Below are 72,089 nucleotides of genomic sequence, written 5' to 3' on the forward strand. Positions count from 1 at the left end.
TGATTTATTGTGATTAATTTGGGAATTGTGTTGATTGATTGTTGAGATTAAAGTGATTATTGAAGGTTTGCATGTGTGTTATTCGATTAGGCCTTGAGAATTATGCTAGATTGCATTGTAATTGCTAATGACACGACCAATTGATTTAGGAATTGCAATTATTGACTGGTTTGGATTGTGATTCTCTTAGTTTGTTATTCATAGTGAACCCTAGCTTAACAATTAGGAGATTGCTCTTTGATTCCAATTGATAGCTCTTATCATTAGTCTTCACAACCTTTGATTGGCATGCTCTTCTCAAGTTGTTGCAATTGTCATGATTACTTGTTTTGATCCTCATTCCTAGTGTTTCATTAATTTGGTTGTTTGTTTTGTTAGTTGTTAGTGTTACCTCTTACCTTCGATTTCGACCTAGCTTAAGCGCATAATTGAGAGTGCTTGAACATTACCGTTCCTTTGGGTTCAACCCTTGACTTAACTTTATACTCATATTTAGATTTGTTAAGTGTTTATAAATTTGTTTGGCTCTAGGGAAACTTAGATAACAACCTACATTTTCTATCCCTCCGTCAAAAACTCGTAAAAACTAATCGAAAACCGAAAAGAGTTATTAAAACGGAAAATAAAAGAAAACTAAGAAAATTATATGAAAATAATGAAAGAAAATGTAGAAAATGAACCTAAATCTTATTCTTTTGAGCGCCATAAATGACGCTCATCAGTAACAAGTTGGAAATAATTAGATTAGACACGAAGCATATAATAAGCACATATGCATGTAGTCACATAAGCACATAAAAGGAACCGTCAAAGCATACAATGTTATTCTAAGGTCAACGCTTAAGTGTCCAAATGTACCATATCTTAAGGGACGATGCACGAATCAATCACTCAACATGTTGACCCATGACATAGCCCTCCCGACATTTTTTTGGCGATATGGATGGGATGATTGTTATTGATTTCAGGATAAAAGCCTAGTGTTGGCAACCCCTAGTCATTGAGCCAATCCCCATTGGTTAAAGTGTGTTATGATTATGCATGATGCAATGTTACTTGTTTGGCTTTTACTTTTGTGAAAAAGGAAGATATTATGCATTCAAGTCTCGCTGTCTAACTAGATATTATCCAAGTTAGTTCTCGTTACAACCCATAGGTAACCTAGTGTTAGAAACCTTGAACCATAACTAAGAACTGATCTTGTAACCTCTAAGTCCCCAGTGGAGTCGCCACTGTAAGGAGTGTGTAAGGAGTGATAAATAAAAGACTAGTACTTGTATATACGAAGTATGATACTCAAATCACATTTGATTACATCGTTTAATAAAAAAAATCATACGAAATATTGATTACATTAAAAAAAAAAAAAAAAAAGGAATATTGATACAATTAAGCTATAGTACACATGGAAAATTAATAAAAACACCATAATGAATTATAAAACAATTTTAATGCTAGTACAATTTTAGACGACCACCACTGCTATTAACAGTTAATTTAACACCAAAAGTCAGCAACACCTCCGAGCACCGCCCTAATCAGCGATACAACCACCTCCTTTGCACCCGCGTCTAATTTCTGCAGCAACAATTCAGACAACCACTACTTTAATCAGAGCAGCCGCAACCCACACCCCTACTCACGAATCAACCACCCAATAATCAAAACAACAACCAAGAACCAACACTGCAATTAAAAAAAACGATACATAATTATTTCTATTGTGAGTACTCCAATTTACTTAATAAAAAATAAAAATTTAACCAAATCTAAAGGTGTAAATTAGAAGTTTGAGATTTAAAATTAACAATGGATACTTAAAACGAAATGATAAAGTGAAAAACAGTAATTCAAATTAGAATAAAATCTAAAGTAAAATATCGATAGAAAATTGATAAAATCAGAGGTTATAACTTGAAAACCAAACCCACAGAGAAACCGCACCAAAAACCCACATATCTAAAACAATTGAGAAGTAAAACGAAATATTAAAATGAAAATCAGATCAGATATCTGAAAAAGAATGGAATCATGAACTTTAGATCGGAAAATAAGCCAAAAAAAATCATATCAATCACTTCAAAACAACCAAAAAAGAATTTGAACATTGAAATTAGAACACAAATGAGACTAATCTTGATATACCTTATTGCATATATACACTTCACAATGAGTTTTATTACAACATTTGTACATTGAAATTCGAACACAAAATTAGGGTTCTCAGACTCGATCGACGGTGTTAGTTCGTGGAAAGAATCAGATCAACCCACCGCGGACAAACCAAGGTTGAAGGGGCTGCCATGATGGTGATGAACGAGGGTTTTGATTTGCTTTAATCTACTGCGGGTTGGAGCCTTGGAGGTGATGATGGCAGTAGAACATGGTGTAATTGAGGGATGAAGTTAGAACTTAGAGGAGAGAGAACTCAGAGAAGGAGTAAGGGTTAGAGGAGGGAGATGTGGAATGAAATAAGAAATTAGAGAAGTGACGGCTTGATTGAGAGGAAAGAAGTTAGGGTTAGTGACTTAGTGGTATACACGGTTTTTTTTTTTTTTTAATACTTATAGAACGGTTAACCAAGAGAGGCGCTCTATATTGTCTAGTTAAAATTTTACATGTATCAAATAGAGCGGTTAACTTTGATAGGCGCTCTATAGATTTAATATACTAAGCGTTTATCTTACATAGGCACTCTGTATAATTCTAGAGAACGCCTATGTAACTTGACAGTTGTGTATAGTGTGTTACTTATTCCTATTTTTGTGGTAGTGGAGTTTTAGAAAAACTCATAAATCTCGTTCATGTCTTTCTCACAAGTAGAGTGTAAGGGATATTTAGCACGAATCGTAAGTTTACCCATGCCCAAAATTGTTCTACGTGTACCAGAAATGAATTCGGGAGCAAGGGTACTAAAATAACGTTCCCTTTAGGGGGGGAATCGCTATCCTAGCCCTAGTATGGCCTCTACTAGCTCTTCCTATTTCAAAATTTCATTACCAAACAATATATGCAACGTGGCTCCTAAAAACTAAGTTACTTGATTTTATTTACAAGCATTAATCACGTGGGAATTACATTGCAAAAGTTGTTATTCTTTGTTTAATCAAATTCATGAAAAGAACAAGAATAATTATTCAAATTCTAGTCTTGATTAACACAAGAATACTATGTGAATTAAATTAACCAAAAGTTTGTTAAAAGTGATAAAACAACACTATTTATTTAATTAAATTTATTTAAAAAATAAAATAAAAGTTATTTATCTAAGTGCTCAGGAAACTAACCGTTCTTCTTATATGTTAAATCTCTGTTTAATGCGTTTATGGACTTTCTTTCTTCTTCGTACCTCAAAGGACTTCAATGGATTTAATTAGGGTTGGAAATTATTTGGGAAGAGAGAAGAAAAGTAATATGATAGTAAGAAAACTTGGGAGATTAGGGTTTTGAGGATGCTAGGGTTAGAATTCTGATTTTTCGGTCCCTTTCAAGTTGAACAAGACCCCAATTTATAGGCGTAGGAATCTAGGTTTAGGGTTTTAGAGCCGCACCTTCAGGTGGCGCGCGCAACTCTCTGAGTCGCTATGGGATCCTCGCGCATCTCAAAGACTTGCGCGCCCCAGGCTCGTGCAACTCATTGAGTTGCGCTGGATGCGGTTTGCCTTAAACGAAAATGCGTTTTTAAATTTTCCATAACTTTTGATTGCAAAGTCAAATTAAGACGTGTGAGATATCATTGGAAAGATCTGAATATCTACTTTCTAATGCCATTATAATTAGGTTAAAATATTTTATGGATCAAATGATATGGCTGTTGGAGTGAAAGGGTGTCGATTTTAGGGCTTAGTTTAGTGTTTTGAGCATAACTTCTTCATTTTAGCTCGGAATTGGGCTTATAATATACCGTTGGAAAGATATTTGAAAGGGATATCTATCTTATAGGCCATGCATGAAAATATGATGGTTGGTTTATCTGTTTGGATTGGTTTTCAATAATGTAAGATCCATTGGATCGAATCAATTCATTTGCCACATTTAGGTCCATTATTAATCAAATTTAAACATGTATGAGCACGCTTTAGGCCTAATTAATAATCAGACAAGGCTTTAAGATAGCTTGGTCTCAAATATGAGTTTTGCTAACTTACTTCATAATGCATTTCGTAGTCTATAACACTTCCACTTTGATCTAGCATGAAGAACGGGTTTTTGAATCATCATCGCACTTCCTTTCGTGAAAAAAGGCCAAAAGTAGGTGTCTACACTTGATTCCCTTCATGGTAGGGCTGCTTGCGGCAAAGTCGCCTGATATGACGGCCACAAAACAAAGAATCAGTGCTATTTCCATCATCTTCTTTGTCATTGTGCTTTTTCTTCTCGGATTTGTTGTCTGTTCGAGTGTACATGAATTTTGACTTCAAGACGTATGAATTCAACATGCCCTTTTCATCCATTTTATCCAGCAATTTTTTCAAGTTAATAGATTCATTTGTGTTATGTCCCACGTCCTTGTGGTAATGAGAGTATTTGTTTTTGTTGTGCTATTGAGCCGAGCCTTTCAGCGGTTAGGGCTTCTCGAACTCAAATTTATCTTTGATTTCCATTAGGATTGAGTAACAATGCTTGTTGAACTCATACTGAGGGTCGTACGTCTTGGCCTTTTTTGACTTCGTCTGCTGGCTGTCGGCCACCCAAACTTCCTTTCGTTTAATGTTTCCTTCTATTTTTTCTTCCCGACCGAGTCTTGCTGAGAAGGTTACTTCTTCTCAGCTCCCTTGGCTGGTTGTTCAGCTTTAGTTAGGGAGCAAAAATCTGATGCTTCAATGTAGGCGTCGACCTCTCGCAGCACGCCTGCGTACGTTCGAACCTTTTTCTTGACCAGATCAAACTTGAAACCATTGTGCCTTAATCCCAAGAGAAATTCCGAATAGGCCACTTCGTCCGGCATATTATGAATTTTGGGCTTTCTCTTGATTGAACCTCTAGATGTATGAACGTAACCCCTCAGTATTTCCTTGGATGATCGTTGCCAAGTTCAGGCTGGTCTTCCTTGGGGGAATATTGTACGAGAATTTACCAACAAACAATAGACTAAGAATGGTAAAGCAGTTGATGCACCCGGCCGACAGGCTATTAAACAAGTCCTGCACCACGCCCTTAAGGGTGGCCGGGAAGTACCTGCACCATGTGGCATCATCCACACTTTGCAAATACATCAAATTTTTGTACAAAGTAACGTGCTCTTCTGGGTTTCCCGTACCATCGTAGGCACTCACAAGTACACTTTTAACCTTTGTTGGTTGGGGGAGTTAAGGATTTCCTGAGAAAACGGAGGTGGCTTGTCACCGAGATTTAACATGCACATTTTCCAATCAATGGGTTGAGGTTGAGAGGCCGGTCCGGCCAGGTAGGCTGTCTGGTCGAACGGCTGGCCATATTTCCCAACTGTCCAAAGCAGGGGGGTTAGGCGGCAAAAATGCATTGAAATTCTAGGGCGTTCGATATTGAAACGATTGAATTGGAATAGAAGTTTGAGTATAATGAGCTTGACTCCTGTTGATCCTGGCCGAGATGGTATTCTTTGAGGGGGTATGGTTTGAGAAATCAACCGGCATAGTTGGCGTAGAGGCGGTGTCCGAATAGGTTATTCGTTCACGCTACTATGTCGTATGTACTCCCTTGCATCCTTCCAACGCCGAGACGGCTCAGTTATCTCCTTCAGAGGTTGTCTGGTCTGCCCCCCAGCCAACTGTATTTTCTCGAGGAGCCTAGACATATCCGTCTACAGCACCCTCGGTGAACGTTCATGTCCGCGGAATGGGTATTCCCAGCGTCTTCAGCACTAACCACCTTGCTCTAGGTCTTCTTTTGAATGTCGTCTCCTCTTCTTCTGGGCGGTATCCTAGAAGAAGAAGGCATCTTACCCTCAAGCTCCCTTCGGAGCTTGCTCAAGGCGAGCTTAAGTGAACCAGCAGTTACTGGAGGATCCTTGGCCACATGAAATGAATCTATCAGAGGATCACTAGAATTGATTGTTGCAACTATATCCTTTACATGTCCGTCCTCACCAGGACCAGGACCTGCATAGGTGTCTGACCATCTGTTGCCATAACGGACGAATATCCCCACATATGGCGCCAAATGTTTCAGGGTTTTTTGGAATCCCTTGGGATACCGTTCGCACTCCACGGACAAGATGTCTCGATCACCTGCAAAACACAAATATTCCATTGCTGGAATATTCGGCTACGAAGGTTAAGTTAGTAACCGGAATTCGGAAAGCTAGAGAAAGAAAGTAGAGAGAAGTTGGATCTGTTTTTATGCACTATTAAATGTTATGTCTTAAATCCACCCCTCCCATCATAAATGATTGGGGTATTTATAGGGGTGGGGAATGATGCCCCTTTTAGGGTTAGTTACCTAGGGTGGCGTGCTTTGATTAGCGGCGCACGTGTCCCCTGGGGGCGCCGTTTTGCGGCAGTCTAGGAACTTGAGCCTCCTGATGTAAGGAGACCTTCATTCCTCATTTTCTTTTGTCAGGTGCTCTCATTTTTAACACGTGTCATAATCCTATAGGGACATGTGTTGCCTCTTTTTTTAGGCCACGTGTCTCTATGAGACTAGACTACGTAATTGAGGTATGTTTTTACCTTAAACACGACCTTATATAATTCTTCAAAGCTACATTACCCATTAGGTAGCTTATCTATGACTAGTACAATATTAAAATTTCACTAATTATGTTGAGTTGGATTTCATTATCACTACTCTTTACACTAACATTTATATGTGACTGATCACATGGTATAGCCAACCACCATAAGGTTACTTAAAAGGTTTACTCTGTTAATATTATATATGTTTGGGCCAAGTCCATTGTCCTAATCTCATTGTCCTAGAATTACCATGATCCAACCCATCATTAGTCAAAGCAAAGTACGGATTTACCCCTAATCTGTCCAATTAAGTACAACTTCTGCCACCTGAAAGTACATCTATAAATAGCTCTCCAATCATTAATGATGGTAACTTTTTCCTAATTCTTTAACCTTCTCTCTCTACTTTCTCTCTCTAAAGTACTCCTTCTCTCTCTACTTTCTATCTCAAGAAAGTACATTCGCTAACTTAAGCATCGGAGGGGCTTTCCCGGGTCACACCCCCGGGGCAGTTAACCTTCTTTCTCTTTTGCATGCCTAACTCTCGGACAGCAAGGCATAGCTGAGGGAAATTCGGACATACATTGGACATAGTTCTAGGATATCTTGATTACCCTAACACCGAGGAGTATTCTGTTTCCGAAAAAAGGTGGCGCCGTCTGTGGGGATAACTAACAAGAAGTCATTGTGAACACTAGGCGTCCCCGCAGCACTCATCAAGATGCTACTAGGCAAGCTCCAATTCTCTCGGCTAGGCATGCTCACATAGTCGAGGAGATGATACCCCAAGCTCGTAGTGAACCCGAGAGAGAAGTGAATAGCCCCCAGGTAGTCACTCGCTGAGACTTGGACCAGTTGGCAGCCCAAATCAATAGAAACCTGGAGGAAAGCCTCAGGGCACTTGTTAACCAGGGGGTGGGGCAAGGCAGGCAGGGGAACGCTCCACAGCCTATCCCTCAGCCTCACGTGTCCCATCTCCATCAAGCCTCCTCTCGGCCTCAGCATCAGGCATCCCGTCGCTCTCAGCCTAATCAGTCCCCTAACCTCTAGCGGGAGATAGGGCAGCAAAGCCGACCAAGAGATGCTAGAAAGATAATCAATGACCGAAGGTTGAGGGATGGAACTCTAGATGCCCGGGAGATAATCAACTCTAGGAGGGAGAACTCCAAGGAAGATAATGAGCCCCCCAAGAGAGGTCGAACTATAGTTCACTCTCGGCATGGATCAACAAGGTACCGAGATAGCATGATCCACTCAGCTACCTCCAGACCAAGGGGGAGACCCACTCGGCCCGCTCGTTCAGCAAGCAAAAGTCCCGAGCGTCCTTCTCCCCCCAGGCCAGGGAGACTCGGGATTGTCAAGGACATCACCCCCTTAATCCATGAGATAATGAATACCCCTATTCCTCCTAAGGTCAAAATCCCTACGTTAGACCCTTATGAGGGAAAGACAGACCCAACAGACCATGTGAACGCTTACAAAGCACAGATGGGAGTCCAAACCGGGTGTGAAGCCTCATGGTGTAGGTTCTTCCCTACCACTCTTAAAGGCATAGCTCAGACATGGTTCAACAACCTTACCCCAGGGAGCATAAGAACGTTTGACATGCTAGCTACTCAATTAAAAAAGCACTTCATCGGTGAGAGTAGGCAAACAAAGACCAGCGTTCATCTGATGACGGTGAAGCGGGGGGGGGGGGAATGAAAGTCTTAAGGACTACATCAAGAGGTTCAACACCGAGTCTCAGCGCATCCCCGACCTCCAAGACAATGTTGCTTTCACAGCCCTTCTCTTCGGGCTCAAGTCTAACAAGATGAAGTTTGAACTTGTCCATGACAAGGTGAGTACCTTCTTTGAATCCATGGAAAGAGCTTAAAGGATCAGTGAAGCTAGTGAGGTGTGCAAGGCACCCGTGCCAAACAACAAGGGGAAGAGGAAGCAAGAAGATAATTATCATGAGAACAGGAATAGAAGGTCGAGGAGGGCTGAGAGTGATGATGAAGGACTGAAGTACAATGTTGATATGCGTGAGATTTATTTGGAAATAAGGCACAAGGTTATTCTTCCTAAGCCTAACCCCATGAACACGCTAATTGAGCAGAGGAACAGGAAGCTTTGGTGTGAATACCATAAAGAGTGCGGTCACACCACCCGGAACTGCAGAGAGCTTAAGAGAGCCCTTGATAAGCTAGATGAGGAAGGAAAGCTTAACAGATATCTCAAGTCGCCCCCCCCCCCCCCCCGAAGGATAAGAAAAGAAGCAAAGCTTCCAAGGAAGTGCAAGAAGCCCACAGCTCAGCTGACACTAATATGAGCATCAATGTCTTAGCCGGAGGATTTGCCTCCGGAGGGTTGTCTAAAAGGGCACGCAAGGGTCACTTGCGGTCGCTCGAAGAGCCCATCTATGATATCGGCACTCCCTCATCCACCCCGAAGGACCCCCTCATGGTATTCGGGGATGATAAAGGCAAAAAGATTCAAAGGCCTCATGATGACCCCCTGGTGATTCATATGAAGGTGGCCAATGCTAAGGTGAAGAAGATCTTGGTGGATAGCGGAAGTTCAACGGACATTATCACATGGAAGTGCATTGAACAGATGCGTTTTGGCAAAGGAGACCTCACACCCCTAGAGAAACCCTTAGTTGGTTTTGGGGGAAACATGTGTATCCCTTAGGAACGATCAAGCTGCCTGTTCGTTTGGGGGAAAAGAAGAAGGGGAGGAGCTTAGTACACACGTTCTCAACAGGGTCAAGGCCGCCATATCAACCTATCACTTGCTCCTTCAATTCGAGACCGATGATGGATCGGTGGGAAAGATATTTGGAGATCAGTTTGAAGGAAGAAAATGCTATGTAGATAGCTTGAAGTCACCTGAGAGCTCCGTCAATCAAGAAGACAAGGGGGCCAAGAGGAAAGCGATGGATATTGATGAACCCCAGCTCCCGGTCATGAACATCTACATGGCCGAGAATCCTAAGAAATACGGTAGGCCTAGGCCTATTGAGGAGGATGAGAGCATACCCTTAGGGGATGACCCCGCTCGGACCGTGAGAGTAGGAAAGACCTTGGACCCCCAGCTCAAGGAAGAAATTATTCAAGTACTTAGAGAATTCAAAGACATCTTCGCTTTTACAGCAGATGAAATGTCGGGCATAGACCCCGAGGTGATGACCCATGAGCTAAACATCAAGGAGGGCTACAATCCCGTCAAGCAGAAACTCCGACATGCTGGGCCGATGAGAAACAAATCTGCAGCCGCTGAGGTTAAGAAGCTTCTCGAATCGTGTTTCATTCGAAAATGTCAATATACCGAGTGGCTATCCAATGTTGTGCTTGTTAGAAAGCCAAATGGCTCTTGGCGTATGTGTGTGGACTTCACAAATTTGAACAAGGCATGCCCAAAGGATGATCATCCTTTGCCTAAGATTGATAGGTTGGTGGATTCGACTGCTGGTCACGCCCTCCTAAGCTTCATGGATGCCAACGCGGGGCATCATCAGATACCCATGTCAGAAAAAGATCAAGCACACACGGCCTTCATCACCAGTCAGGGGGTGTATTGCTATAATGTGATGCCCTTCGGCCTGAAGAACGCCGAGGCTACCTACCAGCGCCTGATGAACAAAATCTTTGAAGGGAAACTAGGCCGGAATGTTGAGGCGTATGTTGATGATATGATCGTGAAAAGCAAGGAAAGCCCAGACCACATAGCGGATCTAAGGGAAACATTCACCACCCTTAGAAAATATAAAATGAAGCTTAACCCCAGCAAGTGTGTCTTCGGGGTGCAAGGTGGAAATTGTCTAGGTTTCATAGTTGATCAACGGGGCATTGATGCCAACCCCAATAAAATTCAAGCTATTCTTGACATGGAATCCCCCCGGAATGTGAAGGAAGTGCAACGCCTTACAGGCTACCTAGCCGCATTGGGGAGGTTCCTATCCCGATCAACTGATAAGAGTTTGTCTTTCTTCAAGGCCCTCAAGAGGCCTAAGTTCCTGTGGGATGAAGAGGCTGAAAAATCTTTCCAGCAATTTAAGGAACATCTGATGAACACCCCGAATCTTGTTAGCCCCCTCCCCGGGGAAACATTGTTTGTGTACTTGGCCATATCAGATTATGCCCTGAGTGCGGTTCTTGTTGCTGAAAGAGATGAAGGCCAAGTACCAGTCTATTTTGTCAGTCGTGCCCTAAGGGCGGCTGAAACCCGATATACTCTCATAGAAAAAGTGGTGTACGCTTTAGTGATGGCAAGCAGGAAGTTGAAGCCATATTTTCAAGCACATCCAATCAAGGTACTCACCAGCCAACCGATCAAGAAGGTGCTAGAGAGCAAAAATCATTCATCCCGAATGACTGATTGGTCGGATTAGTTGGCCGATTTCAGTATTGAATTTGGGCCCCGAAAGGCCATCAAGGCCCAAGCCTTGGCTGACTTCATAGCCGAGTGCGCTCATAGGCCTACACCGATGGACACTTCCGCCCCTTGGGCTCTTTATGTGGATGGGTTGTCGAGTAAAGCTGGAAGCGGGGTTGGGCTAGTTATCACCTCCCCGGAGGGAGAGAAGTTTGAATATGAGGCTCTTATCTTGGGGCTAAACTTGTGCCAATTCATGAAGATTAAATCAGTCCAAGTTTGCTCGGATTCACAACTCATTGTGGAGAAGATGACAAAAGAATTTGAAGTAAAGGAAGAAAACATGAAAGCCTATTTTGAAAAGGCTGAGAGCTTGACAAGATCGTTTGACAACTTCGAGATCAAGCACATCCCCCGCTCAACGAATCACCAAGCCGATGCTCTAGCCCGCCTAGCTAGTTCAGCCGAGGGGATAGTCCCTCGAAACATCATGTGGGAGGTGTTAGAGAAACCAAGTACCCAAAGACCTGTTGTCATGGACATTGATAGAGGGGAAACTTGGATGGACCAAATCACTTTATTCTTAAAAGGGGAGCTGCCCGAGGACACCCCCGAATTCAAGATGATCAAGAAGCGGAGTGAGTGGTTCTTACTTCATGATGGGATCCTCTACAAAAAATCTTTTACTCATCCATTGCTGAAGTGCATAACCCCGGAGGAGGGGAACTATGTCCTTAGGAAAATTCATGAAGGAGCATGTGGCAGCCATCAGGGTGGAAGAACTATAGCTGGAAAAGCGCTAAGGGCTGGATTCTATTGGTCCACCCTGAAGGATGATGTTGTCAAGATTGTCAAGAAGTGTGAAAAATGCCAAAGGTTCGCTGACATGCCCCATGTTCCGACCAACGCCCTCACAAGTATTCAGTCAGTCCTACCCTTTGATCGTTGGGGCATGGACATCCTAGGGCCATTCCCCGTGGCCTCTGGACAAAGGAAATTTCTGATAGTAGCGGTGGATTATTTCACCAAGTGGATTGAAGCTGAGCCGGTGGCAACAATAATCGATAAGCAAGTCCAAAGGTTCATTTGGAGGAATATCATCACCCGCTTCGGGGTACCCCGCATTCTGATCTCAAACAATGGCCGACAATTCAATAGTGGGCCAACGAAGGAATATTGCAGTCGTTTTGGGATCAAGTCAAGGTTTTCAACTGTGTGTCGACCCCAAACAAATGGCCAAGAAGAAGCGGCAAACAAAACAATATTAAAAGGGCTGAAGACAATGCTGGAAGGCACGAAGGGGTCTTGGGTGGATGACTTGCCCGGGATCTTGTGGTCCGTTCGTACCACAATCAAAGAGGCTACGGGGCAAACCCCTTCTGCCTTAGTGTATGGGAGCGATGTCGTACTCCCCGTGGAAGTTGGGATCCCATCCCCTAGAGTTACCTTCTATGACTCCGATCAGAATGATCAGCTGAAGCCCTTGGCCTTAGACTTACTCCCAGAGATAAGGGGAGACGCTTTGCTTCGCTCTATAGCATACAAGCAAAGGATAACTCGTTATTTCAACAAAAGATTCAAGGCGGCCCCTGGCTGAAGCTGATTGGGTGCTTCGGAAGTGTGAGGCCACTTGCAAGCCCCCGGCATTGGGTAAGCTAAGCCCCAATTGGGAAGGACCTTACAAGGTTAAGGAGGTGATCCGCCCGGGAACCTTTCACTTGCAAACCCCTGATGGCAAGGACCTCCCCCAGCCATGGAATGCTGATAACCTCCTGAGGTTTTATGTTTAAGCATCCTCCTCACATTGATGCCCTAGGGGCAATAAGAACCGATACTAGGAGATCAACTTCAATATAGCGCATCATTGTAATGACTGTTACACTTTTTAACATAATAAAAAACTTCCAGTTGGGATGTTTGCCCCATATATTTTGCATTTTTGTCATTTGTCTTTTACTTAGTTTATATTTTAAAACTTTTATATCGCTTATTAGCATAGCCGAGTTCATTTAAATAGCACCACATGCCTGGCACAAGACATTTTGGTTCGCTAACACTAAAGTTTGCTCCAATGTTTGGGGCAAGATGCTAGCCTATACTCAAGCATTTGAGATAGAGTCCTGGCCGAAAGATCACTTATAACTTGGGGCTCGTTTAGTCCCTCAGCTTACTTTAAAGAGTCTGAAGGCCCGACTCTCATATGACTTATAACTTGGGGCTCATTTTAGCCCCAGGATTGTTTACGTTATCCATAATGAGTTGGAATAACCCAGCTCTCATACAATTCTCAAACTTGGGGATCGCCTTTAGCCCCTAGCTTATTCACATTATCATTGCAAGTTTTATAACTAAGGGCTCGTTTAGCCCCGCGGTGATCATACAATTCTAATAAAAATAACATAAGGCTCGTTTTAGCCCGCACCACGCAACTATGCTAAGGCTATTCATTAAGCACTAGGGGCCTCTTTTTGGCCCCTAGGGGTGAATTATCAAGTAGTAAAGCAAAAAAAGAAATAAAGCATCAAGCAAAGCAAAGTAAAAGCCGAATGTGCAAATATACAGGCCAAGTTAAAGATTCAAAGTTCCAACAAAAAATCATAAGTTTTTCATACATCCCAGAAAAGAAGTACATCCTAAGGAAAATCAATCAAATCTAGATCAAAAGCCTGAAGAAGCTACTCCTCAATCTCGCCCTTCTCAGCTAGCAGCCTCCTGCACTCCTCCTCCTCGGCCGCGCGAACAAGGTCCTTAACCTTATCCCGCACCGTAGGAAATGAATCCTGGAGACCAAGAGAAGTAAAAGCAATCTCCATGTAAGTGATGGCGTCTGCGATCCCCGCCTCAAAGGCCTCACTTCCTACCAGGGACTGATAATCGACGCAATCGGGACTCTGCTTCCACTCAGCAATCACTTCCTCTTACTTGGAGCCTCACTTCCTAAAGGCGGTTATGGTGCAAGGGGCTCCAAGTAAGCGACATGTGGCTATGTAAGCGTTTATTGTCAACCAGGAGTTAGGAACAAGCTGGGTTACACTAAGGTTATATTCAATCAACAATTCCTCAACGAAAGGGTGTAGCGGAAATCTCAACCCATTATCCAAACATTGCTTATATACAGCTATACACCCGGGGGGAGGGTTATCTACAGAGCTATCACCCCCAGGAGGGGAAATGAGAAAAGGTTCCCTAATATGGTACTTAGTCTGTAAATGTCTAGTACCCTCAGATAAAGATCTAAGCCAAGCAAGGGTGGGGTGGAACATAGAGGGGCTAACTCTCCTAACTGGTGGTTTAAAAATCACCGGCGCCCCAAGAAAAGTATATGTATCATCCTCACTTGAAACTGTCACCACTCCTTCAACAAGCAATCTGTTCAAAGAACCCCTAGAAGTCGGTTCACGTGCAAGAGAAACTTCCCAAGGGGAAGGAGGCAAATAATAATCAAAGCCTAAATCATGCTCAGGGGGTGGGGATGGCACACAAGGAAAAGGCACACCCAAAGGAACAGAAGAATCAACACTACTACCAATCACATTTGTTACAAGTACTCCCCCCGCCCAGATTTCCTTGGACAAGTCATAAGATGAAGGGCCGGGGAGAGAGTCAAGGTAGTCTTGAGTCGCTTGGTCAATCATGATACATGCATAGCTCAACTCAAGACTACCCCGAAGAATGCTCAATATACATACAAGAATACAACAAGCGTACCTCTAAGCCTAACATCCACAATAACGCAGCCGAGGAACAATCAAGCATACAAGGAAAAAGTAGCAAACAATTACTAAGCATGGAGACATGATACTTTTAGCTTAAAAAACTAAGTATAGAAGGCTCACCAAGTGGTCAGAGAGGCCGAAAAGAATTATCTTGAAGCTAATCAAGCACCCCGGGGAGAAGTACTCCTGAAACATCAACCAAAAATTCAAGTGTTAGAAAATTTTCAAAGATCAAGCCAAGCTGAGGAACATGAACAAGGTACTAAAAAAAAACTCTCTCAAAACTTAACTAAAATTTGGTTAAGTATTGGCTTCCAACTCCCTCGACATAGCACCAGCTAAAAGCAAAATTTTCTAAGTGCGGGGGCCGAGAGCTGGGTGCGCTCCCCCCCATCGTCTTTCTCTCTCCTTGGCTTTTTCACTCGGCCAAGCAGGCCTTCCGCGCGCCAGGTGACCCCCTCGGCCGCGCGGAAACCCCTTCGGCATACCCCCTCTCCACGGCTCTCACATCACAATGCAGACCCTAACCTACCAAAGTCCGAGAGCTGGGCGTGTTTCGAAGTGGCCCTCATCGCGTCTTACCCCCTCAACCGCGCTTGAAGCCCTTCGGCGTGGCATCAATACCCTCTCGGTCATCCCCTTCTCTTCCTCATTAATTACTCAAAAACCATTCTTCCGACCTCCGCTAGGCATGCTACCCCTCAAAAGAACGACACCGAGCGCCCAGCTCGACCGCATACCCTCTCGGCCAAGCAGGGCTCCTCCTCGGCCTATCGCTCAGAACCCCCTCGGCCCGTGTTCCAGCCCTCGGCCTGGGAGGCCCTCAGTTCACAGCCCGCCTTGACTCCCTCGGCTTATCACACCTCCCTCTCTTATCTCTCTTCTAACCTAGGCTCTTCCTCACCCGGGCTATCCTCCGCACGTCGCGCGCCACGCACCCCCTCGGCGCGCCGCACACCCATTCGGCCAGCACCCCAACCCTCTCGGCATGACCGAGCTAACCGAGCACATCCCTCGGCTCTCACTCTAAAAACCCCCTCAGCCGAGTGTAATACCCCTTTAGCCCGACAAGACGACCCCTCGGCCGAGGCATACCCGCTAGGCCTTCCGCGCTGTCAGGCAACCTAGCCTCCCCCCCCCCCGGATTTCAAGCCTAGCATTCGACATAACCAACCTGGCCGAGAGCTAGGCATAGTTGGGCATAGCTACCTCTACCCCGTAAAAAAAATAAAAAATAAAAAATAAAAAATTCGAAACAGCCACTCAAGATTCCCAAAAATCCGAAAATTATAAAGAAAAATCCTTAATTTCGGCTGAGCATAGCCATTCTACCCCGGGGTTAAATCAATTCAAAGTTCAAGTATGCCTACCCCTAAAATAAATTCAAAATTTCAGAATTTCCAAGTACAAAAAACGCCTAGACATGCTTTTGGATCTATGAAAATAAATCAAAAAGTGAAAATTTTCACATACCTCTTGAAGATCTTGATGAACTTGGAAGAACTTGAATAAGGCAAGCTTGAGTGATGTGACTTGAACACTCAAACTCTCAAGAACTTAGGAGAAATTGGAGAGGATTTTTGAAAATTCTCTAAGGAAAATGAAAAGGGTGAAAAGCAAATGAGGTGAGGTGGGAGTTCATATGTTCAAGCTAAGGAGATGGCAACTCCTCAAAACCCTGGTTCAATTGGGCCTAAGTGATGCTTGAGCCTAGAAAGTCGCCATTAAAGTATTAAGCTTAATTACAAGCTTAATTAGCATTGAATCATCATCAGCTTATCTCTAAAAATCCCAAGGATAGTGGAAAATGGAAACAAGACATGCCTTCGGCAAAATACATGGAGCTCAGCCTGAAGAAAATATTCTGAAAATGGAAAGTCCAACAGTTATCCCTAAGCCATCATCAGGCTTAGCTCTCAAAACTGCTCAATCATCTGAATTAAAGTACCATCAATGCATTGCTTGGGGCTGGTTTTCACCATTGCAAGTCGCTTGGGGCTCCATTTTTAGCCCTCAGATACCCTTGGGGCTCCTTTTTAGCCCTCAGATACCCTTGGGGCTCGTTTTATCCCTCACGTATGCCTCGGGTTTTACTCCGGCATATGCAATAACTTATCTCATCTTTATTCCGCGTGATATCCGAACTTCATGCGATCTCGTTCCCACATCACGCGTGGGGCTAAATGTTTGGGCCAAGTCCATTGTCCTAAGCCCATTGACCCGGAATTACGAAAATATCCCTCCATGATCCAGCCCATCATTAATCGGAGCAAAGTACGGATTTACCCCTAATCTGTCCAATTAAGTACAACTTCTGCCACCTGAAAGTACATCTATAAATAGCTCTCCAATCATTAATGATGGTAACTTTTTCCTAATTCTCTAACCTTCTCTCTCTACTTTCTCTCTCTAAAGTACTCCTTCTCTCTCTACTTTCTATCTCTAGAAAGTACATTCGCTAACTTAAGCATCGGAGGGGCTTTCCCGGGTCACACCCCCGGGGCAGTTAACCTTCTTTCTCTTTTGTAGGCCTAGCTCTCGGACAGCAAGGCATAGCTGAGGGAAATTCGGACATACATTGGACTTAGTTCTAGGATATCTTGATTACCCTAACACCGAGGAGTATTCTGTTTTCGGAAACAATAGAGTTACTCAAAAAGTATTACAAAGGATTACTCTAACAATATTATACGAATAGAGTTGTTCTATGAGTGCTAAACGGATTACTTATATGGCCAACCACACAAAAAATGCATTGTACTCCTTATTACTGGTGCTATAGGATAGGTTCAAAGCCTAATTTCTCAGGTTAAAATTTGCGTATTTTGCACATTAAGTTTTAGTCGAAAATGTCCACATTAGATTCTTTGCAAAATCTTGTTACTCTTGCATTTGATTGGATGATATCATATACTCCGTACATAGTAAGATTGGGAGTTATTGTCAGAGGGATTTGATAGTATATACTTTGTCAGTTCGTCTGCATTAAATTAAGATCCATACATGATATATTTAAGCATACAACAATACTCCCTCTGTTCCACAATGATGTTTTTGTAATTGGAATCTTTGACTTTTTAAAAATGGAAAAATTGATTTTTATAATCCCACCTTTGCACGATTTACTTTTAATAATCCCACATTTAGATTATTATTTAATAATCCCACCTTTGTAAGGGATTTTCTTCTATTGGTCTTTAGTGACCGGTAACCTATACATTAGGTAAACTATTTTGTTTTTTAAGTTGAGTGACACATGTCACCAAATAATTGGCCAAAAAGAAAAGGAAAATTTGCAAATTGCAGCTATTTAAAGTTCGTATTTTGCAAATTGCAGCCATTTAAAAAAAATTGCAAATTGCAGCCCAAAAGTTCGTATAAATTGTAAATTGCAGCCCGATTCAACTTTTTCATCAGTTTACAAGTCGAAAAATCTCCGATTAAGGTTTAGAGGCCATTTTAGCTCTTAGGGGCCCGAATTGAGCTCGAAATTAGCAAAAAAAAATAACGCAAATGCCTCGTTTTACGTAACAAAAATGTATCAATTTGTGGGAAACTATAAATATGAGACACTTACGTTATTTTTTTGATAATTTTGAGCTCAATTCGGGCCTCTAAGGGCTTAAATGACCCCTAAAACCTTAATCGGAGATTTTTTCGACATGTAAAGCGATGAAAAAGTTGAATCGGGCTGCAATTTACAATTTATACGAACTTTTGGGCTGCAATTTGCAAAAAAAAAATTTAAATGGCTGCAATTTGCAAATTTTCCAAAAGAAAAACCAAAAACCTTTAAAAAAATTCTTGTAAAAATACCCAGCCAACCCCCAACCCAACCACCCTAACCCCCAACCTCCGCAGTCTCTCCCCCCATCCCTACTGCAGGAACGCCCATCCCTACCGCTGGAATCTGCATCTCCACCGCCAGAACACCGGGACCCATATTTATTTCAATGATTTAAGAAAAAAAAAAGTTTAAAAAAAAAACCCTTTAATAGCAGAATAGCAGAAGGGGATGTCTTAGGCTGGAGTTTCGGTGGCTAGAGGGACTTTTCGGCGGTTTTTGGGGGTGAGAGGAGGTTTTCGGCGGGTTATGGTGTTTTTCAAGGTGGTGGTTATGGTGGTTTTGGGGTTGGGAAACGTTTTAGAGGGTGATTTCGTGGGTGCCTTTTGATCGGATGGGTGGGTTCTGGTATTAGGGGGTTCCGGCCGGCTGTTTACGGGGGGTTTAGGGTGGCGGTCGGCCGGTTTTTGGTGGGGCGAGGGTGAGGGTTAAGGGTTCACGGTGGATGAGGGTGGCTGATTGTTTTTTTTTTAGTTTTTAACTTTTTTTTAATTTTTTTTCAACCAATTATAAAATGACACGTGGCATATTTACTTATCAAAACCGGTTACCAATAGGTCAGGGACCAATAGAAGAAAATCCCCTATGAAGGTGGGATTATTAAATAATAATTTAAAGGTGGGATTATTAACAGCGAACCGGACAAAGGTGGGATTATTTGAATCAATTTTTCCTGTAAAAATATGATATAATCTTCTAAATTTCTTTCAATTTCTAAGAACAAATATAGTCGTATGAAATTTAATTTAATTCATCTTCATGAGTTTATTATTAATATCTAACCTTTATATTTTTTTGCTAATGTGATACTAAAGATATTTGTGGTCAAAATTAGGTAAAAATTTACATTGATTTACGTAAACAGAAACACCATTATGAAACGGAGAGAGTACTAAATTTACAAGAATAACGAAATTTTATGAGGACTAACGATGTTAATGAGCTAATAACATTAACACTATGATTAATATACTTGGAGCTGATAAGTTCATACATCATCCTAATTCTTATTTCTTGTAAAAAAATTCCTACAGATTTTTCGACAGCTTATTGTCCTCTACCGAACTGATCGCTCAGTTCATACACATATACATTAAATTAGATGCTGAGGCCTCTCTACACAACAATGGATTCCGCTATTAGCTCATCTATTAACAATACTTCAATACCCCTACCTACAGCACTGATGTGCTCTCCAAGCTTCATCCACCTCATGTCACTGAGTATCAACATGTCAATGGCATTTTCTGCTAGCTTTTTTTCCTGCTTCTCAAGCAGTTTATGAAGCTCGGTTTTAAGTACATCTTTCAACCATTGTGGGCCAATAATCTTTCTTGATGTCAATGTCCACGACTCCAAATCTACAATTTGCTCAGAGATCTCTACTATTCGGGCATTTATATGGTCAAACAACAGTCTTCGCTCAGATCTTGAACATGACTCCAATTCACCATATCTCTTCTCAAGATCTTCGAACACCCAGGGGTCAATAGGACAATCTGGGGGGTGCCACGTTCCATGAAACAACTCAGAATCAGTTTCATTAAGCCCAGAGAGGGCCAACACATCTACCAAGTACCAAGATTCCCAGCACTCTCCAGCTTGAGGAAAGTGCTTGCCATCATGCAACTCGGTTGAATCCTCCCCGTACTCATCACTGGAAACAACCACAGATCCTTCATCGTAACCTTCTGATTCCAGCTTAAGAAGCTGAAGTTGTTTTCTTAACCCTGAAAGTGAAATACATGTTCAGAGTGATAAATTTACTAACAAATGGTAAAACAATTGGCAAGTAGTAAGGAAACACAAGTTTACATCATATATGCAACATCATTATATAGCAATATCCATCATATCTAGGAATCATCATCATATACGTACTGATGCAACTCACAAGCAATGCACATTAACAATTACCATTGCCACCACCGATAACAAACTACTAATGCTAGTTTAATTTTTTAATAGTCTCTAATCTTTGCCATATGTTTATTTCACTCTTCATTTCCTTCTCAAGTACCCATGTCGGACACTCGAGACTTTCACACTTCACTTTGTGACAAAATCAGACAAAACTTGCATAAAATGACTGTATGACTTTAAACTTCTAGCCAAGTCTAAATAACAAAGATCCTAGCTGAGTTTTCCTTACAGTTTGTTTGGATAATATTAAGGGAAGGAAAAGAAGAGGAGGGAGGTGAAGAGGAAAGGAAAAGGAAGGGGAAGGAAGAATGGAGAGTTTTCCTTCCAAATCTCTCAAATTGTTGGAGGGATCATTTTCTTAGATTTTAATTTCTCCATTTCTCTTGCCTCCAATTCCCTTCATCCCTAATTTGTTATCCAAATGAAAGATACTCCCTCCCTCCATTTCCCTTTTCTTCTTTTCCCTCCATTTCTTCAATCCTAACATCTTAATAAAAATGGATAGAGGGAAGCGGTATCAATATGTAGTATGACTTAGTAGCTCACTACCCACTAAAGGACCCCCCCCCCCCCAACTTTCTCTTTTAAATTCTTGTTCTCTCCCCTCTTCTTTAACCTTCCTAAATAACACTTTACGAAAAACTGTGTACAAAGTTCAGACTTCCTCATTGCAACTTCAGACTTCCTCATTGCTTAGAGATATTTGTCAGTGAATTATCATTACTGTCAGAATTTCAAAGCTTTACATCAAAGTATTATTGTCTCCACCTTAAATAACACTACCTTCACCTGAGTTGAAACTAATATGGAAAAGAAAACATATGGGAGGTTAGTTCTAACCATTTGATTAACCCATATCCAAAAGCTAATACAATTTATATGTGCTTTGATCATATCCCAACACTGTACTCTACTTTCATAATTTGAAACCCATATTTACCCAACCAACCAACTAGCTTAATTGAAACTCCAAAGCCTCCTTTAATTGGTATAAAATCAAATCAGATCATAGAAATGGAATCTTCATCATTCAAGACCATTCTAGTAAATCATTCATATTAGTTGATTGCTTGCAAAGTAGCAAGTAGGCCATAAAAGAATTGAATATCATTTGCATGATATCAAAAGGTTCAGTAGTTAAGTACACATTAGGTAGTAGTGAGAAGGCTACTTCTGGCAATCTTGAAAAGGACACCAACAGGGGATCCATGATGTACAAAAATTAGATATAAAAACTAGCCGATATTACCTAAATTGTTATGTAGTACACAGTTAATACACTGGTCATACTAAGACTTCGTAGCACATTACATTCATGTTCCGTGTAAAATAAATACTAATTTGATTTAAATTCAGATTCTATATAATCACCAGCATTAGCTGTATAGCATCCTTTTAGAAACATATGGACTTAAATCTAACAATCCTGGTAACGAATACCAAATAAAAGAAATTAGGATGCAATAGCATTACTTGAAATGGAATTGTTACTTTTAAAAATGTATATATTAATTGGGAAACTTGAAAGAGAAACAAGCACCACATATATAGATTCTCACCATGAAGTTCAGCGCTGACTCTCTCAAAACACTCTGAACCAGATGAAACATCTTCAACAAAAGGAGCTTCCAAAACTGAAACAGGACTGGGTTGCTCAGACTCCTTGCTGTTTGCAGGAGAATCTGCATGAGTTGCAGCACACTGCAGACAAGAGGAATCTCCTACCTGCAATATCAAGACAATTACATTTAAGAAGATAGCACAACAGAACAAAATATCCAAAGTGAATGACTATAACTAAAACTGCTGAAATTTACACAACAAATTTCAAATATAACGATGACTGCCAATTTAAAAGGACACATTTGTTTTATTCGCCTCAGAGTCTTATCTATACTCTGGAATGATTGAGATAAAAGCTTTGACAGATGAAAAGATATTATGTCACGTCCAAACATCACATCACTCAAAAAGTATGCCAATCTAATGCCCCTATAACTCTAATGGGGTTGAAGAAAAGCATAGAGAGACTTTCCTTGGGCAATGGTATTGGTTGAGGATAGTAATTACAAAGGAATGCTTCAACAGAAAAATAAAATAAAATAAAATAAAAAATCATGGTAAATAAAAATGAGGGTTGATATTGGACAACATCTTTATCAGTTCTCTTTCCTTGCATATATATTACAGAGTATAAATCAATAATACCATTCCAAGGCTCATCATGCTCCTAATTGGGAGCTGGGAGTGTGGAGTGGTATACCTTCTAGAAAAAAGAAACTAATTGATTCCAGAACTTCAGATAAAACAGTTCAGCAGGCACACTCTTCCAGGTTATCTCATGAAACTCACCCTATCAACATGTGAAAACCACCTCTGCATGGAGTGAGGACATTTTGATTTAGTAGCTAAATGTGCCATGATTTAAGAAAAATGAAGAGACAAAAAGCCTTCAGTTCCTACATAGTGGCAAGCCTAACTTTAGAGGGACCGACATGTTGAGGTTGAAGGAATTGTGTCAGATAGGTTTATGATCTAGACCACATGTAGGTTCCTGGATAAGATAGGTGAAAACCCCCTTACTTCTAAGGTCATCCATCATGTGGAGGGCATTTTTTAAGAAGCAATAGAATTATTTCAGTCAAGTTTCTAATCAATTTTCAATGTTGGACAACATACCTCTTTTTTGCCACTCTTGAACGTTGCATCTAGCCATCTAGTGCTTTCCCTTGAAAATTTTTAGGATAATCAATAATACCCTAACTAAAAACTTTCACTGCTCATCAAATTATGAAACACTTTATCTCCTCAAGTGTCTAATATAGTAGTATACTTTCTCATAAGTAAAGAGTTGATCTTTTTTATTTTTATTCAATAAATACCACAGATTTGTATACTGATATATATGATCCCATACTTTTTTAAGGGAATTCAAACAACAAAATCACAAAACTGCCATAAATGAAAGGTAGGTAAGATCGGGAGATACCAATGCCATACCAATGCCTTTTTCTTTAAGAGATGGCTCTTGTTTGTGGCACGCATTTCGAGGTTGAGATTATACAATGTAAACGAACAAATTAATCAGAATAACTTTAACACATGGTACCTAATCCTTACCTATTCCTGGTTTTCAAATTATTTTGATGAAATCGTTCATTAACCTTTACTAATCACCTCCTAAAGTGTGTGCCTTAAGGCTGTGTTGCAAGCAAAAGAAAATGGAAGAAGTATATATATACAAAAAAGGTTTATTTCCTCTTGTCACCCTCCCAAGACTCAACAATGAACACTGAATACTTCACAGAATTCAGTTCAAAATAGGTAATTTTATTAGCCAATAAGGAACAAAAAAATTGTTCAATCATCACAATACATGCCACGGTATTAAATAGCTCTTATACATATTGATAAAAAAAAAAAAAACTCATAATGAGCTTGAATTTGTATCCTTTACACGGAACATTAATGCTGCATTATCAGAACCTTTGATGTTTAATAGTAGCTTATGGGAGGACAAAAGTACTTTGTTTCGATAATTTTCTAGGATCTTTTCAAATTTAATAATTGCTTCACTAAAAGACTAACAATTTAAATGACAAGACAAGAGTTAATTTTGAATACTCAAATACTCCTCAATTGCACTAGGATTTCTTACAAAAAAACAATTCAAACCAAATTGCTAGATTCAAAAGTATCAATTAGTTTATATTGTCATTAAATTTAAGATCCAAGGCAATATATATGGCACTTATATGAAGTATATTCTGTAGAGACTAGATACACATATTGCATTTAAAATTTGAAACAGAAAGGGCATCTTGAAATTCCTTTACTAGGGTCAACCCATAAGCTTTGGTTCTTTAGCAAGCATTATCCTACCCAAGATCTCCTGACCTAAAACCCAGGACCAAACTCAATAGAAGCATACACAAAAAATGAATAAATGAACAAACATTACTTATCTAACCTGTGGCAAAGAAGGCATGCCACTTGTTGAGGAACCATCTTTTGGTATATTACAGGACGGAGATGCAGTAGCTGGTTCATCATAAACATTGTTCTTTTCCTTTTCCACAAAGTCTAGACATGAATCATTTCTACTTGATGGCACCTCTAGAATCACAGTTTTTACATCAGGTGAATCCTTCCCGTCAGTGGTGATATTTATCATGTTTCCACTGCATTGCACTTCATGTATATCATCAACCATATCTACCTTTACATCAAAAGACTCAAATTTCTCATCATTAGGTTTACTGCTATCTGAAAAAGATACGCCCTTTCTTCTAGAATTCCTCTTAATAGACTTGTTTCTCATATGATCAACACTTTCTTTTTGAATCAGAAACCTTTCTGCAGTAATTGCTTCATTCCTTGAGTTAGATTTAGGACTTCCAAGGTGATTAATGGAAGACGGAAGAGACCTTGACCTTGATAGATTCTGAACACAGCCATCCTTCCAGCCATCCCTACTGCTAATACCCAAAGGAGGATTAACTTTTGCAGTTTTATCATTCCTCCCAGATGTGCGTAAATGCTCATCCTGTGGAACTATAATGTCCGGGCTCCGTTGCCTTATGTCTACATCTGGAATAGCAAGCATATCAGCTAGTGTGCTGCCTTTACTAGACGCTCCATGCTCTTGAGACCTGTGAGTCATTTTCCATCTCTCAGAGAGTCTCTTTTTGGCCTCCATATTGACAGAAGACTCCATGTACCGTAATGATGAAGCTTTGTTAGGAACTATCCTGTTAGATGAAGTCCGGGAACTTGCAAAAGTGACCTCTGATTCATCGGATGAATCATTTTCAGATGTATCGTGAGAACTTTCATCAGCAGAATATCCTTTATACCCATTATATCCTGATGATGAAACAGTTGAGGAATCGGTTCCTAATTTATTTCTCATTCGGCGAGTAATTTCCCTGGCCAGCTCTCTAGATTCCCGAGATTTTCTCCCATAATTGTATGAATCACCATGTTTGCTTCCCTTACCCCTCACCTCAGGTCCAAGATGCTTTACATTCGAGCACTCAGTATACAGGTTGAAATCTGACTGGGGCTCACAAGGGCTGGTGGACGATGCAGATTTAGTGATATTGAGTGACTTGCTCAGATTAGGCTTCAAAACAACAATTTTTGTTGGATTTGATGAAGTATCCTCATTACCTCCTGAGTATCTCGAGTTATGCAAATCTGTACTATGCGGAGTGTACATGTTACCATAACAGCTAGCCGAATGTTTATGAGAATGCCTAATATCGATTTTTTGAGAAGCTTCACCAGTTGTCTGACACCCTATGACATCAATATTACATTTTAAAGCATTCTTGGAGTTCATGCCCAACACACACCTTTTATAATGTTCAGGAGAATCATGCAAGTCATGAAGATGCTTCGAAAATAACGAATCAGGCTCCTGGAAAATTTTCAACAAAAGATCTTTGTTAGAATCAAGCACATCAAGTGCATCATGATACTCTTTTGAATGCTGCAGATTTTCATCAGTAGAAAAACGCTTGATATCCATGAATTTTTGCCTTATGAAGCTAATCTCATCCTCACAGGAAGTCCGATTGGAAGCTGCATGAAAAGTGTTCCTTCTGATTTCCATATTAGATCCGTCCACAACTTCATACACATCTTTAAACTGCTGTTGCCCTGTTACATTCTTCCTGTGTGATCGGCTGTCACGAAGTTTGCCATTTTTGAAAAACCCAGCTGAATTAGAACCCCGCTGATGACTATCAGACTGTCTCTTCGGCTTTTTGTTAGTATTGTGCGGAGTAGGCAACCCATCAAGACCCATCAACCTAGCAATAATGCTTGGTGATCGTCTTCCAGATTCAGTTTCCTTAGACATCTCGTCAGCCAATAACTTCTTCATAGTGGTACCAGTTGACAGCTCTCCACTACCTCTTCCCAAATCAAATGACAACTATAATATACAGATAAAACCATAAGCTACAAAACCAGAAATTTAAACTCAAAAACCAAATTTAACATTAAACCACCTAAGTTAAACTAAATCACAACCAACTCCAAACCCCAACAAAGCAGGATGAACAAGAACCTTAATTCTAGTTATAGAAGTACTCGAATTACCTCCGAAGTTGAAATGCTACTGCAAGAACCCGAATGATAACCTGAATTCGGCGACCTATTCTGCTTTCCAACTAGCTGGTTTCCTGAAACGAAACTCACAATATCACCATCAAGTAAGCTCCAACAAATGAACTACACCAAACGAACTTATACAAGGTTCTCAAGCTTACGGTAGCTATAAAACCCGTCTAATTGCATAAAAAGCAAGACGAAACAACCCAAATTCAACCATTACAACAACTCAAATGCAACAACAAACACAAAAAGCAGCAACCCGAACGAACATGTCATCATAACAAAGTAAAAAAGAAGTGATTTCTAAAATGCAGCATCATTATAACCCAAATTGAAGCAAGCAAAATCATGGCACTACCCACTAAAGTAAAGTAACTACCAATAATTACGGCATTTTAATAAAATTAATTTTTAAAAATTTGATTATCCTAAAAGTAAGACACGACATACTAACATCTACTATATTTTTGAATAATTATGCTGAAAATAAAATGACAGAATATTAACCTCGATCAACAATGGTGGTAACATTAACTGAAGGCGATGAAACCCTAGCATGCGGTCTTCTTCGCCGAAATCTGTCCATTTTCAGTCATTTAAACTGCTTTTTTTCCCTTTTTTTTTCTCCTATTTTGCTACATTAAAGTAGAAACAATTTCTAGTAAAAAAAAAAAAAGTAACCCTTAATTTTAATTCAAATTCAAAAATTGAAAGGTGACAAATTCATGGAATCTAATTAGATCCTAGAGTAGAAAAAAAGACACTAAAAAAACAAAAAGAGGAGAAAAGAACAGGAAGCAGAGGTAAAGGATAGAAAGTGAAAAAACAAAAAGAGGCGGCCATTAATGGCGGACTTTGTAGCTCGAATTTGTTTCTCTCTTCAAATTATCAGGGCTCTTTTTTTTTTTTTTTTGGGGTAAAGTTAGAGTACTCCGTAGTAGTGTAGTGAAGAAAGTGGGGTTTGGAATTCAAATACCGAAATCTGACAAGTCTTGTTTCTTCTGAGACTCTCTTTCTCTGCGCGGGCAAGTCATCCTGTCCATGTGATTGTCCCTTACTGCCACGTGTCGGTGTTTTAATTCATCTGGACTCATATGGCCCTATATAAGCATTAACTAGTCTTCTGACCCGTAAAATGCACGGGTTATTTATAAAAAATTGCATTGAAAGATGAATTAGGAAATATCAATAAGTCATTATGGTTATAATGTGTGATCAAAAATATGATTAATAAATTTAATTTTTGGAATTGCAATTGAAAATGGGGATTAAATAAAGGTGGAGAGGTTAAAATTAAAGAGAGAAAAGCAAAAGGTTGAATTGGAGAGGGGAGATGAAGATGATGTGTATGTAGAAGATGAAGCATATAATTTTAATGAAAGAATTAAAAAAATATAGTGTAATAAAAAATTAATTAATAGTGTAAGAGGACATGTTGCATTTAGGTTAGAGAAAAAGATTTTAAAGTGCAATAGGATAGAGACATGTGTTTCCCTTGGTTATAGTTTTTAAATACTAAGTATAGATTACATATTTGATTCTCTTATAGTTTCTAGAAAATACTTAATATAACGAGCCCTTTCCCTAAATAATGTTGGGAAAACACACAATTCCCAAAATACAGCTAATCTTTTTTTAATTCCCACCGTACCGTCCACGTAAGCTAATGAGAACAAACCGGTTTTTTTTTCTCGGTCCAGCAACAAACCGCTACTTGAAGTAGCGGTGTTGTGATGAAAACCGCCACTTCAAGTAGCGGTTTACAAATTGAACACCGCTACTTGAAGTAGCGGTTTATATAATAGACATCGCAACTTCAAGTAGCGGTTTTTGCTGTAAATTTTTTTTTAAAACAAAATATTAGTAAATCAGCCAAAAAAAACCTACAAGTGTACCTGTAAAACCTTAAAACCTACTATTTTCAGCCTGCAAAGTCCATATACCATATCTTCTACACAACCACCACAAATAACAACTTACTTAAACATTCTAATCCTTGGAAGTCAAAATTGTATTAAGGTAATCTAAGAGCAATGTCAAATACTTATCAAATATTAATTATAAACAAAGTCTAAAATACTAATCATTTGCAAAATAGCATATGTCAATGGTACCAAAATATACACCTAGCTCGTACGTTGCTTCTTCCCATGAAGTGATGATGAGGGTGATGTAGCTGTCTCGTCCTCTGGAATATCATGTAGGCCAACTCCAACTCCAACCTGAGACTTACTATTTCCACGCCATCGAACTCTTTGATACTGGTGTTGCACTAGTGGAGGAGATATGACGATGGTATGTTGAGGAGAAACAAGTAGAGTTTGAGGAGGAGGAGAGGGTGGGGGAGGTGGGAAAAGTGGAGCAGAAGTGACAACTGGATGTCAAACTGTAGGAGAGGGAGAAGGACCATGTAAGGGAGAGGGGGAAGGAGCATGCAAGGGAGAGCGAATGGGAGTCGGTGGACGAAAGGCACGTGATGAATGACCACCACGATGGGATGGTGGTCGAATCGGCCGAGTGTGCACAATAGAAGCAGAAGAAGATAGCGAGGTGGACACTCGAGGTTGCTCAATAAGGTGTGAATGCCCCACCCTAGACAAGGTCTGCCCACAAAATGATGTAAGACTCTGTATCATTTGAATGGCAAATGGCAGAGCCTTGTCTGGTGGCAAATCAGAGATGGTCTCAGTAGCTCCCGATAGCTTCGCGTGCAAATCAGCAACTGCATGTGCTTGCATTTAAGTTAGTTTTAATGTTAGTACAATGAATTCAAAAACGAAATAACTACTTTATAATTGAAATGAAATGAAGTTCATACAAGTACTAGGTCAGAGCTAGATGGCTGGTAATGACTTGGGGGCGTGGCTGCGAAGGTGGAGTAATGATTAACCTCGTGATGCAATGGTACCAAGCCATGTACTCTGTCATGACTAGTGAAGAAGTCCCAGTGAACGGGTTACCCTGGACTACTAATGCCTCTCGTCGACCCCAGTCATGTACATGGTCCGAATGTCGAATCTCCCAGTTACGCTGTCCCCTTCGATCCTTCTTGTGTAGAGCAACGTCCGTGTCTACTGCCTCTGGGATCGGCTGATCTAACCCGAACTGACGCATGACTCGATCTGGGAGGTGGAACTCAACGACGTCAAAGCAAATAAGAGGGGCGCGTGTACGCCAAATGTGAATGTCAGAGCGACAAATCTCTGGAAGTCGCTCCATAACCGCCTCGGTATGTGGCTGCCAAATCATCTAATTCCCAAAATAGGTATGTTATTTGTATAAGTTAATATAACTATTACAATGAACAAATGCTAATGCATAACAAAACAAAGATTATACCTGGTCCTCTTGCTGATGGTCAAACGCATCTCGATAGTATGAGAGTCCAGAAGCAGTATGCGCACACGAAAGATGTACACGTAGCCAACTGTAAAAATAGTTAATAATAATTCTTAGTTCTCATCAGGGACAACAATGTAAGAACTAAAACTGTAAGCAATACACTACCTGCACGCCAAGGAGTTAACACCTCGCTCATGCTGAGTCCCTAAAATATCATCCTCCTCCTGAAGGTCCTCCTACAGCTGATCTCGAGGCTTCCTTACATAGGGTCGACCAATACAAATGTGCTCCCATGACCACAACTGCACTAGAATAAGTGGGCCTCCAATCTAACACGCTCCTCTCTGACATGCTCGACAGAGCTGACGGTACAAAAAACCAAGAGTCGCACTCCCCCAACTATAGGTCGAAGCTGTCTCCCAATCTCTAAGTAACGGCAAGTAGTAGAGTGACACAGCATCACCACTCTTGTCAGCGAAGAGAATAGATCCCATGAGAGTAAGAATGTAAGCACGACTATGTCGCTGAACGGTAACGTCATCAGCTCCCTCTGGAATCTGTGAGAAGTTTCGTCTGAGCCATGTCAACTTCAAAGAAGATCCCTCTAAAAACGGCTTACCCTTATCATCAACGCCAGGTCAAACTCCAAGCAACTCCTCAACAAGGTCATGCCATCCCTCAAACAGAGGGCCAATGACAGGTGGGCCGTGAACTCTCAATCCTAACAAAATGGCGACATCCTGTAAAGTAATGGTGGCCTCTCCCACCACAAGATGGAAAGTATGTGTCTCCTGCCTCCACCTCTCAACCAACGCAGTGAGAAGAGAACGGTCAAGCAAAAACCCTCCACCTGCTATTCTATGCACACCGTAAAACCCAATGCGCTTCACATAGTCTAGTACTCCACCCTCTACCTTCCACTCACGTCCCAAACTGACCACATGCTCCCTAACTGACAAAACTCTATCAGCCACACCACTCCAAACATCATGAAACCTATGGGAAGTTTGCAACCGTAGAACAGTTGAATCAATTGGGCCTGGTCGAATCACCGGATCCATGGGACCTGCATGATAAGAGGAAATTTAATTAATTTCAAGCACGCATAAGGAAAAAAAATAATAATAAATAAGATTTCAATTTTTTAGAACACAATTTAAGCATTTTAGCAATATCTAATGGTCATTACCTAGATGATCCAACACCACCACTAATTATAGGACATGTCTTCTTGTTATGCCCACGTCGTCGACAAACACTGCATGCCTTCTTGACACGATATGGACGCTCATCCATTTCATTTCTGATTCTAGTAGATCGTCGACCAGTGCCTCTTTTTAGATTTGGGTTGGCTACAACATTAGGCCCATTGTAAGTGGACCAATGGCAAGGACCAAGAACTGGTGTGAAACACTTCGAGTAAGAATGTCCGTATTCGGCGGTCCTAAAAAAAGAATCCACAAAATCTGAGTGTGATAGGCTTCGATGCCGACAAACTGCTAGGACATGAGAGCATGGTACTTGTATATTTTCAACTTCTCACAAGTACATGTCTTTCTTATCAAATTCACAGTGTGGGAGTTACCACCTTTGTTATATGTCTCATTTCCTAACCAAGTCATCCATGAGTTATTCAAACGTGGATCAACTTGCGGCACTTCATTGAAGTCTGTAGTAGGAGCGCTATCTTTAATTGCCTTATCACGAGCTTCAATTACATCTTCATCATCATCTTCATCGGTATCATTCATCTTGACATCCCCAAAAACATCAACATTGTTTGGGTCAAGAGAATCGAGAATGGCTTGTGGTTGTGTGCTTGTTGAGGTTTCAACATTAGGCAATGAGGTCGGAGACCTAATCTCTGAAAGATGTTCATTAACATACTCGGGATCAACAAGCATTCTTGTGAATGAGCCTATCCCCACACTTTGATTAGTAAGGGGAATTGGTTGCTCCATACTACAAAAATAATCCGTTTCCGGAAAGGAACCAGTATCAGTTTGCACAACTGGCTCCTTTGGAACCTGTTCAATGTACAATTGCATTGCGATAGAAGAAGTTTGAGTCACAGCAATCCACATAGCCCTAAGAGCATTGTCGTCATTTAACGGAATTGCGACATATGCCCCATTCATAGGATATCGCATAACCACCTTCAACTCCACAAATCTAGGATCAATACTCAATTCTTCATATAGCTTGTTCAGAACGTGTGAATATGTCATCCCATGATTTACAAAAACAAATTTTTGATTTCCACCACTATACGTTACATCACCATCTTTGTGATTAATTTCCCCACCCCAATAGCAATATAGAGGGTAGTTTGGTACCTCCATGTTTCATTCTAAAAACACCATGATTAATTTAAGAAATTAGTTTTGCAAAATTTTATTAATAAGAGCATGAATATCAATTTAATTATAAACCCCCTTACGCATATGTAAGGGCTGATATTCATCAGCAAACTAGCTAAAGCAACAAAAATCAAACAACTTAATAACAAGACCAATAATTAAACTAGTAATAATCCTAAAGTTCCACTATGCAGCCATTGGTATTCCATATTTTATACTATATGAAGCATGCAAACAGCTCTATATAATTAAAAAAAAATAAGCTGTTAATGGGTCCTAACAAAAAAGTATGATACAATAAAAGCCAATGGTCCCAGCAAAATGATAAGATACTAAGAAAGAGACAACTAACAATTAAATATGTCATGTATGCATATGGTCCCATGTAATTGCTTAATGTTGGTGGTATACTCTGACATCACTAATCTATAAATAAGAATCTCAACACCAACACTAATACAAACAACTATTCTTCATTTTTTTTTAAACCAACTGCTATTCTTCATTGTCACACATTACATTAGTTGAACTCTATAAATCTATACTATACAATTAAGCACTAATTGTCAAACACATACTATGATTTTAGCATAGAATTACACAAAATAACAAATTAATTTGATTTTTTTTATTCAAATCAAAGATGCTTACGGGATCAACAAAGAGAAGGCAACAAACCAAAAGCAACCAAAAAGCAATGAAAGCTACAAGAAAACAAAAACAAACCAAGAAAGCTACTAATTAAGCAAAAACAAGTTAATTAATTTGATAATAGAATAAAAAATATAATTAGGGCACAATCAACTTACCACTAATTCAGCAAACAACAACAATTTCACTAATTCTCTACCATCGGTGGTTGGCAAACAATTGAGGAAGTCGGTGACGGCTGCGAGGCGGCAAATACGGCTTCCGGCGCAATGATTGATGCGTTGGCAGGTTGTTTGAGAATTTGAGGAGTGTCGACTCTTTTTTTTTTTTTTTTTTTTTTTTTTTTTTTTTTTTGTTTTTGGGATGATTCTCTTGAATTATTTTACATGGGAAAAGGGAAAAGTGATTTTGTTTTAAAAATCTTAGTAAATACAAGCCGCTACTTGAAGTAGCGGTTTACTAATTAGAAACCGCTACTCCAAGTAGCGGTTTTTAGTAGTACACCGCTACTTGAAGTAGCGGTTTTTTAATCAACCCGTTTTTAAAAAAAATCCCACTGAACCGGTGACGTGGACGGTACGGTGGGAATTAAAAAAAGATTGGTTGTATTTTGGGAATTGCATGTTTTCCCAACATTATTTAGGGAAAGGGCTCTAATATAACTGATTAATTGATTTACCTAATTACATAATTAATTCTATTCACAACAATACTAATAATTACAATGAAAATACATGTTCCGAATAAAAAAAACTCAATCATCCTACCTCAATTCAGCTTCCCAGAACAACTATATTATGTACAAAACAATACCGCATAACATTCTATCTATGGTGTTTCGGCAACTGCTTGTGTTTCCCCTTCAATTCAAGGTCTTATTGAAAAATTATGACAAAAGACGTCTACAAAAATTTTGGACATCAAGGTGTGTCATGAAGACGGAACTTTGTTTTTTATATATTTTTTTGAAAGGTTGTAGCCGGTAGGATTAAACCAGAAATGTTTTTTTTTTTTTTTTTTTTTTTTTTTTTTTTTTAAGAAAGTGGAAAACAAATTATCAGGAGTTTATAATCAGTTTTACAATATTATGTTAGTGGTTTTTTACTATCTTCCAAAAATACTTAGTTTCAATGCATTATTAAATGTAGTGCCATGACAATTTATTCTATCAACAACACTACATTAAATGATTAGTTTTTTTAATTCAATAATAATATTAGATTCCATTGGAATAAGAAAAAGAGCATTAAAACTATGAAATTGTTGTTTTTTATGCATAGCCCTTAGGGCTATGTATAGCAAAACCCATTATCCATTAATAAATCATCTGTTTGTTTACTTTTTGAATTTGTTTACTTGAATCTTGTTTTATTTATGTTCATTTTCGTGTCTTAATTCTTTCCGTCGGGTGTGACTAGGGATGGGACTATGAGAGGATTTCTTATCCTCTACTAAGTAAAGTCCACTTGTCCTCTTTTGTCGTTGATGGTTTAGTATTGGTTTTAATGTCGTTGGTATACCAACAACAACCAAGTCAAGTCTAGATGGTACTCTTCTTTGATACCAACGAATTGTTAAATGATTTTCCTTTTGATACTATCGAACATCTTTTTGATACCAACGAACCTATTTATATATTAATATTGTTATGGGTAAAATTTAGTCAATGATGGTCAACCAAAGTCAACGACGCCGAAGACAAGCTAGCCTCGATGGACGAAAGAAGCACCAGTTGCCCTCCTATTTTCTAGGGAAAAATAGACGTGGAAGACTAAGTCCATGTTCAAGCTGTGTCATGCCGTTAGTAGGCTAAACAGAAAAAAGATAATGATGAAGCTGTTTCCGGAAATCAAGGAACAGAGTTTATCACATTGCAACGGCTAGAGATTAACCCTAGAAACCATCCATATAAGGAAGCATCGTCATACGAAGAAGACATCACAACCTAGCTACAAAAAATACTCTAAACGTACATTGTAAACCGATTTCTTTGATATTTTCATAGTGAAAGTTTGGTAGATCTTCATTCTACCCGTGGTTTTTACCTTCATTGGGTTTTCCGCGTCACCAATTCCTTATGTCATTTCTTTATTTTCAACTTTATTATTATTCACGGTTTTATTTAGTTAATGTGTAGCCTAGATTTTGATATTCAATCCCACCTAACGAAAATTAGCATAAACAGTCTGGTGCCCAACGTGGGGCTACAGCTAGATTTAATCCAAAATACCTTGATTTAACCCTTAAAATGTCTCCCAATGAAATGACCTCAGATTAGCTGAAAAAAGCTTATGAGAAAGCTCAAGTCGATCTCATGGCAGCCTGGGAATCCAATGAGCGTCTGAGCATGGAAAAGGAAGCATCGGAATCTGATGTAGCTAATCTTCGTCAGCAGTTGGAATCAGCTCAGAGCAACCGTTGTCGCCGCCCAAGGAAGCTGGGTCTGATCCCGAGGATGTCGTCTTTGGATATAGTGGAGTCTCCGCATGATACCGATACCGAATCCAGTGATAGAGAGATGCAGACGGACCCTCCGATCTGGAATAATGGGTAGCAAGGAAATTTCCAGACTTCAGGCGGTGAGCAGCAAATCAAAGATCGTGAGCCGAATCAAACTGAAATCTTGCTCTAGAGATTGGTCGCTTTAGAGAAGCAAAACTCCAGGGTGTTGTCGATGATGAAGAGGATGTCAGGTTTCCGGTCCCCATCCAGAGAGAAGCTCCTGATGGATTCGCAGCAACCCCGTTCAGCGACGAGTTGTCCAGGGCCCATATTCCTAAAAGATTGTCGCTCTCAACGTTCACCTTGCTTTATGATGGGACAACCTGTCCAGAGCAGCATGTTGAATACTATAAGCAGCGGATGTGGCAAGCTTTCATCCCGTTTGAGTGCTGGGAAGTATGCATGTGCAAGTCCTTCGGCGCGACGCTAACTGGTTCCGCCCTCAAGTGGCTTGGCAAGCTTGAACCAGGTAGTATCACTAGCTTTGCTATGTTAATTAACAAGTTTTATTCCCATTTTGAAAGCAGCAGGCAGTTCGATAAGCAGACGAGTGACTTGTACTGGATCGTCCAAGGGCCCAAGGAAAGCATCAAGACTTATTGGTCCCGTTTTGATCTCCAGCCAAAGCTAGCCAGAAAGGTTTCAACAAGGAAAAGGTCTTAATAAAAAATGTCGACAATCGGACTGCCATCGAAGCCTTCCTCCGAGGATTGCATGCATACAGATTCAGATATGTTCAAAGATATGGTCAAGTATCCCTGCTCAACATTTGAAGAGGTCCGGACAAGAGCTGTGGCCCAGATGCGTTTCGACAAGGACATCGCCAATCGAAGTTCCAGTCAGAATGTCAAAAGCTCGATTGATCGCAAGGCTACAAGCAATCCGCGAGGATCATGGCGACATCAGCCATATGAAAGGCAGGTAGATCACGTTCTATTAATAGTGTGCAGGTGAACAGATCATCAACGCACCGCAATATCTAGAGATATCCGAGTATGGATTCGAGGTGAACATTGTGGTGGTGGTGAAAGAGCTAGAGCCTTTAGGCAGCAAATTTTGATGGCTAATGAAGAGCAATAAGCCGGATTCAGAAAAGGATATGAGCAAGTGGTGCGAGTTCCATAGAAACCATGGTTACAAGACGAAAGATTGCTACGCCTTGCGTAAAGAAGTCGTCTTCCAGCTAAAGAGAGGCAACCTCAAGCATTTGCTGGGAAAGAAGAAAAGCGATGCACCTAGTAATGCTAAAGCCGCAACGACAAGCAGGCCCCCAAAACCGCTTGTGCCTGAGGTAGTAGTTAATGTTATTTCTAGTGGTTCAGATATTTGTGAACTAACCTATTCTACAGCCAAAAGAATTGCAAAGTCGTCAACAGAAAATGCAAATGTCTCAGAAGAGTTGAGAGATCCTCTAGAAAAGAAGCTAGAAGATATGGCCATTACTTTAGACGATGACGACATCAACAACATCAACAAATAGCATGAAGATTCCTTGGTGATTTATTTGATGGTCGGGAATTGTCTGCTTCGAAGGGTGCTGGTCGACGGAGGAAGCTCCGCCAATGTTTTGTTCCGGAGGACTATGGAAGATATGGGGCTGAAAGATAGTGACGTCATCAGAAGTGCAACGACCTTGGTTGGTTTCATTGGTGAGACTATGTCAACTCTCGGAGATATAGCCCTACTAACCTTTGTCGGCGACCTAAATCCCCAAACCAAATTCAATGTCGCCGACTGCCCTTCTGCCTATAATCCCATTATGGGCAGACCATGGATCCACTTATTTAAAAGCCATTCCCTCCACTTACCACCAGTCAATCAAATTTCCAAACCCATGGGGAATCCAAGAGATAAAAGGAGAGCCCCGTGAAGCCAAACACTGCTACAAAACAACCCTAAAACCGACCATGAGAACCACATAGCAATTATAGCAATTCCCGACACCAGACAATCCCAACGATCTCGAAATTGACGAAATACCCTTAGACCTTGAAAAACCATATCAAACCGTTCGTGTCAGAGCCAACTTAGCACCTAAACTCAAAAACACTATCATAGCCTTTCTCCGAGAAAATAAAAACTGTTTCGCCTGGTCTCATGAAGATATGACTGGCATAGATCCAAGCATCATTTCGCACAAGCTGAACGTCGGTCCAAATCAAAAGCCTGTAAAGCAGAAGCGTCGAAAGTTCACTCTGGAACAAAATAAGATCATCAACGACGAAGTGCAGCAGCTCGATATAGGGAAAATAAGAAAAGTTAAATATCCAGATTGGCTCGCTAATGTTGTCAGCTTCGGCAAGAAAAATGGCAAGTGGAGAGTTTGTATCGACTTCACTTTTCTCAACAAAGCGTGCCCGAAAGATCCATTCCTGTTGCCACACATCGACGCCATGGTAGATGCAACGACAGGTCATGAGCTGTTAACATCCATGGACGCTTTGATCTGGTCCTCCCTAGATGGTTGGGTCTCGTGTTTGAGAATTATGAATCAAGATTCAAGATTAGGTCCGCAATAATCAAGGATCCATGCCGCTCATGCAAGATATGTAGAAGGCTTGAAAACAATGAAACCTCACATGTTTGTAAAAACAAACTCACTATTAGCTTTAAATTCACCAAAAGGGAGTAGTTACAAATTTTCAAAAACAAAAGAATCCTGCTTCAAGGTCCCAAAAGTTCTAAGCGACTACCTTAGCATACTGACAGGCTAAAGTCGTATCACCTAATCAAAAGTAATTCCTAAATCCTCTAACTAATGTATATAGGGAAGTAAGGTTGAATCCATAGGGAAACTAGTCTTTCTATTCCTAATTAATTATTATAATTAAATTATTAAGTAACCAAATTACAATTATCGAAGGGAAAACTAAACTACGAAGATTAAGGGTAAAGAGAAATCAATGAATAAAAGGCCTAGGGCATAGGTTCACCAATAAATAATGTTCCAGGGTAAAACATAATAATCAATCATCAATGCAACAATTTATCAGATCATAAATGGCTTTCGCTACGTATTACAATCACAGAGTTAATTTACCAGTATTAAATCTCATCTCTCGAATCTCGACTTAACCATTTATAAATTAGTCTGCAGATTGAAACTAAGCCTAAATATCAATTCTCATCTCTCGAATTAATATTGCTAAACTCATACATAAAAGACCAGCGCTAACCTAGTTGCAGAGCATTAAATCAATCAATAGGAAATTAATCAAGCATTGACAATCAACAACAATAAATTACCCCTTCATATTATTTATGGATCGATCCCCATAAACCCTAGAAAAAAAACTACTCAGACATAATTAAATCTAAGCTAAACAAAGAAATTAAATAAGTTATCATGAAAGAAATAAAATAAATAACTGAGATTAAAGTAGAAGAAATCGTTACCAAAGTAATCGGAATTAAGGAGTTGAATTAAGAACAAAGTTGTAGAGAGAGAAAATAATCTAAAAATTAAGTAGAGAGAAAGAGAAGAGATAATAGAAGTAAAAGAAGAGAGAGAATGACTAAAAAACCTAAAACGTATTTATATTAAACACTTAATTAATCCTAATTTAAACTAACAAAAATCGCCGAAGTCAGCTTCTTAGAAACCCGCACCCGGTCGGGCGCCACACTGCCCGATCGGGCTCGCCTTTTTTCCATCATGGGCGTCTCTCGCGCCCGGCCGGGCGCGAGACAGGGCAAAGGATATTCTTCCTCGCCCGACCGGGCGCGCCTTCGGGCGTGCATATTTTGACTGGGCCACACTCCTTTGCAACTTGGACTTCTCGATTGGGCTTCTATTCTTCGGCCCAATCCGAATTTACTCTTCGGGTCTTGAATACTCGGTCCAAATGCCTCAGTATCACATGCACCAAACCCTTAATCACCGGTTTGACAACTCTAACTGGCCCTGGGCTATGAAAACTGGTAGTTCTCCTTCAATGCTCGTAGTTGCTCCATAAAAAATCCGGGAAAATGTTCCAAAGGTGCAAATCCCTACAAAACTCAACCAAAACTACGAAAACACCAATTAGTAATAAAAGTGGCTCTAAAGAGCCAAAAATACTACCAATTATGACCAAGGGACAGGGGTAAAACACTATATAAAATGGACATATCAAACTCCCCCAAGCCAAACCTTTGCTTGTCCCTAAGCAAAGATCTCATCAATGAATAAATAAATACATGCCTCACCCCAAATAGTCAAAATAAAGAACAAACAATTCAAGAAAAATCTAATAAACATGCTTCAACATCAACCAATCTCGTCCATCCAACCACTCATCCTCCCTAACAATTGTCAAAAAGAGCAAACCACAAGAGCATATAGAATTCAATACTAGTGCTCACACACTCAACTCTCATTTATGAGGCGAGTAAAAGATGTACTCGATCGCTCTCCATCCCAACCCCTTTATGTGAACAATGCCCTCCCAAACTCACAACACTCGTGTGATTAAAAAGACAAGCACTCAACCTAATAGTCGACTCGAAATATGTCAAGTCATTCCTTGCATTGATAGGCAACACTTTCACATTCACACAACTCTATGCACAAGGTCGGAAGGTCTTTAAAGCTTGTAATGTAAGGCTAGGGTAAAAGGGTAGGAAATATTTGGGAAAATGTGAGAGAAAAGCCATGCTTAAGGGAGACATATCCTAATAAAACCAAAGTAAAAAATAAATAATGACCAATCATCTCCAACATACTCAACTCCAACAAAACTTCACCAAATATAACTCCAAATATATCAGACAATCCCAACACTTACAATATCACTCACAAAAGTATAAAAATATAGAACTTGAGTGAATAAACAAACTTTACTTTCCAAACTTGATTTTCATTGAAACTCAATTTTTCTTCTTTGTTTCTTTTGATCAACCTCCACTGGAACATTCGAACATTAAACAATTTTTTTCCTTTTCCTTTTGCTTTGCTTTTTTTTTTTTTTTTATCATCATACTTTATTTTTTCTCTCAAGAAAATTAAACTTTCAAACTCATCAAAAATAAACTACGATCAAGAACAAAATAACTTCTCAAAACCCACCCAAATTGTGCAAGTAATAAGCACACTAAAAACTCCCTCACCTCACTCGCTAATAGCTTCCCTAAGCCAAGCTTGGGACTAGTAACCAATGGGGCAAAATCGGCTTGTAATGTGGCTAAATAAACAATAAAAAGGGCACAAGCAACAACATGGGTAGCAAGAAGGGAACAAATGTATCTAAAATCATTTGAAGGCCATCTAAAAGAACAAATGCCTTCGTCCTCTACAATGTGCATAATAATGAGACATGAAACACTACTCATAGTTGCAAATTACTACTCAAATTCATTGACATACCAGGAACTAATACACATTCCTAACCAAATCAACTAGTCAAGCACTATATTCACAAGTAGTTGGACAAAATTGACGCAGGTTAGGACATCCAAGCAATCAAACTTCAAATCACGATCAACAAATCCACAATGCTTATCGTCATATACCAAGAATCAAAACAATATTTTTCAAGTATGGGGCACAGGGAAGCATGATTTACAATTCATTGGAACGTATTTTTTGGATTTTTTTTATTTTTCAATTTTTTTTTGTATTTTTCATAGAAGAAAGAAATAAAACTAACCTAGAAAGCAATATAACTAATCTAAGAAAACACACCAAAAACAAAATAAAAGAGAAAAAGAAAGATACTAAATCCAAAATCTCCCCCAAGCTAGAATCAGACAATGTCCTCATTGGCTCGAGAACTAGCCCAGCTGGCTAATCCTCATCATCCACATCCATGGAGCCGAATCCTCCACCGCTACCACTTGCACCAAAAGAGCTACCACCAAAATAGTTAGGCTGAAACCCCCAGTCGATCCCCCAAAAGGTATGTCCTGGCCGTACCCGTGGAAAGATGAATAGTCAGTATAAATACCACGGGCGGTGGGATCTCTATCGTATCCCTGGGTTGGGGGCTGAAACCAATCAGGGTAAATAGCATCGTCTAGAATATTACCCCGACGAGCATAATCATCATACATAGGATACAAGGCTTTACCTTGGTTCCTCTCAAGGTACCCTAATCGCTGGTCAAGGGATCCTACCATCCTCCTAAGGTCGCTATGTGAATATTCTATGCGTCCTATGGCCTGACCTATACTCTGAAGGTCCCAGACTGTCACAGTGTCGCTATGAGGAGGAGGTGGGGCTGTATGAGACATGCGAGGTGGTGAAAGCATTACCTCGGGCTTAGGGTGGGGTGGTGGTGGAACTGGTGGTGCTTGCCCACGGGCGTGGGCAACTAAAAGGTCATATCTTTAGGAATCTTGCCCAGGGGGAAAAGCGGTCAACTCGGGACTAGGCAGGGGAAAGATAGGCAATGGTTGCTCTAATATTGTCCTAATGCACTAGTAGGGGACTCGCTGGCTATCGAAACGTACCCAACCCAAATCCTCAAGGTACCTAGCAGTCATGTAGGTGTCTGGTCCACAGTTAGTGAGACCGAGGTCCACTCTCAACAAACCCGACCTTCTTAACTGCTATTCTAGTAATTAGGCCTCCTAGACAATTTGGGGTAGTAGTATGGTTACTAGCCGAGGCATGCCAACTAAGATGAAATATGATGTATCTAGCAATGTTTAGTTTACCGTACCCAGACACATAATGTCCAATTACAACTAGTTCATTAGTTTGGGCGTTATGCGGCTCATTCCTACCTAGAAAACAAACACCTGCAAATCTTTGCCAGATTTTATGTACAGGGTGATAGATAGGTTTGGCACTAGCATGTTGGGTGTTAGGCACCAGTAAACCAATCAAAACATGATAGATGTCTTCCATTTTATATTGTTCATGCATTGGATGGGTAATTCAGAATTCAAATAAATTTTTTAACAAAAATCAACAAAGGTTAAAACAAGATTCCTATTATTTAACCTAAACATCAATTTCGGCCCATTTTTACTGTTCACAATAGACAAAGAGGAAAGGAATTCACACGTTAATTCACGATAAGTAGGGTAGTGCATATCGACAAATTTCCTCATTCCTATATCGAAAAAAAAAACGTTTAACATAATCATATAAACCATAAGATTCAAGAGTAGAGCGGTGTAACCACCGTGAAGGGATTACCTCTCGCTCGTAGAGTTGCTCAAGCCGTTCTTTTTGCTCCCGGGTTGCAATTCAGATGGTTGGCCATTGCGAAAGTTGCAATTCCGGATCATATTGTTGACTTGAGCTAGAACTCCTCCCAAGACTCGTCCTTGACCTCTTTGATGCCATACTTGAAAAATGGGTATGATTTTTTTGAATGGAATTTGGGGAAATTTGGTATAGAAATGTAGAGGATGAAGAGAGGGTTAGAAATATGTAAGAATTATTGGATTTGGATGAGAATTGGAGAGGAGATCTTAGAGAAAAGTTAGAGAGTTTAAGGTTTTAGAGAGAGAAAGAATGGTAGAAAGAAAAGGAAATGAGAAAAGAAAGAAGGAAGAAGAAGAAAAGACGGGGCGGAGTAGCTTGCGCCCGCTCGGGTGGCCTCTTGCCCGGTCGGGCGATCTAAACAGCGGAAATTGTATTGGTCTTGCCCCTGGTCGGGCTCCCTTTTCCTGGTCGGGCGGTGAAAAGTATAGTACTTCGTCAAATCTCGCGCCCGGTCAGGCGCACTTCGCCCGGTCGGGCAAAAATTGCTGAATTTGGACCCTTACTCTCACGCCCGGTCGGGCCCGAGACAATACTTGGTACGAGAGAGTCCTTATATTTTTTTCCAAAATTCACTAACTCTTTTTCCTTCAAACCTGTACAAAAACTCAATAAACTCATTAAACTCCTCTCTCCCCTCACAAGAAAAAGAAAGAAAGCTAGAATAAAAAAGCATGAAAATACGGGTTGCCTCCCACAAAGCGCTGGTTTATCTAGGTCACGCATGACCCTCTTACCACAAGATTAAAAATTAGGACCCTTGGCCTATAGCTTGATCGGGTGGTTTCTCACCGGATAGAGCGGTGTTAGACCACGACGCAGCTTCCTGACATGCCATGTGGGACGCCAATTTACCTTATTTAGTGGATCCTCCTTGTCGTGAACTGGGGGTTCTTTACTACTACTCACAAGAGACCTCTTTTTGACTGATGGTTGCTTCAAGTTGTCACTAGATTGAGCAATTGCAACTCGATCTGGTGGAACACTCACTATAGGCTCAGTTTCCGCATCTATTTTGTTTCTTTCCACCTTATCATCTTCAAAGCCAAGACCAACACAGTAAAGAGCTCTTTATATTGCATTAAATTCCTTTTCCATTTGTCTATTTCATCTGTAGAAGATGCAACACAAGATACCGCCTCCAAGTGATCTTTTACAAGAGCTTGGGACTTATTAGAACAATTATCAACCACATTAACATTAAAACACTTCTCCTCTGTCATGGGGCTTTCAAATTGAAAGTAATTTTATCATTCCCTATCGATAGTGTTAGTTTTCCACATTTCACATCTATAATTTCTCCTGCAGTGTTAAGGAATGGTCTACCCAAAATAATTGGGGTTTGCAAATCCTCAGCCATATCAAGAACAACAAAGTCAACAGGTATATAAAATTTACCAACTCTAACAGGAACATCCTCTAAAACACGTAAGGGGTATTTAAAAGAACGGTCGACCATTTGTAGAGTAATATTAGTAGCTTTTAATTTACCCATATTTAGCTTGGAACACACAAACAATGGCATGACACTAACGCTAGCACCTAAATCAAATAATGCATTATCAATCAGTAGATTGCCAATATGACAAGGGATAGAAAAACTACCCGGATCTTTCAGTTTAGGTGGAGATTTATTTTGTAGCACATCACTACATTCTGCAGTAAAAGCGATTGTCTCTACCTCACTAATAGATCTCTTTCTAGTCAATATTTCCTTCATGAATTTAGCATATGCAGGAATTTGTGTAATTAGTTCTATAAAGGGAACCATTACTTGCAAATCTTTAACCATATCCAGAAACTTACCAAACTGCTTATCCAAATTTGTTTTTAAATGACGATTGGGGAATGGAAGTTTGATAACCGGCTTTGGAGAATTACTGCTCTTATCAGGAACTGCTACCTTCCCTAGAGTTGTACCCTGCAATGTATTATCAGAAGTATTAGTACTACTCTTTAGCCCTCTAGGGCTATTAGCAACATTGTTAGGTTTAATGGAAACAAGATTAGCATTATTCATTAAAATAGGTTCATCATCTCTGGGCATAGGGGACCCATCATAGTGTGAACCACTCCTCAGAGTAATTGCAAAAGCTTGATCTGTAGGCCTGGTTGGCTGTGCTGGCAGGGTTCCCTGTTGACGGGCTTGTAGAGTAGAAGAAATCTGCACAATTTGATTATCTACAATTTTATTTTGTGCTATGATCGAATCAATTTGAGTATCTCTACTCTCCATGTAATTTTGCATACTAGCCAACATCGCTCTAATTTCTGCTAAATGCTAAAGCAGGGTATGAAGATGAGGAGGGTTGTTGTGGTTGGTTCTTCTGGCCAGCATTGGGGTGGTAATATTTTTGCTGTGGTTATTGTGGTGCATGTGATTGTTGTGGGTGGCGGATTTTGAACATTGGTGCTCCGGTAAGAAATATATGGATGATTCCGGAACCCATGATTGTAGGTGTTGGAGTATGGGTCGTTCTGCCTATAAGCTTGGAAGACATTGACTTGCTCCACGGAACTCCTGCAATCTTGCTCCCAATGACCTACAATTCTACAATTTTCACAGAAAGCCTCATTAGATTTATTATTAATTGCAGAAACATTAGCTATATTTGCAATGCTAAGATTATCTAGTTTTTGACAAATAGAGGTTAATTGAGCTTGTAAAAAGGATACAGAGTCGACACTATGTTTCCCTTTGTTAGCAAAGCCTCTAGGTTCCCATATTGGGAATTGTGGATTGCCATATCTTCGATAACTTGACCTGCATCATCAACATTAAGGTTCATAAACCTCCCACTAGCTGTAGAATCCAATATTGTTCTAGATGAATTTCCAATCCCATTATAAAAGGCTTGGATCAATTGCCACCGTGCCAAATTATGGTGGGGACACTTCCTCTGCAGATCCTTGAATCTTTCCCAAGCCTCATACAAAGTTTCATCTGGCTCTTGGGCAAAGTTTTGAATTGCGCTTCTTAGCAAAGCTGTCCTCTCTGCAGGGTAATACTTATTATAGAAATTTAAAACAAGAGTCTCCCAGTTAGTTATACCAAGTGCAGTTCTATTTAATCCATTATACCATAATTTGGCTTTTCCACATAAAGAAAAAGGAAAGAGAATCTCCCTGATTTGGTCCTGTGTGACCCCGACTTGCCTGATGGTATTACAATATTGACAGTAGTCTGCAATATGAAGATTTGGGTCTTCACCCTTAGCTCTACTGAATTGCTTCCTTTATATCATCGGGATAAATTGGGGTTTAATCTCATATTGCACCCCATCAAGAGCCGGAGTAGGAGTAGGAGTAAGGTATGGAAAATCTGTCAGCATTGGCTGCGAATAATCACTGAGCTTCTTAGGTGCCGTCATATCTGATTCTGAATCTGAAGGAACTTCTGAATCACTAGAATCAGTTGGAGGGTCTCGGCGATTATTGTTATCCCTAGAACCCGCCAGGATTTTCCTGTAAAGATTCTTTTGTTTATGAAAAGAGCGTTCGATCTCAGGATCGAATGGGATCACTACTACAAAAAAGGCCTTAGAGAACTGTTATAATAGGCTTTATAGATCGCCTTAGGGGCGTTCTTCTGCTAAGCGATGTATAAAGTATAGAGAACGGGTTGTTTAGGCGTTTTATATAATCACATATACTAACAACCGTTCTCTTTTCCCTTCTTAAATTCGTACCCTAAGGAAGGAATAAAGAACGGTTTAGGCCACTTAACCGTTCTATATTGCATTACAATAGAGAACGGTTAAGTTAGATAACAGTTCTCTAATGTTTTTTTTAAAAATATCCAGCCATATGTATTTCAAATTACCCCTATACGTATTTTATATTGTATTATTCCTATATTTTAATAATATTTATTATTTTTGTATTTCATTTTAGACCTGAATTTGTTGTATTCCTGGATTTTATCTTGTACATTTATCCTGTAAGAAAATTTTCACATTTCCTATGTAAAAATAAATCCATGATCATGTATACGTGCAATATAAATTCTGTATAATAAAATTAACAAAAATATTTCCAGATAAGACGAAAGCCATCAAAATATACTTCATATTTATAATTTAAAACATCCAACCACAATTAAATTGAATCATCCATACAAAATTTGTTCTATACAAATAAATACCCGAGTTTAATATCAAAACAACTTTCTAGTTAATGTTGATTTTAAAAAAATAATGCTTAGATATACCAATACCATATTGATCTACAATTCACATAGGGATGACAACGTAGATAACAAATCTCTCTTTGGCTCGGAATTTGCTAACAATCTTCAAGGCCAACTCCATTGGTATCAAATGATCAGCACCTGCCAGTACAAAATCGTTAAGCAAACTAGCTATCGAATCCAACAGGAACATTCACATTTTCTAAACAACCTCAACATCAAGATTATAAGAAAGGGAAACAAAATTTTTCATACCGAAATTTTTGTAATTTGGCCAAGCATATGATGATCCAAGGAATAAATGAAATGTTGAGCAGATCTGATTGCTTCAACGTATGCTGTTTGGATGCTCTTGTCTATCACCAAATTATTCGCACAAACCAGGTTCTGCAATGAATACAGGTACATTGAGTCCAAATTGGCTTCATTATCGAAAATACATAGCTAACAATACAGTTAGTGCAAAAGCAAAACATCGTGTCAATGAACCTGAGACTCAGCCTCCTGAACATCCTTTGGAAATCCTTGTACATAACCTGAGTTTATTGACCGGAAAACCTTCATCACCACAGTTTTAGATATGAGGTTAAAATTAGTAGCACTTCTAGGTACTACATCCATTCTTCTAAATGTTGGTTGAATTTAACTTATAAGAAAGGAAAAGCTAGATAAAGAAAAGATTATGAAAATGATACATACGGAGTACTTTATAAATGGATGTTATTCTGCAATGTCACCATGTCTTTCATTGGATGAATTAGCAAAAGTGCCTGTTAACTGTTAAGGGAGAAGAGCAGGAAATCAGATTATTGGGTTTAATTTTACCTATTAATTACTCAAACTGCTGCAACAAACCCCAAACTGTCTCCATGACAGGCTAAAGTCGTATCACCTAATCAAAAGTAATTCTTAAATCCTCTAACTAATGCAGATAGGGAAGTAGGGTCGAATCCACAGGGAAACTAGTCTTTTTATTCCTAATTTATTTAAGCAATCTAAATTATTAAGTAACCAATATATTGTAATCGAAGGATAACTAAACTACTAAGAGTAAAAGTAGGGAAGAATAAAAATAGAGAAAATAAATGAATAAAAAACCTAGGGCATAGGTTCACCAATAAACAATATTCCAGGGTAAAACATAACAATCAATCATCAATGCATAAATTAATCAGATCACAAAGGGCTTTTGCTACGTATTACAATCACAGAATTAATTTACCGGTATTAAATCTTATCTCTCGAATCTCGACTTAACCATTTAAAAATTAACCTGCCTATTGAAACTAGACCTAAACATCAATTCTCATCTCTCGAATCTCGAATCAATATTGTCAAACTCATGCATAAAAGATTAGGCCTAATCTAGTCACAGAGCATTAAATAAATCAATAGGAAATTAATTTAGCATTGATAATTAACAACAATAAATTACCCCTCCATATTATTTATGGATCCCCATAAACCCTAGAAAGAAAACTACTCACACATAATTGAACATAAGCTAAACAAAGCAATTAAAGGAGACATGATGAAAGAAATAAAGTAAATAACTGAGATTAAAGTAAAAGAAATCGTTACCAAAGTAATCAGAATTAAGGAGTCGAATTAAGAACAAAGTTGTAGAGAGTGAAACTAATCTAAAAGCTAAGTAGAGAGAGAAAGCTAAGAGAAGAAGTAAGAAAGAGTAAAAAGAGATTAATGAAGGGTAAAAAAAACAATACTAAACCTGCTTAACGAAAAAGTATTTATATTAAGCAAGAATCCTAAACTAAAACAAACTTAACGACGCTCAAAAACTCCTAATGCTGACACGCGCCCAATCGGGCGAGGCATCGCCCGATCGGGCCCGCCTTTTTGTTATCAAGTGCATCTCTCGCGCCCGGCCGGGTGCGACTTCGGGCGTCAACTGCTGCTACAAATACTCCGCCCCGCCCGGTTGGGCACGCCTTCAGTCGGGAGCTCTCTTGGCCGGGCGACACTCTTGGGCTACTCCTTGGAGTTCGAATGGGCTCCGATTCTTCGGGCCAATCTGGATTTCCTCTTCGGGTCTTGAATACTTGGTCCAAATGCCTTAGTATCACATATACTGAGCCCTTAATCACCGGTTCGATGGCTCTAACTGACCTTGGGCTATGAAGGATGGTCGTGCATCTCCAATGCTCGTAGTTGCTCCATAAAATTCCGGAAAAATGCTCTGAAAGTGAAATTTCCTACAAAACTCAACAAAAACTACGAAAACACTAGAAAACACCAATTAGTAATAAAAGTGGCTCTAAGGAGCCAAAAACACTACTAATTATGACCGAGGGACGGGGATGTAGACACCTAAAAATGTCTCCCCAAAACCAAACCCAATGATGAACAACCTTTCACCGACACTATTGGTCGGGTTCAGTATTTAATCCCGAGAGTGCTTAAAAAATCGTATTTGATTAAATTCATATTTTTGAACAGTCCATGGATTAGTCTTGATGTTTGGTAAAAGCATAGTTTTAATTTCAGCCCAAATTTATTATTTATTTTTGGCCCAAACCTTTTATTTATTTTATTTAATTATTTTCTTATTTTAGCCCAAATAATAATAAGTCAGAAAAGGCCCGAAATTATCAATCGGCACTTAAAATGCTGAATGAAATTAGGGTTAAAAATGTATTTAGATGGAAAAGCGGGCTGGGAATTCCCGCGCCACGGTAGGTACCCACCGTGTCATGGGAATCATTCCCGTCTTACGGTGGGATTTCCCGTGACACGGGAAATCTGCCGTGACACGGGAAATTCCGTGTCTTTTCTGCGTAAACCCTTAACACGTTTTCTTCCCCGTTTACTGAAAATTTCCCGCGTCACACTAAAAATGCACCGTGTCACGGGAATGTTTCCCGTGTGACAATGGGACTTCCCGTGTCACGGTAAAGATTGCCGTGTCGTGGGATACTTTTTTAGGGTTTTTATCATTTTAGGGTTTCGTGTGCTCCCTTAGCACATTTTCTCTATAATTACCCCCTCATTTCTGATGTACGGGGCATCAATTAATTCTCGAGTTTATTTTTCTCTCTTCTATGCTTTAGCCTAAACACTAGCCTACCCTTCTTATTTCAAAATTCCTTCTTCAAGTACTCCAAGGAGTCCATACTTTACTCGTGGTTCTGTCCTTAAGCCAAGGCGTGAAAGGTAGAACTGTTTGAGGGTTTGGCCCCATATCAACTCTACTTTATTTAATTTAATTTAATTGTTGTTTTATTATTATTTCCTTGAAGTTACTAACTCGTTTATTATTTTGTAGTTGCAAACAAACAGAATCAAAGTAAGAATTATGTTCCTTTTATTTCTATTATTTTTCTAACGATTTTTATATTGTTGGAATTATTGTTAAATTGCTTCCAATATTAATGTTTATTCTATTATTATTTATTGATCACCATATTGCATGTTTAAAGGGAATATGTAATTTGAAATCACGCCTAATAAGATAATTTGGACAACCGGTTTAGGTTTCTTTTTAATCTTGTTGTTAATTGAAGTGATCACCAATATTTTAGAATAATGTGTGCATTAATATTCAACCAATTTAATTAAATAATAGTTTGGAGCGAATTGAATATTTTGTTTGTATGCCTTTGAGATCACAGGAATAAATTTTCACTATAAGAATCGAGTAGAGGCCAATACGGGCGAATGTGACTCCATGACTCACTTCGTACCATCATCCCCGATCCTCCTTTCGGGGTTCCGAACCATATGGAGTTAGTAATCTCATGGATTATGAATGGGGTGTAACCTTCACGGGTCAATCGTTGTTGCCTATCGTTGTCCTTTATTCGTGGTTGCCTTTTATGATCCGTGAACGGTTTACAAGTTCCTTAAAAACTTGTTGGCGGCTCCCTACTTTATTTGTCCCTAATCGTTGTCCCTAATCGTAATGTCAATTCCCACTTCCTATGAGTGCCAAGCATATTCACACATGCTTTAACGTAGGCGCACTTCGAGCGACGCCTACAATTTGGCGACTTCACTAGGGAGGATTCTTGGTTATTTATCGATTTGAGTGATCGATATTTAATTAAGATGAGTGGATGAGACTTGAAAGATTCTTGAAAAAAATATTCCTGTGATTAATTTGGCATTTTTGCATCTGCATAGACGTTTTAACGTCGCATTCAGGTCTGTCCCGTAGGAAAAATTGAATAACTTGGTTGCGCACGAAGGAAAACAGGGCACCAGTCAGATCTTCTGACTGCCGTGCCACGGCAAAATCTGCCGTGTCACGGTGGCAGTCTTAAAATCAGTCCGGTGGCTTATTTTCTCTTCTCACAGTCAAATTCCTTCGATTTTTATGAAAAAACGTATGTGTTCTACATGCGCATTAGCCCCGGGGGATTTAAGCTCTATCAATCCAAAAACGCTCATGGCAATAAGGGTTCATCCGAGTCATTAAATCCACCCAAACCATGGAGTCGAGTTCAATTTCATCACAAACTCGCGGAGCCGCCCGTTGGCCTACACCCTCAAGGGGGGCTACCTTGCTAACGCGTCCAAACTCTTAACCATGGTACCCTTTTGACACCCAAAGCTTGACCAATAGTTGAACATAGATCTTGACTCTAGGTTGCGAACTTTTTTTACATCATCGTGCCTAAATGCTATGTGATTGTTTGGTGCTAACCTTCATGTGTTTACTCTTTTGTTTAACCCATGACCGAGGGTTTTTATTTTCACATAGTAATTAGTATGGACCTAAAATCGATTAAAATCTAGAAAAATCACAAAACTGACCTGGAAATGCGCACCGTGTCACGACATGTTCTGCCGCGCCACGGTGAACAGTGCCGTGACACGTGGCTTTCTACCGTCTGACGGTAGATTGCACCGTGTCACGACAGTCGGCACCGTGACACGGTGCCCAGGAAAAGTGTCCTGTCAGTCTTTTTTCGGTTTTTGTGCGTACATATGTGGTTGCTGTGTCCAGTTTGGTGTCACGTCTAGCTATACGGTCAAAACATGCGTCCATAACCTCACTTAATCACTCACACATTGTGTTCACACACTTTTTTCCTTAGTCGTGCACTACTTTTTGACCGTATTTTAGGATAGTCTTGTTTTTGTGTCGTTTTTTTTTCGGAGTAAGTCGGATAGTATCCTCCCATATTTTTTTTAAAAAAAATAAACAAATAAGAATTTCAAAATTATAGTTAAAAATTCATTCCGGATGGGTTAAGGTTAAGTTGGGTCATTAAAGGTGTGTTTGTTTCGGTGTCACATCACTTGGTCAAGAATCAGGGGTAGATTGTTACGGTTCGAGTCAATACCTCAACAACCTCTTATATCAAAGAGGCGTACAAGGAAACCACCTCAATCATCTCCACAAGATCCATCTCCAGTCTACTTTCAACCAATAGCTACTAAGGAAGACATCGAGAACCTCAACAAGACAATTGAAAAGTTGTCTAACATGATGCAGACACTCACCACTAGAGTCAGCATGGTAGAGCAAGACAGTCAAAACAATGTCACTACCGCTGCAATGGACAAGATTAAGGAACAAATGAGCAAGATTTCTGAAGAATTCACTTATGTGGAACAACCTGTCACCTCTTCGTCCATAAGGGGCAAACTTCCTAAGAAGTTTTCCACCGCTGATATTCCCAAATTCAAGCCTACTGATAATCCGCTTTTCCATTTGAAGGCTTTTTCTGCGACTATGGCTCTTAAGGGAGTAGATGTGACACTCTTCCCTACATTTTTCCCTCTTTCCTTGGAGCATGCCTGTCAACAATGGTTTTACTCTTTGGAATCCAAACATGTCGCGACCTGGGAGGATGTTGCTGAAAGCTTTATGAATTGTTACAAGTGTAACATTCAGGCCAAGACTTCTGAACGTGAACTCTCCATTCTCAAACAGAAAGAGAATGAAGGCTTCACCACATACCTAAGCAGGTGGAGGGAAACAACCGCGCTCTTGGTGGATCCCCCCAAGGAAAAGGAGATGGTTCGCTTGTTCATTACCAATCTGACTCATAAGTACAAGCAACATTTGAAGTTTCTGCCTCTAAGTACCTTTGAAGCTGTATACGATATTGGAATCAATATCGAGGACGAACTAATGAAGACTGCTGGTAGCAACAGTAATAACAACACTTGTAAAAACAAGAAGAACGACACTCCTTTTTCTTCGTCTTCCAAGCCCAATAATGCTACCAACAATATCAATATCAATGATGTGCTGGCCCTTAATGCTCCTCCTCAAAGATTCCAAAGGTAAAGGAGGGTTTATACGCCTTTGGGAATGACTTATGATGCTGCTTATGACCGTTTGCATGGTCAAGGATTGATTATGCCAATTGAACCATTTCCAGAACCTCGACCAGAGAATAAGACCGCTAGCTATGATCCCAATGCTTATTGCAAGTTTCATCAAGGCAAGGGTCATAATACTGAGAAGTGTTGGAGGTTGAAGGATGCAATCCAAGACCTAATTGATGCTAATCAACTTCCTGTCCCTCCAGGGGGCAAGAAGCCTAACATTCAAACAGGTCCTCTTTTTGATGCTTTGGCTATCATGGGAGATGAAGTCTCCTTTGATCCGTCAATATTCATTCAACCTGTGAATGAACCTCTGCCGGAAGTTGTATTTGTCTCGAGTTCTGAAGAAGTGAATGGAATTTGGGATAGTGACGATGAAGACGTCTATCTCAAGGATATAGCCTGTTCATCTCTTGGCACAAGTGAAGATGTTTGGGGGGACTTTGAGGTCAAGGTTCTCACCAGAAGTGGACGGTTGCAACAACCTAATCCACCTCCACCGCCACCAAAATCACATCCGATAGTTGATCCCATCGACCTTGTGAACAACGATGTGGTCAAACAATTGCAAAAGACCAAGGTGGAGATGAATGTATGGAAGCTTTTGGCCACCTCCCAGGAGCATCGAAAGGCTGTGATGAATGCTCTGGTGAAAATAGGAGTTGATGATGACATGACTCCTCAAGGATTGGTCAACTTTCTTACTACTGAATTGCCAAGTACTAGCAATTTGATTTCGTTTTCTGACAAGGATCTGCCCTCGGAAGGGGATCAACATAATAAGGCCTTACACCTCACTGTGGTGTGTAGGCAGATGAATGTTCCTATGAGCCTGGTTGATAATGGCTCTGCAATCAATGTGTGCCCACTCTGTACTGCAAAGAAGTTGGGCATAAAGAATGAAGAACTGACTCCCTCCACTCAAGGGATTCGCGCTTATGATAATACTCGCCGTCAAGCCGTGGGTACTATCATACTGAACATAACTACTGGGGCCATTGAACGTCGCACTAAGTTTCAGGTAGTAGACATTAAGGCCTCCTTCAATCTGTTGTTAGGACCAAAAAGTGAAAGCCATAGTTGGAGGGGTTTCAATTACCATTGATGCCTCTCCTATGCGCATTCAAGTTATCGACACTCCTATCGTCCTTGTCGAGCAGGACGAAGAAGACGAAGATCTTTGGGTTTTTTCACTCGATGATGTTCTCGTGATTGAAGAAGAGGAAAAGTGCCATCTCGACTTCGATCCCTATTCAAACACCAATATCAATGCCATTCTGAAGAAGCAAGGGCACTTCCCTGGAATGACCCTCGAACTCAAAAAGAAAATGGCTGAATTTTGGGGCCATCCTGGTGCACTCAAGAAGGATACTTTTGGCTTGGGATTCAAGCCAACAAAAGAAGACGTGAAACAAGCTCTATCGAAGATGAAGGCTCGCAATAACGCTCGAATCATGAAGAAGGAAATGGCCATGGATCCATATCCATTAACACTCAATGGCCAGTACATCAAGGAAGGGGAAGACTTTCCGTGCTATGAATTCCCTGAACCATTCGTCCACGATGGGATGCGTGAACCAGGATTCGAGATGTTCCTCGATTGTGACTTTCTTGATGAAGACGAAGAGCTCTTCACAACTGAGAAATCAGCTAGCCCGAAATCTGATGATCTAGGCATCAACCTGCTTTTTGGAATGGAGAAGAATGAATCTAAGCCCGTCTGCATTGATAATTCCGAGCTCGGTCAAGATGTTGTAGCAAACAAGGATTTTGACCCCTTCGAATTAATCGTCCAAGCTGATAATATTTCAAGGGGATGGCGCAAGACATTGAGGATCACTACACCAAGCGGAGAGAAGTTGGAAATAACCGCTGGCGAAGGCCCTATGTTTGATGAGTTGGAGTCGTCTAGGTTCGAGTCCGAGTCTGAGTCTAAGTCTGTAGACGAGTCCTTAGAGTCTGAGGCCGACCCTCTTTCTGCTATAGAGTCCAATCCTGAGTCTCTTCTTGAGTCATCTCTTTCTAGTCCCGGTGAGGTCGCAGCTGACCTTGCCCCTCTTGATGTATTAGCCAATGAATTCAATAAAATGAGTACCTTTGCTTACGATGCGTGTCATTCCCCTAACCCTGGTCAATATTGCTTTGCTAATGATAAAAATGACAAAGAAATAATAAAATCAATGGAAGAACACGAAAATAAAACAGCAGTTATTGAAGATACAGAAACAGTTAACATTCCAATGATACGACTGTTAAAGAAGTACAAATTGGATTAACACTAAGTTAAGATGAGCGCAAAGAGCTAATTAACTTGCTTAGTGAATTTGTTGATGTATTAGCTTGGTCATACCAAGATATGCCAGGAATTGACAGGGATATAGCTCAGCATACGATACCACTCATTCCAGGTATGAAGCCTGTCAAACAAAAGTTGCGCCGTATGAAACCGGATGTGGCTCTCAAAATCAAAGAAGAAATCAGGAAGCAGTTGGCCGCAGGTTTCATCAGAGTATCAAAGTATCCAGAATAGATAGCAAATGTGGTTCCAGTTCTAAAGAAGGATGGAAGGGTCAGAATGTGTGTTGATTACAGGGATCTCAATAAAGCAAGCCCAAAAGATGGGTTCCCTCTACCTCACATTGACATTCTAGTCGATAACACAGCAAACCATGCACTCCTATCATTCATGGACGGTTACGCCGGATATAATCAAGTATTAATGGCTGAAGAAGATATGGAGAAAACCACATTCATCACACAATGGGGTACATATTGCTATATGGTATTGCCATTCGGGTTAAAAAACGCGGGTGCCACCTACCAAAGAGCAGCTACAACATTGTTACACGACATGATGCACAAAGAGGTGGAGGTCTATGTCGATGATATGATCGTTAAGTCCAAAGATCGCCCAGGCCATATCATTGCACTTCGCAAGTTCTTTGAAAGACTCCGCAGGTACAACATGAGATTAAATCTAGAAAAGTGTGCATTCGAAGTCACGTCAGGCAAATTACTTGGATATGTGATCAGTTCTCGAGGGATTGAAATAGATCCCACAAAAGTAAAGGCGATCATGGCCATGACACCGCCCAAGAATGAGAAGGAGATTAGAGGTTTCATTGGAAGGTTGCAATATATAAGTAGGTTCATATCAAAGCTCACAGCGATATGTGAACCTATATTCAAGAAGCTTAAGAAAAATGTCCCAGTCACATGGGATGACGATTGCCAAAAAGCTTTCGACAAAATCAAAGAGTACCTGGCAAACCCACCCGTGCTAGCGCCAGCAATACCTGACTTTCCTCTTCGACTCTACCTTACGGTCACAAGAGAAACGATGGGGGCAATGCTAGCACAAGAGATTGAAAGCAAGGAGAATGCAATCTACTACTTGAGTAAGAATCTTCAAGGATATGAGACACGGTACACACCACTTGAAAAATTGTGTCTCGCACTTGTATGGGCCGCACAGAAACTAAGACATTACATGCTCACTCATACAGTGCATGTCGTGTCCAAGATGGATCCTCTCAAATACTTGTTCGAAAAAGCAACACTCAATGGCAGATTATCAAGGTGGATAGTCAATCTTGCTCAGTTTGACTTGAAATTTGTACCACAAAAAGCTATCAAAGGTTCTGCGGTTTCTGACTTCTTAGCAGACTTTCCGCTAGAAGAAGTTGAGAAAGAAGAAGATGAGTACGATTTCCCTAACGAAGATTTACTCATGACCGAAGATGATAGCTGGACGCTCTATTTCGATGGAGCTTCAAACCAAAAAGGATATGGCGTAGGAGTCTTGCTTGTATCACCCAATGAAGAGCACATCCCAATTTCCATGAAGCTCGACTTTGATGTCACCAACAATGCTGCAGAATATGAAGCATGTATTTTGGGATTAGAAACAGCTGTCGCCTTGGGAATTAAGAAACTCAAAATCTACGGTGATTCTTCACTAATCATTAACCAAATCTCCAAGAGATGGAAAGTGAGAAGTGAAAGTCTCGCTACGTATCAAGCTCATTTAGAAACTCACACGGAGCAACTAGATGAAGTGGAATACACGTATTTGCCGAGAGAAGAAAACCAATTCGCCGACGCACTAGCTAAATTAGCATCAATGGTGCGAATTCCAACGAATACAATCAGAATGCCGTTGACCATAGAAAGAAGATATGAGCTGGCTTATGTTCACGCACTCGACGATGAACAAGAACCACAAGAAGAAGATAAAGAGCCATGGTGTACAGATATCCTTAACTATGTGACAAGAGGAGAATACCCTCCCAATACTGATAAAAGGGCATGCCGTGCTTTGAGGCTCCTAGCCTCACAGTATGTGCTCATCAGGGGAGAACTCCACAAGAGGACTGCAATGGGGAGAAATCTCTTATGCATAGCCAAGAAAGAAGCACATAGAACCATGGAATACCTCCATGCCGGTATATGTGGAACGCACATGAATGCAAAGATGTTAGTCCAAAATATTCAACGACAAGGTTATTATTGGACTACTATGGAGAAAGATTGTCACGAATACGTCAAGAAATGTATGAAGTGTCAAGTCTACGCAAATTTATAGCATGTTCCACCTTCGCTTCTCTACACATATACTTCTCCATGGCCTTTCTCCACATGGGGCATCGACATCATTGGAAAAGTAACACCACCAGGACAAGGGGGGCACGAATTTATCCTCGTAGAGATCGACTATTTCACCAAATGGGTCGAAGCTGCCTCATATGCTAAGCTGACGGCGAAACACGTAGCTCAATTCATTGAGAAAAATATCATATGCCGCTATGGGGTACCACATGAGATGATCAGCGATAATGGAACGCATTTCCAAGCCGAATGCGTAGAATTATTACAGAAATATCATATCAAGCATCACAGATCATCACCTTACAGACCACAAACAAATGGTGCGGTCGAATCGGCCAACAAAAATGTGAAAACTATCATCGAAAAGATGACAGAAAATTACAAGGATTGGCCAAGTAAGCTACATTTCGCCCTTTGGGGATATCAAACCTCTGTTCGTACATCAACGGGGGCTACCCCTTTCTCTTTGGTCTATGGAGTTGAAGTTGTACAACCAATTTAACTTGAAATCCCTTCTCTTCGAATCGCATTGGAAAGCCAACTAGATGAAGTCGACTGGATTAGAGCAAGATATGATGAACTGGTCTTACTTGATGAAAAATGCTTGGCAGCTTTGCATCATGTCCAAACCTACCAGCAGCGTATGGCGCGACATTTTAATAAAAAAGTCAAGACTAGGAACATCAAAGAGGGTGACCTGGTGCTTAAGGCACTTCGTAAAAATGTGTTAGATCCAAGAGAAAAATTCAGACCAAATTGGTCAGGCCCGTATATTGTTAAAGCCATCTTGTCTGGCCGAGCGGCGCAATTGGTAGACATGGACGGTAACGGTTTCCACAATTTAATCAACTTGGATCAACTCAAGAAATTCTATGCCTAGTCGCATGGGTTCATGACCCAATAGAGCTACGTTCGGCCTGATTCCCTTTTAAGGATACGTAGGCAACCCCTCAAGGGGGCTCGACCACTTTAAAAAATAAAAATCCTCCCTCCGTCGATCAAGTATACGCGTCAGTTCAGCATTGCGTCACGACAAAAAAAAAAAGGATTTCTGCCGCGACACGGGATATTCCACCGTGGCACGGTGGACCTGAGCACCAAAAAAAAAACAAAAAAAAAAAAAAATTGCCGTGACGCGGGAATTTGCAACGTGTCACGGGATTTTTCACCGTGACACGGTGGAATTTCAGGTTTTCCGATTTTTTTTAGTGACGCATTCTTTGCGAATTCATTATTTGTTCGAGGTTTTTTATTTTCATTCTTCCATTGCGTCCGACTCCTTGACTCGGATAAATAATAATAAAAAAGGTCATTGTAATTTTTTTTATTTAAGGCTAAAATAAATATGATATTATTATTGAAATAAATGTGACTACAATTATTGGCATCACACGCCTTATTTTAAATAAAAAATCATAAATCATAAAAGCAAAGCAATACTGATCTAATCCCTCTTCACTTTAGGAACCTCATTCTCTTTGTCAATTAGGTCGACCTTCAGCATTAATGTGTCTTTTGTAGCCCGAACCGTCACACCCCTAGTCGAACTTTCACCCCTTTCACCTTTCTTAAAATTCTTCGGTTGTTTCTCTCTATAGACCATCTTCTCTTTACCCTTCCCTTTCACATAGTTTTTCCTTTTCGGCATTATAGGAGTCTTAAACTATATCCCTTGTGTTCTTGGACCTAGACGATCTTTAGGAGGTGCTTTCTTATTTCCAAGACGACTCTTCACATCAGACTTGCGTGATCCGAATCGTTCTCTCCTACTTCTAGGGTTCAACTATGCCTTGTATGCACTAGATAAAGGAGGAGGAGCTTGGTCACTTGCAGAAACTGTCCACAAAGGTCTTCCAATCCAGTAAGTCTCATACTTGTGAACGTTACTTTCATGCAACGATACTTCACGAGGACTATCGTTATAGCGTGGAACTACTTGTTCAAGTCCATACTGCCGCATTAGTCGAGAAGGACAATAAAAAGTCAGTTTTGAGATAATAGGAACACGACAATATGGAGTATCATTCGTACCAACCATCCTAGTAAGCCTCCACCAAGACACCACCCAACGAATGGAAAATTCCCTCTTTGCAAAGAAATTTTTCCAGTCTTCATACGACATGTTCGCAGAGTAATTCTTTTTCTTGCGGACTAGGTCGTTAGGGCCATATTTTTCAACATCATCGGGGGCTTCGAATAGTTCTAAACGCTCCATAAACCAAATCTGCAAAAAAAAAAAAAAAAATCAGTCGTTGATAAAAAAAAAAAGTGCAGATTCCCGTGACACGGCAGACACCCACCATGACACGGTGCCTGTTTTGTGTCACGGGGGCTAATCGGAACGTATTTTTACCTACACCAGTACCAGAGAGCCCTTCCTGATGGCATTCCGTCAGCTTTTGCTTCGTCAAGGCCACAAAATGTTTCTCTAAGGCACGTAGGCATAGGAGATCTCCCAGATTCGACATGTTCAAGCACAGACGCTAGACAAGCATGTCCTACCCTACCGTTTGCAAATAAAAGCTTGCTAAACATGCAAAAAATATATGCCCTTCTACGATATACATGATAAGACTCAGAGATAGGGCGATTAAAATATAAATTTGCATGTTTTTCTAAGTCTACCTCATTACCACACACAATTCTATTTAAATCTGGATATGTTAGATTCAGATGGCGTTCAAAATCTTGGTAATAATATTCACGTAGGGTAGGCATGGCAATAAGATTTCTAGCAGGAAATCCAAAGATTGCACCGAATTCCTCCGGCAGGGGACAAATTTCATCGTAATCAAATTTGAAACAATGTGTTTCTGGACTCCAATAGTCTAATGTTGCCCTAAGAAAATCATGTTCAATCGCCACAGGCCTCAGGGCTAGTAAACCCCTGACATGAAACAATTCTAACTCTCTTTTGTCAGCATTGGTCAAAGCATAAGACCAGTCGCGCAATGTATTATCAAAATTCTGAGACATTATTATTGAAATATGAAATTCTAATTATTTTGTGTTTCGTAATTATGCATATCATGAATATACTGGTCCTATTTTATAGCAAAAGCGCTCGGAACTACTCAGAAATTATCTTTTCGTACGCGTAAACCACACCGTTGTAGAATACGCGCACCGTGACACGGGGAATCCCACCGTGTCACGGGAATTTTTGCCGCGACACGACAGTTTTTGCCGTGACACGGTGTGCAGTGCCGTGTCGCGCGGCACCCCACGCGTTTTCTTTTTTAATCTTTTCCCGTACCTATCCGGATTTTTTTTAGTATTTTATCTTCACCGTTTATTTTTCAGTTTTCCGGGAGTTTCATTCCTAATAAAATTCTCAACTTTTTTATTTTTATTATTTATTTTTATCATTTCTTTTTTATTATTTATTTTTATTTATTACTTTAGTATTTCATCCTTTTTATTTCTATCTTCTCTTTTTCATTTATATATTTACTTGTTATTCTATTTATTTTTTTTTCTCTCTTTCTTTTAGGGAAGGTCAGTACCCTCCACTTACTCCACTTACGTTTTTTGTCGCGTCATTAATAAATACATGATCACACACAATGAGTCTCAAGCACACACTAACACATACTAATAAATGCATAAACTGTGAATAATATACAAAATGAGTCATAATAAATAAACAGTGTCAAGTGTCATCACAGTATGTACAAATAAAGACCCTCGGTCAAAAGTCTGCAGAACTAGAAGAGTTAGGGTCAGTATTATCTCCACCCTGTGAATACGGGAATGGTGAGCCAAAGAGTCCCGCCATCATCCGAGTATGGGGAGTAGTGTCCCTACTAGTCCCCGTGACTCCAGCAGCAGTCAAACTCAAGGCAGGACCCGTCAAACTGGCAAACGGTGTAGACTGACTCAAAGACACGGGAATCGTCGGTGGAGGCATCGTCCCATACATCGGAACTGAGAACAAGCCCGACACCGGTGGAGGAATCCCACACGATGGACCTGAAAATAAACCAGGATCCACGGGAGTCAAAACAGGCCTAAACTCAGGCTGTGAAGGATGTGAAAATGACTGGCGCTGCCCCTAACTCTGACCCCGAAAGCGCTGGGAAGACTGAGGCTGCCATTGAGCCTCCTGAAACGGATGAGTAATCTGAGGCTCTCGCTAAGACTAAGAATGCCGATGAACCGCAGGAGATCGTCTACCACGACCAAGCTCCTCCTCGTCCGAGCCTCTATGCCTCGAGCGCGAGCGGGACCTCCGTTGCTCTTAAAAAATACAAAATCAAAAGGCGTCAACAAATGAAAAATAAAACAAATGGTAGAAGTGGAAAAAATGAGCATACCTCAAGAACATCGCTAGAACTGCTCCGACAACTCGCACCACGCCGAAGCTTGATGATGCAGTACTTTAGAGCGTCAACCGGCTTCATGAATCCCATCATCTCCGGGCGGTTAGGCTGAGAGCAAAACAAGGAAAAATCAGTAACAAGCGGTGTTAAAAGGATGAATAATGCATCAAAAAAAACTTACCGGCTCAAAAACCTCGGGCAGAGACTCCTACGCCTGTCTGTAACCCTCTGGCGCGTCAGCAATGTGGTCCTCGGTAATACCAATCGGCCCTGGGTAGCAGACAGACTGAGGCGGAATCTCGATCCTCCCCACATGGCGAATAGTTGTCTGAAAATACGATTGAATAATCAAGTTATTCGACTATTTAAACAGAGACTAGTAGCAAAATCCTCAAAAGAAATCATACCTCAGGAAGGCGGGGTGGAGGAGCCAGCGAGGGAAGCAAGTCCTGCGCGTAATCACCCTCCATGTGCACAAGCTCCTGCCAGGGAAAAGTGTAGCACTCTCCCCTGTTTATCAACTCCCTAAGCAAGCGCGAGTCCAGCATCGACTCCGGTGGAGATGAGGGCACCACAAAGCGATCACCGCTATGCTGACGAACGACACGCTCCCCCAAATACCAGACAAAGCATCCGGTACCAACCAAAATGGTGCGGTGCGCCGAAAGATGCAAGGCCTTGGGAAGATTAGTCATCCCGGCCCAAGGACGATACTGGACATCAATGGCAACCTGAAAACCATAAAAAGTTGGCATGAAACACCGGAAATAACGTTAGAGAGAAAATAACAGGCAACGAAACTAATTCTTACGCCAACAGAAGAGGTGCCTCGGCGTAACAGCCCGCGCAGCGCAGAGACAGACTCCACTCGTGACTCTCCTCGGTCACGCCAGTTGGCCCCGACAGGGAAGTCATGAACCGCTCCACGACGCCGTCGAGGTGCCAATCCTGGGAAATACTCGTAGAACCATAGCTGCAATGAAAAGTAATCTTTGAGCACATGAGTCGAACAAATTAAAGTAAAACAAGAAGAGGAAAAGATCATCACCTCTATGACTCTCCACAGACCGTAGACAGTGACGGGAGACCCATCGTTCAGCTGCCTATACCCATGACGCAACGACAAAAGAAGGTCGGCGTATTCGAGGCTGGCCCAGCTAAAGGATCCTATCTCACTGATCCTGACTAAAGAAGGGAGGTAGCAAAGGAGTGCACGTGAACTCCTATCTGGAGAAAGAGTCATGGAGATGAGAATCAGAATGAATATCCGCACTCGCTGCTCAGCTGACGTCTCCTCTATGTCAAAACCACGGGCAAGAACCGAAGCCAGCTCCGATTGCCCGCTCCTAGGACCACCTCGAGACATTGGCTGAGTCCTGATATGCTGAACGATCGGACCTAACAAATCGGCTGCCTCAGCCGCTCCCCAAGAGAGATCAGACATCTGCGCCACAGCCCGGTCAGTGAAGCGCAGACCGCTAATCATGCTAAAGTCCAGAGGGGTCACCGTCATCTCCCCCCAAGCAAAGTGAAAGGTGTTGGTAGTATCCCAAAAATACTCCAACAATGCGCGAACGACGGTCGCACCGCAACCTCGGGGGCTGCGAAACCCTACGACCGCCGAATAAAAATCCACTAAACCAGTCAATTCCCATAAGGCGTTCATAGCAGGATCCCTCGTGATAATCTGGTGAAGTCGAGGAATCAAATCTCCGGCTCCAGAACCGTGGTGGCGAAGCGTCCCGCCAACTATGCCGGCAAGTGGGCGATAAGAAACATGGTTCTCACGACAGAAACCAACTGGTTCGGAGTTCACAGAGGTGGAACCCACCTACCCCTACCCGTAGAAGCCCGAGGCTCAGACTCTAAGACGTCATCGTCCATACCCTTGGGAATCGTGGGAGTGTCCTCCCGAAAAGCCTGACGCCGACCATGGGTGGAAAGATCGCGATCCCGTCGCCTAGGCATGCTATTATAAAAATAAAGATCTAAATGCTTAGCATCATTTTCTAAGACATTTAATTCGAGTTGCATTTTAATAAAAAATCTAAATGCTTAGCATCACTTCCTAAGTTATTTGGTTGTTTATCGCATTATACGCTAAATTTTTACCTCAAGGCTAAAAATTGGCAAAATAATGGAATTATTTATAGTATTTAGTTTCTCCATGACAAGCTAATACTACAGTTCTCCTAGCCGCATGATACTATGTTCTCCATGACAATATAGTACATACACGAAATATGTCTCGAAATTGCACAAAAACAATGAATCAACACATCATGACATATTTTACAAGATCTACCACCAATATTTCACCATTTCAAGTGCAAAGAAGTAACATGAACAACAAGAACATCATTTCACAAAAAGTAATACCCAAAAATGGTGATTTGCTCAATTCTCCATCAAAACATGCAATTTTTGTCTCAAATTTCTCACAAACACACATACATACATATACAAGTAAATTCATGGCAAGAATTTCAACATAAAACCTCAAAATAAAAAATCCCCAAATTAATTTTTTCAAGGTTTTTACATGAAATTACTCATTTGAAGCAAATTCGAGACAAAAATCAAAGGAAACTTACATGGATCCTTGTGGAGATTAAAAAATGAGGGAAGTAGCAAAAAATTAGAGCAAAAGTGATGAGAATTTGAGCCCCGAAGCTCGAAAAAACCGTGAAGACAGTAGCGCAGACCACCGCGACACGGTCAGTCAATGCCGTGACACGGTGAACCTAGGACGCGACGGAGCTCCGGCGACACCGACGGTGACTTCAGGCGACAACAGCAACGAACTCTGAACAACAGCAGTAACAGAGCAGTAGCAAAAAAAAAAAAAAAACAAGAAACAAACAAACAGCAGCGCCGCCGTGTCACGGTGACTGTATTCGTGACACGGTAAAAACGGCAACACGCCGGTGCAGCCTTGCCGTGGCACGGTAGTATGTGAGCAAAAAATAAAATTGAAAATGGGGAGAAGAGAGAGGAAATGAATAAAGAGAATGGTGAAAAAGGTTAAGTAGAAGCTTGAATTTAAAGCCAAAAAGTAACCATTACCGTGTAACGGTCTTCTGATGACGTGGCGCGCTGGGATTTGTGGGTCAAAAACATGAAAATCCACGCCATTGACCAATTTAAACAGCAAATAAATGCCCCGTGACACGGGGTTCTATCCCGTCTGACGGGGAATGTTACCATGTCATGGCAAAATGCCACGTGGCACGGTGGTTCTGCACATTGTCAGCGAATATTCCTGGCGTTTTTGACCAGTTTGAATGATTTTTCGAGGCTTTTGGGCAGTTATTTTTTCGCTGGAATTACGCGGAAAATTCTAACTGATACTTAAAGGGGACTAAAATTACCATTTTCCCCTAGCAAGCATCAAAGTCTATTTTTGACATTTTAAGCACCTAATATGGTCGGATAATCGACTTGAAAGGTGTGAATCATCTGTGGCCTACGTTCGGGGATAATCGAACCATCATACACTTGCAAATTTCAGCAATTACAGTAGTCGTCGGCTTTCCTTAGGCTTGGAAAGCGTTATCGGTGGATTTTTCTTCAAGTATAGAAAACCGCCAAGTCGGCTTTCCTCAGGCTTGGAAAGCGTTATCGGTGGATTTTTCTTCAAGTATAGAAAACCGCCAAGTCGGCTTTCCTCAAGCTTGGAAAGCGTTATCGGTGGATTTTTCTTCAAGTATAGAAAACCGCCAAGTCGGCTTTCCTCAAGTATGGAAAGCGTTATCGGTGGATTTTTCTTCAAGTATAGAAAACCGCCAAATTCCTTTGTCGGCTTTCCTCAAGCATGGAAGGCATTATCGGTGGATTTCTTCAAGCATAGAATGACACCAAATTCATACGTCGACTTTCCTCAAGCATGGAAAGTATTATCCGGTAGGTTTCTTCAGGCTTAGAAAACTACCAAACTCTTCAGTCGGCTTTCCTCAAGCATGGAAAGCGTTTCAAGAAACTTCATTAGGTGGATTCCTTCAAGCATAGGAAGCTACCAAGCTCATTTGCCACCGATACCTTGGTGCCAGATACGTATTCTATCCTTCTAGTCTTTTATTTGTGGAATTAACATTTTTCTGCAGGTATCGGCGTATACAGAGTGGTTTAGGATCGCAGAACGTCTTAAATCATTCTACGTCCCTATCGACTACTTTCACTATCGTTTTCGAAACTGACGTTTCTACAAATTCACTCAAAGTGGGGGCTTCTGTAGACACCTAAAAATGTCTCCTCAAAACCAAACCCGATGATGAACAACCTTTCACCGCCACTATTGGTCGGGTTCAGTATTTAATCCCAAGAGTGCTTAAAAAATCGTATTTGATTAAATTCATATTTTTGAACAGTCCATGGATTAGTCTTGATGTTTGGTAAAAGCATAGTTTTAATTTCAGCCCAAATTTATTATTTATTTTTGGCCCAAACCTTTTATTTATTTTATTTAATTATTTTCTTATTTTAGCCCAAATAATAATAAGTCAGAAAAGGCCCGAAATTATCAATCGGCACTTAAAATGCCGAATGAAATTAGAGTTAAAAATGTATTTAGATGGAAAAGCGGGCTAGGAATTCCCGCGCCACGGCAGGTACCCACCGTGTCACGGGAATCATTCCCGTCTGACGGTGGGATTTCCCGTGACACGGGAAATCTGCCGTGACACGGGAAATTCCGTGTCTTTTCCGCGTAAACCCTTAACGCGTTTTCTTCCCCGTTAACTGAAAATTTCTTGCGTCACACTAAAAATGCACCGTGTCACGGGAATGTTTCCTGTCTGATGGTGGGACTTCCCGTGTCACGGTACAGATTGCCGTGTCGCGGGATACTTTTTAGGGTTTTTATCATTTTAGGGTTCCGTGTGCTCCCTCAGCACATTTTCTCTATAAATACCCCCTCATTTCTGATGTACGGGGCATCAATTAATTCTCGAGTTTATTTTTCTCTCTTCTATGCTTTAGCCTAAACACTAGCCTACCCTTCTTATTTCAAAATTCCTTCTTCAAGTCTTCCAAGGAGTCCATACTTTACTCGTGGTTCTGTCCTTAAGCCAAGGCGTGAAAGGTAGAACTGTTTGAGGGTTTGGCCCCAAATCAACTCTACTTTATTTAATTTAATTTAATTGTTGTTTTATTATTATTTCCTTGAAGTTACTAACTCGTTTATTATTTCGTAGTTGCAAACAAACAGAATCAAAGTAAGAATTATGTTCCTTTTATTTCTATTATTTTTCTAACGATTTTTATATTGTTGGAATTATTGTTAAATTGCTTCCAATATTAATGTTTATTCTATTATTATTTATTGATCACCATATTGCATGTTTAAAGGGAATATGTAATTTGAAATCACACCTAATAAGATAATTTGGACAACCGGTTTAGGTTCCTTTTTAATCTTGTTGTTAATTGAAGTGATCACCAATATTTTAGAATAATGTGTGCATTAATATTCAACCAATTTAATTAAATAATAGTTTGGAGCGAATTGAATATTTTGTTTGTGTGCCTTTGAGATCACAGGAATAAATTTTCACTATAAGAATCGAGTAGAGGCCAATACGGGCGAATGTGACTCCATGACTCACTTCGTACCATCATCCCCGATCCTGCTTTCGTGGTTCCGAACCATATGGAGTTAGTAATCTCATGGATTATGAATGGGGTGTAACCTTAACGGGTCAATCGTTGTTGCCTATCGTTGTCCCTTATTCGTGGTTGCCTTTTATGATCCGTGAACGGTTTACAAGTTCCTTAAAAACTTGTTGGCGGCTCCCTACTTTATTTGTCCCTAATCCTTGTCCCTAATCGTAATGCCAATTCCCACTTCCTATGAGTGCCAAGCATATTCACACATGCTTTAACATAGGCGCACTTTGAGCGACGCCTACAGGAGGTAAAACACTATATAAAATGGACATATCAAACTCCCCCAAGCCAAACCTTTGCTTGTCCCTAAGCAAAGATCTCATCAATGAATAAATAAATACGCTTCACCCCAAAAAGTAAAAATCAAGCACAAACAACTCAAGGTAAATCTAATAAACATGCTTCAACATCAACCAATCTCATCCATCCAATTACTCTTCCTCCCTAACAATTGACAAATAGAGCAAACCACAAGAGCATATTTAATTAAAGACTAGTGCTCATACACTCAACTCTCATTTATGTGGCGAGTAAAAGATGTCCTCGATCGCTCTCCAACCAACCCCTTTATGTGAACAATGCCCTCCCAAACTCACAACTCTCGTGTGTTTAAATAGACAAGAACTCAACCTACTAGTCGACTCAAAATATGTCAAATCATAACTTGCATTGATAAACAACACTTTCACATCCATACAACTCTGTGCACAAAGGTCGGAAGGTCTTTAAAGCTTGTAATGTAAGGCTAGGGTAAAGGGTAGGAAATATTTGGGAAAATGTGAGAGAAAAGCAATGCTTAAGGGAGCAAATCCTAATAAAACCAAGGTCAAAAATAAATGATGACCAATCATCTCCAACATACTCAACTCCAACAAAAGTTCACCAAATACAACTCCAAACATAAACAACAATCCCAACACTTACAAATTCCACTCATAAAGATATAATAATGTAACACTTGAGCGAATAACAAACTTCAACTCTTCAAACGTGATTTATTTCATTGAAACTTAATTTTTTTCTTTCTTTCTTCAGATCAACCTTCACTTAGAACACTTGAACTTTTTATCATTGAAGTTCACTTATTTTTTCACTTTATTTTTTTCTTGAACTTCTCTTTTTTTTTTTCATATCATCATACTTTATTTTTTCAAGAAAATTCAACTTTCAAACTCATCAAAAATAAACTATGATCAAGAACACCATAACTTCTCAAAGCCCACCCAAATTGTGCAAATAATAAGCACGCTACAAACTCCCTTGCCTCACATACTAATAGCCCCCCCAAGCCAAGCTTGGGACTAGTAACCAATGGGCCAAATATGGCTTGTAACGTGGCTAATAAACAACAAAAGGGAACAAGCAACAACGTGGGTAGCAAGAAGGGAAAAAATGTATCTAAATCCTCTGAAGGCTACCTAAAAGAACAAATGCCTTCGTCCTCCACAATGTGCATGATAATGAGCCATACAAACATTACTCATAGTTGTAAACCAATACTTAAATTCATTGACATACTAGGAACTATCACACAATTCCTAACCAAATCAACTAGTCAAACACTATATTCACAAGCAGTTGGACAAAATTGACGCATGTTAGGTCATTTAAGCAATCAAACTTCAAATCACGATCAACAAATCCACAATGCTTATCGTCATATACCAAGAATCGAAACAATATTTTTCAAGTATGGGGCACGGGGAAGCATGATTTACAATTCATTGAAACGTATTTTTTGGATTTTTTTTATTTTTTTTATTTTTCAATTTTTTTTTTGTATTTTTCATAGAAGAAAGAAATAAAACTAACCTAGAAAGCAATAGAACTAATCTAAGAAAACACACCAAAAACAAAATTAAAGAGAAAAACAAACTAAATCCAAAATCTCCCCCAAGCCAAAATCAGACAATGTCCTCATTGGCTCGGGAACTAGCCCAGCTTGCTAATCCTCATCATCCTCATCCATCGAGGCGAACCCTCCTCCTCCGCTGCCACCTGCACCACCTACACCAGAAGAGCTACCACCAAAATATTTAGAGTGAAAACTCCCCCTCGACGGTCCCCCAAAAGGAATGTCTTGGTCGTACCCATGGAAGGTAGAATAGTCAGTATAAATACCATGGGCAGTGGGATCCCTATCGTATCCCTGGGGTGGAGGCTGAAACCAGTCAGGGTAGATGGCATCGGCGGGAATGTTGCCCCGACAAGCATAATCATCATACATTGGGTAGAGGGCACTACCCTGGTTCCTCTTAAGATACCCTAACCTATGGTTTATGGAGCCTACCATCCTCTTAAGGTCAGTGTGGGAATGCTCAATAAGACCTAAATCCTTACCTATACTCTGGAGGTCCCAAAATGGGTCGGAGTCACCATGGGGGACCGAGTGAGACATGCGAGGTGGTGATGGAATCACTATGGGCTCAGGCTCGGGTGGGGGCTGTGGTGGTGGAACAGGAGGTGCTTACCCTCGGGCATGGGCAACTAATAGGTCATACGTGTAAGATGCTTGCCCGGGGGGAAAACGGTCAAGTCAGGACTAGGCAAGGGAAGAATAGGCAATGGCTGCTCAAGCCGTGTCCTAATACACCAGTGAGGGGTTTGCTCACTATCCAATCGTACCCATCCCAACTTCTCAAGGTACCTAGCAGTCATATAGGTATCCGGTCCACAGTTGGTCATCCGGTGGGGTCCACTCTCAACAAAACTGGCCTTTTTAACTGCTATCCTAGTAATCAGGCCTTCTAGACGAATAGGGGTACTAGATTGGGTACTGGCCGTGGCATGTCTACTCAAATGGTGGATGATGTATCTACCTATGTTCAATTTTCCAAACCCATACACATAGTGTCCAATAATAGCTAGTTCGTTGGTTTGGGCGTTATGAGGCTCGTACTTACCAAGAAAACAACAACCTGCAAATCTTTGCCAGATTTTTGGGACAGGGTGATGGATAGGTTTCGGACTAGCATGTTGGGGGTTGGGGGTCGGTAAACCAGGTAAAACATGATAAATATCACCCATTTTATAATCAGCATGCCATTGATGAGGTAATTCAGAATTCAAATCAAATATTTTACAAAATTCAACATAAGTTAAACTAATATTCCTATTGTTCAACCTAAAAAATAAGTTCGGCCCATTCCTACAATTTACAACTTTCAAAGAGGACAAAAATTCGCACGTTAATTCACGATATGTAGGATAATGCATGTCAACAAATTTTCTCATTCCTATATCGTTCAAAAAACGTTTAACAAAATCATATAAACAATAAGATTCAAGGGTAGGGCGGTGTAACCATCGTGAAGGAATTACCTAACGCCCACAAAGGTGTTCTAGCCGTTCTTTTTGCTCTGGGGTGGAAATTCGGATTTTTGGCCACTGAGGAAGTTGCGAATCCGGATCATACTCCTCCCTTGAACTAGAACCCCTCCCAAAGATCTACCGGGACCTCTTTGTAGCCATAATAGAAAAATGGGTATGAAAATATGTGATTGAATTTGAGCAAATTTGGTGTAGAAGTGTAGAGGCTGAAGAGAGGATTAAGAATATGTAAGAATTATTGGATTTGGGTAAGAGATGGAGAGGGAAACTTAGAGAGAAGTTAGAGAAAAATGGAGGTTTAGTGAGAGAAAGTATGGAGGAAAGATGAAAAAATGAGAAAAAGAAGGAAGAAGAAAGAAGAAAAAAAAAAGCGGATTTTGGATGGCTGGGTTAGCGCCCGGTCGGGCGCCGCACCGCCCGATCGGGCGATCTAAATCTCATAATTGATGTTACTCTCGCGCCCGGTCGGTCGCCCTTCGCCCGATCGGGCGATCTTTTACCCAGAAGTTCTTCTACTCTTGCGCCCGGTCGGGCGATAAAATTCTCCGTACACGTCAAATCTCGTGCCCGATCGGGCGCCATTCGCCCGATCGGGCGAAAATTGCTAATTTTTCTTCCTTTACTCTCGTGCTCGATCGGGCGAGATTCGCCCGGTCGGGCCCGAGGCAACTTTTGACGATTGATTTTTTTTCTTTTCTCCAAATTTGACTAACTCTTTCCAAACCTGTACAACTGAATAAACTCATTAACTTCCCTCCTCTCTCCTCTCAGAAAAAGAAAGAAGACTAAAAGAAAGAAAATACGGGTTGCCTCCCGTAAAGCGCTGGTTTATTTAGGTCCCGCACGACCTTCTTACCAAGTTTAAAAACTAGGACCCTTGGCCTAACGCTTGGTTGGGTGGTTTCTCACCCGGTCGAGCGGTGTTTAGGCCACAACACGACTTCTTGACATACCTTGTGGGACGCCAATTCACCTTATCTGGTGGATCCTCCTTGACTTAGACTGGGG

General features: G+C 40.5%; 2 protein-coding genes across 2 annotated transcripts; one reads left to right on the forward strand and one right to left on the reverse strand.

The window, feature by feature from the left end:
- Positions 1–8,966: 8,966 nt before the first annotated feature.
- LOC145624922 (uncharacterized) lies at positions 8,967–9,332 on the forward strand. Its single transcript, XM_081678008.1, has one exon. The coding sequence runs from the start codon at positions 8,967–8,969 to the stop codon at positions 9,330–9,332; it is 366 nt and encodes a 121-aa protein (XP_081534134.1).
- Positions 9,333–19,336: 10,004 nt separating this feature from the next.
- Positions 19,337–27,564, reverse strand: LOC145623884 (uncharacterized). The gene is made up of 5 exons (XM_081676786.1): positions 27,129–27,564; positions 26,607–26,689; positions 24,469–26,439; positions 22,058–22,223; positions 19,337–20,305 (listed from the first exon to the last, which is right to left on the reverse strand). The coding sequence occupies exons 1-5, from the start codon at positions 27,205–27,207 to the stop codon at positions 19,692–19,694; spliced, it is 2,913 nt and encodes a 970-aa protein (XP_081532912.1). The 5' UTR covers positions 27,208–27,564; the 3' UTR covers positions 19,337–19,691.
- Between the last annotated feature and the right edge of the window lie 44,525 nt (positions 27,565–72,089).

The sequence above is a fragment of the Chenopodium album genome, chromosome 3, assembly GCF_948465745.1.
Source record: "Chenopodium album chromosome 3, dcCheAlbu1.1, whole genome shotgun sequence".
NCBI classification, from domain to species: domain Eukaryota; kingdom Viridiplantae; phylum Streptophyta; class Magnoliopsida; order Caryophyllales; family Amaranthaceae; genus Chenopodium; species Chenopodium album.

Coding starts and splice junctions, on each gene's coding strand:
- LOC145624922 (XM_081678008.1), top strand. CDS start 8,967: ATGAGCATCAATGTCTTAGCCGGAGGATTTGCCTCCGGAGGGTTGTCT.
- LOC145623884 (XM_081676786.1), bottom strand. CDS start 27,207: ATGGACAGATTTCGGCGAAGAAGACCGCATGCTAGGGTTTCATCGCCT. Junction 26,440..26,606: donor GTAGCATTTCAACTTCGGAG/GTAATTCGAGTA, acceptor TGTATATTATAG/TTGTCATTTGATTTGGGAAG. Junction 22,224..24,468: donor GCATGCCTTCTTTGCCACAG/GTTAGATAAGTA, acceptor TTGATATTGCAG/GTAGGAGATTCCTCTTGTCT.